At 39.6% G+C, this 72,089-nt stretch overlaps 3 protein-coding genes across 8 annotated transcripts; all 3 read right to left on the reverse strand.

Annotated features, from left to right (window-relative positions):
* Positions 1-5,318: 5,318 nt before the first annotated feature.
* Positions 5,319-7,366, reverse strand: LOC107774482 (uncharacterized). Its single transcript, XM_016594024.2, has 4 exons — positions 7,233-7,366; positions 6,778-7,086; positions 6,129-6,657; positions 5,319-6,038 (listed from the first exon to the last, which is right to left on the reverse strand). The coding sequence occupies exons 1-4, from the start codon at positions 7,364-7,366 to the stop codon at positions 5,319-5,321; spliced, it is 1,692 nt and encodes a 563-aa protein (XP_016449510.2).
* Positions 7,367-25,844: 18,478 nt separating this feature from the next.
* LOC107774480 (uncharacterized) lies at positions 25,845-30,809 on the reverse strand. Of its 4 annotated transcripts, XR_012700160.1 has the most exons (8): positions 30,683-30,809; positions 29,432-29,483; positions 29,022-29,349; positions 28,677-28,915; positions 28,394-28,597; positions 27,101-27,217; positions 26,563-26,997; positions 25,845-26,045 (listed from the first exon to the last, which is right to left on the reverse strand). XR_012700160.1 is itself a non-coding variant. In XM_075233050.1 (7 exons), the coding sequence occupies exons 6-7, from the start codon at positions 26,783-26,785 to the stop codon at positions 26,005-26,007; spliced, it is 264 nt and encodes an 87-aa protein (XP_075089151.1). In that variant the 5' UTR covers positions 26,786-26,997; positions 27,101-27,217; positions 28,394-28,597; positions 28,677-28,915; positions 29,022-29,349; positions 29,432-30,630; the 3' UTR covers positions 25,845-26,004. The 4 variants fall into 4 exon arrangements, 1 of the variants encoding a protein (XP_075089151.1); XR_012700159.1 differs by lacking the exon at positions 30,683-30,809 and having other exon boundaries at positions 29,432-30,628; XR_012700161.1 differs by lacking the exon at positions 30,683-30,809 and having other exon boundaries at positions 29,438-30,373.
* On the reverse strand, positions 30,680-41,513 carry LOC142161614 (uncharacterized). Of its 3 annotated transcripts, XM_075233049.1 has the most exons (5): positions 41,055-41,513; positions 37,259-38,823; positions 35,844-35,925; positions 32,142-34,716; positions 31,033-32,023 (listed from the first exon to the last, which is right to left on the reverse strand). In XM_075233049.1, the coding sequence occupies exons 4-5, from the start codon at positions 32,219-32,221 to the stop codon at positions 31,216-31,218; spliced, it is 888 nt and encodes a 295-aa protein (XP_075089150.1). In that variant the 5' UTR covers positions 32,222-34,716; positions 35,844-35,925; positions 37,259-38,823; positions 41,055-41,513; the 3' UTR covers positions 31,033-31,215. The 3 variants fall into 3 exon arrangements, 2 of the variants coding, with proteins under 2 accessions (XP_075089150.1, XP_075089149.1); XR_012700158.1 differs by lacking the exons at positions 31,033-32,023; positions 32,142-34,716 and adding an exon at positions 30,680-30,786; XM_075233048.1 differs by lacking the exon at positions 31,033-32,023 and having other exon boundaries at positions 32,165-34,716.
* Positions 41,514-72,089: the final 30,576 nt, after the last annotated feature.

The following is a 72,089-nucleotide window of genomic DNA, read 5'->3' on the forward strand; positions in this document are numbered from 1 at the left end:
AGAATTTAGAGTATCTCTCGTAGAATGATTAGGTATTAGAGGTGTGGTATGTATTCGGACGGCAGAATTGGGATCGGATATGGTGATTCGTGTGCTATATGGATTTGGAGATGGGAAGTTCTCACAAATAGGTTATGTTGTGGTTGTGGGTCGTGTGTATTGGCACTGTATAGTGACTATCAGGGTTTGGAGACCTGAGTGGATCTTTTGCTGCTTGGTATGTTAGATTATGATGTAATATTGGGGGCAGACTGGTTGTCTCCGTGTCGTGGTATTCTGGACTATTGCACTAAGGCGGCACTTTTGGCTATGTCGGGAATGCCACGGATTGAGTGGCGAGGTTTTACGGATTATGTTCTTAATAGGGTGGTTTCATATTTTGAAGATCCAGTGGATAGCAGGGAAGGATCATCTTTCTTACTTGGGTTTCGTTATGGATGTCAGTGTAGAGACTCCTACCATTTATTCTGTTCCGGTGGTGAGGGACTTTTCAGAGGTGTTTCTTGTGGTCGGGCATGTCACCGGGCAAAGTTGTTGATTTCGGTATTAACATGGTGTTGGGCATCGTATCGTATGGCACCGTCAGAGTTAAAGGAGCTGAAGGAGCAGCCTTAAGGTTTCCTTGATAAGGGGTTCGTTGGCAGGCCAATATGAATGTGTGTTCCAACTTGGGTTGGCTTGGTTGGCTCCGAGTTGTATTGTTAAGGGATGTGTTGATTCGATTGTTATTAAGCTTATTAGTAATCTGGGGAGATCCATGAGTTACCTTTACATGTTGCGAGGCATTGGAATTTGTTGGGTATATGCACCGGTGGTGCGGTGTTATTGGGGTCTCTCAGTGGAATTTGAGTGGGAAGAGTATTGAGTATTGTTCGGCGGATGGCGTATCAGTTGTGTCCTTTTGGGTTTGTGTAAAGTTATGTCAATTGCTTCGCCATGGTTATAATGATCTGCTTTGGTTCTAGAAAATCAAATTGTGTGTGGTTGTCGATTTTGACCATAGTGACTTGAGGTGTTTCATGTGGACCAGTGTTTGGATGAGGTCGCATTGTAGAGTTAAGCTATGTGGAAGTATGATCCTACGGGTTAAATTTATATGTTCTGTTTATATGATGGGTAATGGGTTCTCAGCATTATGTGTGGTGATACTGGCAAGCTTACGGTACAGCTCTTTCATTTGAGTCATTTTCATGATTTGAATATGTTCGGATTGTGACTTATTGGTGTGCGGATTGCACAAGTTGTGACTTTAGCCTGTATTGATGTGCCATATCACCAGAGTAGTGTGTTGAATTAGATGAGATCATTGGGATCATTAATGAATACGAACAAATTCGATTTTAGCATGTTGGAAAGATAATATCAAGGTTCGGCTCAGAAATTTGCTATGGTCTTTGCCAAAGGAGAAGTGGCTTCATGAATGGTTGATCTGAGAAATGGTTATGGCTTACTGCGTCTTTTATTTATCATTGGCAATATATGAAAGTGTTGGAGTGAGACTTTAGTACATAAGAGGTTTTCTACCGGTATTCAGTTGTTGTGTGCAGCTGCTTTGATTAGAAGTTATCACTACAAATGTTTGAGTTGTGTGGTATATCATGTAATTTCACCTGAGGTTGCAGGTATGGGTTATTACAACTGGTTTGGGCTTATTCAGAGTATAGATATGAGATTCTGATCTTGTGGATGATTTCAGAAGTGAAATGTGGTTCTAAAGTTTATGGGCTAGGTGGGATTGTGGAATTTCAGTTACATTGTATTATTGGACTCATATGAGATTGGGTGACGTGCTATCACCCCCGGGTATATGCATGGTAAGGTTATTTAGCGATTGGTTGGATTTTGGAACAACTCTGGGCACGTTTGAGGACGAACGTATGTTTAAGTGGGGGAATCGATCGTTTTAAGCTTTTGCACTTTGCTCGTCTGTTCTCGGGCATGACTTGCCCTGTGTGATGGATTATGACTTATATGTAAATCGTTGGTTTTGTTTTTCAGAGTAGTCGGAATGAATTTGGAAGAACAGTTCTCAGTTTGAATCTTGAAATTTGAAAAGTTTGACCAAGATTTGAATTGTTGGTATATGATCTCGGATCGGAATTTTATGATTTGGCTAGCTCCGTTAGGTGATTTGTGACTTAGGAGCATGATCGGAATGAGTTTTGGAGGTCCGGAGTAAATTTAGGCTTGAATTGGCGAAAGTGGATTTTTGGTGATTTCCGGTTGGTAGGTGAGATTTTGATAAGGGGTCAGAATGGAATTCCGAGAGTTGCAGTAGTTCCGTTGTGTTATTTGGGATGTGTGTGCAAATTTTCAGGTCATTCGGATGCGGTTTGGTTGGGTTTTTTATCAGAAGCATAATTTAGAAGATTTTGGAATTCTTAGGCTTGAATCTGATGCGAATAGCGTTCTGAAGGTTGGAACAAGTTTGAATGAGGTTATGAGATATTTTGGAATGTTTGGTTGAGGTCCTGGGGGACTCAGGTGAGTTTCGGGTGGTCAATCGGACCATTTCATGAAGTTTGGAATTGCAGAAATCTGTTGCTCGGTGTTGCAGACAATTGACCTTCGCATTCGCGAGAGGGGAGCCGCGATCGCGAAGGGTTAGTTGGAGAAGGCGGAGATTTTGGACTTCGCATTCGCAAGGAAAACTCCGTGTTCGCGAAGGACTGGGAAGTAATTCATCGCGTTCGCGAGGTAAGCTCCGCGTTCGCATAGAGGAAATTGGCCAGCAGGGTTTGAGGTGTTTTGTTCATCGCGTTCATGGGTGAGGGAGCGCGTACGCGAAGAGTCATGTTAAGGAACCATCACGTCCGCGAGTGCATGTTGCGATCGCGAAAGAGGAATTTTGGTCAAAGGTGATTTGTGCTTCGCGAACGCGAGGCTTTGACCGCGTTCGCGAAGAAGAATTTCAGGCCTGGGCAGAATGTTTAAATACTCATCTTGTCCGCGATTTTGGGGTTTATTTCTTCTATTGTTAATCGTTTTTGGAGCTTTTTGAAGGGGATTGAAGAGGAATTCAAGAGGAATCACTTGGAGGTAAGTATTTTGGACTTAAAACTCGATTCTATTGTGAAATCTACCTAATAAATCATGGAATCTAAGCCAAAATTTGAGGAATTAGGGCTTGAGATTATGAGACTTTAAAATGAGAATTTGAGGGGCCATTTGGACTCCGATTTCAGTGTTCTTGGCATGTATGGACTCGTGGGGAGATAAGGAATCTATTGATGTAAAAATTATTAAATTCCGAATTGTGGGCACGGGGGTCGGGTTTTGGTAATTTCAGGATTTATGTTGTAAATTGATTATCTTCGCTTGGGCTTCGTTCCCTTAGCATATTTTGACGTCCTCGTTCTAATTTTGGATAGATTCGATGCGAGTGGAGGCTGATTCGAGGGGCAAAGGCATCGCGAGCTAGAGATTTGACCAGATTGAGGTGAGTAATAATTGTAAATGTTGTCCTGAGAGTATGAAACCCGGACGTGCACATCGTTTTGCTATATTGAGGTGACGCACACGCTAGATGATGATCGTGGGGTCGTGCACTGTTGGGGATTGTGACTTAGTCCATCTCGAATGACTATTTTACTGCATATTTTATTGAAAACTATTTGCTATCATCATGTTGTGGGTTGAATGCCATATCTGGGCCTCGTGCCAACTATTTGGACCCTTCGGGAATTTTTATTGATATTTCCTCACTGTTTTGACTTTAAACTTGTACTCAGTCATGCTATATTCTACTGTTTTCAAAACTCAGCCATGTTTACTCTACTTTAACACTTGAAATGATATTCTAAATAATATTTTGGGTTGAGCATCATGTTTTATTGTTGTCCGAGTGGCTTATGTGATTTTGACTGAGTAAGGCCGAGGGCCTATGTTATGAGGATACTTTTGGGTCGGGTTACACGTCACAACGGCAATACACTGATTTTGATTATGAGGTCGAGGGCTTGAGATATGTACGCCACGAGGTCGCTTGTTGATATGAGGCTGATAGCCTAGAGATGATGCCACGAGATGGCTTGATATTGCGCTCTGGTCCGTAAGGGGCCCCTCCAGGAGTCTGCACACCCCCAGTAAGCACGGGTACCCATTGTGATGTGAGATATAGCCTGAGGGACTGGTGTTGTTCCATATTGTTGCCCGAGGGGCTGTTTTCTGTTGTTGTTTGCACCCGAGGGGCGGATTTTCTATGCTTATTTGATCTAGTCGCTTTGCATTTAGTTGCTTAACTGTTAAAAAGATGTTTCTAAAGAAGTTTTAAACTGAGCTAAGATGTTTAAAGAGATTTCACAGCTTCATTGCTTTCTTACTGGTTTCGTACTGCTTCTATCCAGCATGTTGATGCACTTTTCGTGATTTCTTATCGGTCATCTTTATTTATGATTATTACTCACTGAGTTGGAGTACTCACTTTACTCCCTGCACCTTGTGTTCAGATTCAGGTATTTCTACACCCCGTATCAGGTATTGGTTGAGCTGAGGCAGAGTCATTGGAGTTTAGCGAGGTAGCCATCCGGCATCCGCAGCACTGCTTTACTCCTTCTTGATGTCATTAGACTGTATTTAGTATTTCCATAATTTCTGTTGTATTTTAGACCTTAGTAGATGCTCGTGACTTATGACACCCCGATGTCGGGCTGTATCTATTTCCGCACTGTTCATTTAAATTTACATTATGCAATATCCGATTAATTAAAAAGGCCTAGATTGATATATTAAAATTATTGAAATGGATTTGGGGATTGTGTTGGCTGGCCTTGTCTTCATGAGAGGCGTCATCACGACCAGGCAGAGGCGGACCCAGGATTTGAGTATAACGGGGGCACCATTGTCATTAGAGTGAATTACCCAAAGCCAGTAAAAAAATACATATAAACTCTATGATAGACCAGTAAATAAGCAGCACAATCCACTATATAATATAAACTTGCTAAGCAAAAAACTAAAATAAAGTAAGAAGAGCTTACGCTTTGATTTCATCATACTCCCCAATTGACCCGTGAACACAAACTTTGATTTCATCAGACTCCCCAATTGATCTGCGAATTTTTTAAAAAAAAATAAGCATTCCAAGAAAATAAACAACTTCTTGCACATCCTTGCGCACACATGGACTAAATTGAAATAAACTTTAAAATATAAAACAAGCGTAGTGGCCTTAATAACAATTCCTGACATACTAATAGTAATATCTACTGTTATCCAAAAATGAGAACAAAAGAAGACACAATTTACATCAAAAGACAAACTTCAATGTTATAGAATATCTTTAATTGATACTAATATAACAAAAGTACATCATCCACTTATACTTGAACTCGACGCTTTTTCATACTCTGAAAACGGTCAATAATAGCATCATTGCTTACATTTGTGAATACTTCTTTTTCAAAGTAACAAACTAAATAATCATTTAAAAATGCATCACCAATACTACTATGCAATTCATCTTTGATGTACTTCATGGATGAGAATGCTCTTTCTATCGTTGCAGTCGCGACAGGTAAAATTAGAGTCAACTTCACAAGTAAATAAACAAGTGAATATGTCTCTACAAGATTTGCATCAACCAACGCTTTTGCCAAGTCACTAATTCCTTTCAAATCTGAGAATCTAGGGTCACCATGTTGCATGTGCAATATGAAAGTTTCAGGTTGGTGACTAAGATCTCGAAACTTCAATTCATCAAACTCATCTGGATAATACTTGACCAAGGTCATTATTCTTTCTTTGTCAAAATTAGCAAACGAGTTAGCCGGATTCAAGCTAGCCATACCAAGAAGCAAGTTACCACTAACAACATCGAAACGACGGTTAAGCTCTTGAACTTGCAAATCGATCACTGTATAAAAAAGTTCAACACGTAAGTGATGAGAATAAGTAACAATAGAAGGCCTACGCTTTGACTTTCCAGGAATATAGAATTCTTCCATATTATGCACCAAAATATCATGTTTAGTACAAAACAAATATACTTCATCCATTAATAGTTTCCATCCTTCATCTCTCATTTGTTGCAACCTTTCCTTTGTAATGTCAAGAAATATTATGGCATTGACAATATCTTGCTATTTCTTCTCTAAAGCTTTACTCAGCTCATTCGACATCAACAATACCTTCAACATCAAGTGAAGCAAGAAAACAAATTCAAATGAATTAATTTTACTCGAAAAAGCTTCTGCTTGCAATCTATTATTAGCCTCTTGACCTTCATATTCAATCACCCCAAGCTCATGAACAATAGATGAAAATAAAACAACAAAGTTATCTAATGGTTTACAATGTGATCCCCAACGAGTGTCACCTGGCCTTTGAAGCCCTCGCTCTTGATTTAATCCTTTCCCACTTTGAACTTCACCACTCTCTAGCAATTGCCCCAATAATTTGTCATGATGATCCCGAAGTTGATATCTACGTTTAAAGGATGCTCCAATCACATTCAACATATTAGAAACTGTAGCAAAGAAAGTTTCCACCTCCTTATGTTTTTTAGCAACCGCTACAAGCGTCAACTGTAATTGATGAGCGAAACAATGAATGCAATGTGCTGAAGGAGTTTCTTGCAAAATTAAAGCTTTAAGACCATTCATTTTTCCTTGCATATTACTACCTCCATCATAGCCTTGTCCACGTATTTTGGATGGACTTAATGGGTATTTCATAAGCAAAGAAAGTATTGCTTCCTTCAACGACTTTGCAGAGATATCATGAACACGAACAAGACCAATAAATGGCTCGTTCACTTGGCCTTTTTATTCAACATACCGCAAAGCAAGGCCCATTTGTTCATGGTGTGAAATATCCTTGGACTCATCAACTAATATCCCGAAATAATCCCCATCCAAATCATTGATTATAGCTTTCACGGATTCTTTTGCACATGCACTCACAATGTCCTTTTGAATTTTTGGTGAAGTCATCATATCATTTTTTGGAGCATGTTTCAATATGACTCTATCTACTTCAGGGAGCCTCTTTGCAAGCCATTCCAAAAGCCCTAGAAAAAGGCCTTTGTTTTTTGAAGAATCACTTTCATCATGACCTCGAAAAGACAATCCAAAATACAAGAGAAACCTTACAAAATCGATTGATGCATTTAAACGAATTCAGTGCTCATTTCTTTGTTTCTCAGATTGCTTATCAAAAGCAACTTGAATTGATTAGGATTGATTTGATAAGTCTAGCATCTTTTTGAAATACTTGTGGTGGAGGCTATTTACTTTACCAACATGTAAGTCAAGTCTTTCCGAAGCTTTATTCCAAGCCTTAAAGCCCGTTTTTGTGTAAGAGTCACCCGTGCTTCCATGAACATAATCATTTTTGAATAAATAACAACATAAACAAAATGCGGCATCTTTATTCACACTATACTCCAACCATCTAGAATAGGAACCTTTAAACCAACCCGAACTAAATTGACGCATTTTATTCCCGAATAAAGTTTTAGGAAATTTATGATCAATCGGTTGGCAAGGTCCATTTTGAATGTAGTGTCTTCTTATGTCATCCCGTATTCTAAGACTATATTTATCAATTGGTACTCTCTCTCCAGGGTCGGGATTGAGTAATTTCTCATCAAACTCATCTATGAGATGAGAGGAATTGTTTCTAAGACTAGAACTTGGTTGAGAAGAATTAAACTTTGTCAAAAACACGTCCATCTCAATTCATAAGAACAAGAACTTCCTATAAAAAATGAGTTCAATAAATTTAATAGTCTATAAAGAATAGAAATTCATCAAATGCAAAAAGGGTCAAAGTAGAAACCACGGAAAAGCAAAAAGTTCCAAGCAGAAACCCAATATACAGAGATTTAATCCATAAGTAATTGGATGTTAGCTGAGCAAAGTATCATATGACAGTGATTAATTTATTGAAAAGTTAGTAAAAATAGAGTGGCTGCGATTCTAACTTTTAAAGGCCCGTAATCATCAATAAGGCCAATTACAATCAGCGAAGTTAATAGATGTACGTATTCATCACTTTATAATTTGAATGCAGGCGTATTTTTATTTATATATTTATAACAATAGAGAAAATTTGATTTATTTACCAGTGGCAAACCTAAATTTTGGGAATTCTTGAACAAAAATTTTAAACCTAAATAAAATCATATAAAATCCATCCCCAATTCTCCATGCTCTTACAATTTATAAATAAAAATTAAGTTTCAAAGTAAGAGAAGCACTAACTAGATATTCGATGCCCGCTACTTTTTTAAAGTAATGAGAGGAATTGAGATTGAGGAAGAATGGTTCTCTATTTCGGAGTGAGGAGTGATGGCTGGGGAGTAAAGACTGAGTTTGAAGGAGGGGAGCTTCTGAGTTTGACGGAGGGGACTGGCCGACTGGGGAGCTTTTTCGTTTGATCGAGGAAGAACTAAGACAGGTTTAGGGCTTTAATATTTTGGGGCTTTTGGGTAGGATTTTGTAGAAGAACTAAATAATAAAATTGACTATTATCTATAACTATTAAAATATAATAAAATTGAGAAAAGGTAAAATAAAAAATTATAAATTAGTCAATTGTTGACTAGTGACTAATAAATAGTACTATTGTACTAATATATAATTGATTATTCCAGTTATAAAAAGTGAAAGAAACTAAAAAAGAAATATTTGTGGAAAGGGGGTTTCGAACCCCAGTCCTTCGTAGCAAAACGAAGGGAAATACTACTGACACAAGCGGACCATTGCTCCAAGCAGCATTTCGATTATAAGGGGGCCAAGAAAAATATTTAAGGGATCCCTAAAATATATACAGCTATACATACAATATATATATAGGGTTTTTGCCGAGGTTAACTGGTTCACGTGACCCCTCAAGGCCTAGTGTATATCCGCCTCAGCGACCAGGTCCGATTTGGGGTCGTGACACGGCTAGAGTTTCTGTCATTTTTGTCTTTCACTTTGACTGATAGGTCCACAAAACTGCCTTATACTCATGATTCTAATCCCCTTTGACAGATGTGGGGTGCCATAGCTAATATGTCCGAACCATTACTAGTGGATTTAGTTGCACAGTGATTAACGGGGCCGCCTAAGGAGCTGTCCTTCTTGCTTCAGTATTCCTAATGGTAATGATGGTCTTCTTTAAATCATATTCCTCTTATCTACTTTTCCCCTTGATTTCTATGGTTTGGTAGTGGAGTATAATTTACATTTTGTGGGGCTAGGGTGCATTGGATAGCTCTGCTTTTAATCAACATTTTGATCTCGTGCTTCAAACTATAGCAATCCTCGATGTCATGTCCTTGAACATCTTAATGATAGGCACAATTCTTGCTTGAATCAAAATACATAATGTGTTGGTTTGAGATTCTTCCTTCAATCAGGAATAGCAATCCAGCCCTTCTCAACCTCTCAAATAATTGGGCCAAAGGCTTAGTAATTGGGGTAAAATTCCTGGGGTTCTGTGCTTCGAAGTTAGGACGTGGTCTGGGAGCATAGGCAGACCTATTTTGATGGGTAGTGGTTTGAACGGGGGCATATCGTCGTGATGGGTTTGGAAATATATTGTATCAGGGTTGATTGTAATGTGGTTTGGTTATTGTAAAGTGGTTGTGCATTGTAGACTGGGGTATAAGTAGACTGCTTTGGAGGATGAGTGTTTGTAGGGTATGGATTGGCTCGACGAGGATGACTTGGTTGATAGTAAGGGATAATTTCTGTCATTCTTCTTTTTTCTTCTTTGTGTTGCCGATGGAACCAGATTGTATAGCCTTGCTAACATCTTGTAGCGCAGCCATAAACTGTATCTCCCTGGCTTGATACCTTCTTCCAGGAAATCTCCTATTTTGACTAGCTCGGGGAACTTTTGGCCCATCATCCCTATCATTTTATCAAAGTAGATTCCTTCCTGGGCAGAATGAAGTATTTGGTCAACTCGTTATCATCCAGTAGGGGATGTACTCTAGCTGCTTCTAATCTCCAACAACGAGCATACCCTTGAAATTACTCATAGGGCTTCTTTTGTATGTTTATCGAAGCAAATCTATCCGGTGTAATCTCAATATTGAACCCGAAGCAGTTCATGACATCTTCAACCATATCTTGCCATTCTCTCAAATTCCTGGGGTCCTGTCTAGCATACCAAGTGAGTACGTCCCCAATCAAACTTCTAATGAATATATTCATCCTCAACTTCTCGTTTCTTCCTACTCCTACTTACTTATCACGATATTCCTTCAAGTGTGCATGGGGATTGCTTGTTCGATATCAAATGTCGTGGGTTTGGACCTGCCGACATATCTGTATACGGTCAAAATCAGGGAAGGCCGATTTTAAGGTTTCTATGGAATTTTAAGCCCGGCCTCGATGGGCTCGAAGCACAGTCTAAGGCGCGTCCCCGAAGCACTCGCCTCAATAGGGTATATCGAAGACTCATCACAGCGTACCTCGAGGTAGCATAAAAATCGACGACCGTCATAGAAAGGCGGAAAATTCACGAGGGAACGTGATTAGAACTGATAGAGTCTGCAAGAAATAGTACAAATCCGTACTGAGCTACTATACAGTTGTACCAATAGCATTTCCTCATCATTATTAGACATGTACTATGTTGAGATTCTCCCTCCTATATAAAGGGGACGTTTGTCATTTTGTAACACACGTGAATATTGAATACAATAGGACATTCTCTGCTTTTCATGCCTAAACGTGCTCAACAATTACTCTACAGATTTATTGTTTGTTCATTTATTGTTCACTTATTGTTCTTCATTTATTGTTCATTATTAACCGCAAAAGTCGATCTTCAAGGCCTTCTATATCATTGTTTCTTCATCAATTGTTCATTGTTAACTGTCCTTACTGGACCTCGAGGCCCTCTGTTCCAGCCAGCTCGAGGCCCAGTCCTTCATCAACATTGGCGTGCATATCATATTCTCTTCATTTACTCTTAGCATCTATTTCCTAACAACTAGTATTGAAATAAATCACATATTTTTAGAACCACAAAATCAAATATAATTGTTAATACCATTTTCAAGGTAAATAGTTTGGCACTCACCGTGGGGCTAAAAATAATAGTGATTGTTTTTTGTGCTAGTTTTCTGATAACACACGTTATTCTTCACACTTTTTTCTTGTCAAAGTTTTTTTGATTTCAGGCCAAAATATGTCTAGCACACAAAATGCACCCGCTCATAACAGCGAAGGACTTGGAGAAAATAGTGGCATAGGGCTCGGTGTACCACCTATAAACCCTAAGGGAGTGCCAAACATGGAGCCAGTTGATATCAGCTCCCACAACGCTCTAAACATGGGAGCAGGCGCAGACCCCATAAGGAATGGATGCAGGGAAGCCCAGGCTGGACGCCAAGAAGCACGAGGAATGGAAGGAGGAGGAGTCAGCCTCCAAGTGATATTCGAGATGTTGCAAGCTCAGCAAGTCACCATCGTTCAACTTCAAAGTCAGAACAGAACCCCTAACACCGCTGAACCAGTAAACATGCAGCATGAACCAGTGCTAGAAAGGCCCGATGAAAGCGGCTTGGGGACTGACCCCACAATCATGAAAATGCTCGAGGAATTAATTAAAATAATGGAGTCAGGAGAAAAGAAGATAGAGGCTAACGATAAAAAGGTGGAGACTTATAACTTGAGGGTCGATCAAATCCTGGGCGCACACCTGATTCTAAAGGATGTAGTTTCAAAGAAGTTCGTGCAGAAACCATTCTCATCAAGTGCAGCTCAGAAGCCCATCCCGAAGAAATTCAAAATGCCTGATATCCTGAAGTATAACGGGACCACGGACCCTAATAAGCACATTACCGCTTATACTTGTATTGTAAAAGGGAATGACTTAAAGGATGACGAGATTGAATCCGTCTTGCTGAAGAAATTTGGAGAAACACTGTCGAAGGGGGCCATGATGTGGTATCACAACCTACCCCCGAACTCGATGGACTCGTTTTCCATGTTGGTAGATTCTTTTATGAAGGAACATGCCGATGCCATCAAGGTTGCTACAAGGAATTCCGATGTCTTCAAGATCAAACAAAGGGAGAATGAGATGCTGAGGGAATTTGTATCTCGCTTGGGCAGTGCAGGCCTTCACTCAGGGCTTGAATGAGCGAAGCTCGATAGCTTCGAAGCAGTGAAAGCAGAACTTGGTTGAGTATCCCACCGTGACTTGGAGATGTACACAACAGATATCAATCGAAGATCAGGGTTGAGGAAGACCAATTAGGAGCCCCCTCTGGCTCAGTATATCCAAGCAGGCTCCTAAAGGAACCAAGGGAGTCGAAATCAGGCAAAGAAAGGTATCAGCCATACTTCAAAGATCAAAGAGACACTTCGAGGCAGAATATACCTCAAAATGGTTGAAGAGTAGATCGAGGCCAAAATTCATAGGGACTTATGAGCAAGACCGGGTTTGATAGGCATTCAAGGCCAATGGAGGCACCTTGATTGTCAAAATACAACTTCAACATCGATGTCTCAGACATCATATCAGCCATGGGTAGAATCAGGGATACTAGATGGACGAAGCCTGCATAGTCAGATCCTTCCCGAAGGAACCCCAACTTGATGGGCGAATACTATGGCATTCACGGTCATAAGATTGAGGATTGTAGACAGCTCCGAGAGGAGGTGGCCTGGCTGATCAATGAAGGGCACCTTCGAGAATTCCTTAGCGATCGAGCCAAGAACCACTTTCAAGAAAGAGATGCGAATGGAAAGAATGGACCAGAAAAACCTTAGTAAATCATTCATATGGTCGTTGGAGGAACCAACGTCCCACAGGGACCCATGTTCAAACGGACCAAAGTGTCCATCACAACGAAAAGGCAAACGTGGAGCTATATACCCGAGGACGCCCTTACATTTAGAGAAGAAAACATCGGGGCCTTATCCCAACCACATAATGATGCACTGGTAATTTCTTTTCTTTTGAACAGCGTTCAAATTAAACGTGTGCTCGTGGATCCAAGTAGCTCGGCCAACATAATCAGGTCGAAGGTGGTGGAGCATCTTGGGCTACTCGATCAGATCATACCCACCTCTCGAGTCCTCAATGGATTCAACATGGAAAGCGGGACAATGAATGGAGAAATAATCCTCCCTGTCAACGTGTCTGGTACAGTTCAAGACACCAAGTTTCATGTCATCAAAGGTGACATAAGGTACAATGCTTTACTTGGAAGGCCGTGGATACATAACATGAGGGCGGTACTATCAACTCTTCATTAGAAGATGAAGTTCCCAACAAAAGATGGTATAAAAATGGTGTACGGAGAATAATGCGCAGCAAAAAAGATGTTCGCGGTAAATGACATGGCTCCAACATCGACTCCACTCATCTAGGATGAGTCAGGAAACGGGCTGACCCCTGAGGAATAGGTGGTCAGTGAGCATTTTAACAAAGATGACGAAGAAGACTTCCTCACTCCTCAGACTTTCATTGCCCCCGAGGAGTCGGATGCAACAAAATCGACGGTCGAAGAACTCGAACAGGCCGTCTTGATCAAGCATCTTCCAGATTGAAAGGTATACTTGGATTAACCCCCGAACTCAAGAAAAAACTCATCCAATTTCTTATTAGCAATGTTGATTGTTTTGCTTGGTCCCATTTAGACATGACAGAGATCCTGCTGGAAATAACCACCCATCGACTAAGTGTCGATCCCATGTTCAAACCAGTGAAGCAAAAAAGGAGGCCTCAGTCCGAGGTAAAACATGCATTCATCAAAGATGAGGTAACAAAATGATGACATCCAAATCCACTACTAAAAAGTAAATGGACACGGTCACATGCAATATAATTTACCCAACTATGAGTCGGGGTCAAATCCCACAGAGAACAATATATAGGCGATTAAGAATGTAAGAGAATTATCACTTGTTATGCAATGCCCAACACTAAGAATGGATTTGAGAAAATATTCATACCTAAATGCGGAAATGTAAACTAACCTAGAAAGCAAGTAAAGTGATCAATAGCTATAAGTATGGATGCATCAGGAATTACACTCAAGAAACGATCCAATGTATTTCACGATTTTACAAATATGAGAGAGTTTATGTTAATTAGCCACGGGTAATAATTCTATATTAGCTTCTTCCAAAGACTAACAAGACTTTTTAATTGAATTATCCCTAAAATAATTAAGAGATTAAGCATACTCGGATATGGCTACAAGTAGTTCAATCCTATCCCTAGGTAGAATCTATAAAATGAGGGTTAAAGCCTCAAGTTCTTGTTAATTAATCGTTCCCAACCCCAAATAATCTTTCCCAAAATTAATTTGGAGTTAGTGGGTGAGTCCTAGGGTTAGCTAATCCCTTTGGAAACATTAAAGAACAAGAATAATTAAAGAAACAATAACTCACTTCATACAAATCATTCAATACATAAGTACAACAAGATATTTAATCCATACTTTAAACAAGAATATTTCCATAAACAAGATTCAAGTGTGGATAAAATACTATACACTTAGATATTCAATACAAAGCAAGGAAATGAAGAAATGAACATAAATGGGGAAGAAATTCTCAACCAAAAGCTTCAAATGTTCAAGACCAAAGTGTGTGTGCAAACCCTAGCTTCCAAAACTTGTTCTCTCTCGTGTTTGAGACTGAAAATAAGCCCTTTATGCCAAAAAAAATCTTTTACAAATGAGCTGGTTTGGGTATTAAAGGGTTTGGGGCCAAAAAATGTGCAATGACATAATTGCCCAGCACTGAAGCACGATTTTCGCATTTGCGAACAAAAGTTTGCAATTGCGAACTTTGAATATACTGTTGACCTTCACATTTGTGATCAAGACTTCGCATTTGCGATCAAGACTTCGCATTTGCGAAGGGTGACATCCTAGTTTGACTTTGCATTTGTAAAGTCTTCTTCACATTTGCGAGCACTGCTTGATTGGTCCTTCTTTGCAATTCCGATGGGCTACTCGCAATTCCCATGACTGCTTTCTTCGTATTTCCCATAAATGTGTCGCATTTGCGACAACTAAGGCCATTTTCTAGATTTTCTTCTTTTCAGCTTCTTTTTGACTCGTTTCACTTGGTTTCATCAAGATCACTTCTAAATCACATAAAACCTGTAAATATAGAAGTAAATGACATTAAACACATGATTTTATCACTCAAACATAGCAAAAGTATAGGCTCAACGAAAAAGATAAGTTGGTAAAATACCAACTTATCACAGAACTCCTCAAAATAGGATCAATTAGGAAGGTAAAATACCCTAAGTGGTTGGCTAATGTAGTAGTGGTTCCCAAAAAAGGAAATAAATTAAGAATGTGCGTAGATTATAAAGACTTGAATAAATCATGCCCCAAAGACTCATTCTCGTTCCCCAATGTCGATCGCTTGATCGATGCCACGGTCGGCCACGAGATCCTCACTTTTCTCGACGCCTACTCTGGCTACAATCAAATTCAAATGAACCCAGAGGGCAGGTAAAAAACTTCGTTCATCATGAAGTATGGTACATACTATTATAATGTAATGTCCTTCGGGATAAAAAATGCAGGAGCTACGTACCAACGCCTAGTTAATAAGATGTTCGAACATCAAATAGGCCAATCTATGGAAGTTTACAGTGATGACACGCTAGTTAAGTCCATGCGCATAGAGGACCATTTGACTCATTTGTAGGAAACATTTGATATCCTTAGAAGCTACAACATGAAGCTCAACCCCGAGAAATGTGCCTTCGGAGTAGGATCGGGCAAATTTTTAGGTTTCATGGTGTCGAATAGGGGGATTGAGATCAACCCCGACAAAATCAAGGCCATTGAAGAAATCACAGTGGTGAACAATGTGAATGTCGTATAGTGGCTGACCGGGTAGATAGCGGCCTTAGGCCGGTTCATCTCGAGATCGTCAGATTGGAGTCATCATTTCTTCTCCTTAATCAAGAAGAAAAATAGCTTTGAGTGGACTCCGGAATGCCAACATGCTTTATAGGAATTGAAGCGGTATCCCTCGAGCCTTCTCCGAGATCATAATAGTGAGGCCGATGCACTCGCGAACCTAGGGTCGCCCGTCGAAGAAGATGACATACTCCCAGGTGCTGTCGTACAGTTGTCCAAATCGGTGATCGAAGAAGGCCAAGCCAAGATCAACTCAATAAGTCTAACATGGGACTGGAGGAATAAATATATCTACTACTTGAGAAACGGGAAGCTGCCCACAGACCCAAAAGAATCGAGGGCCCTACGAGCCAAAGCAGCTCGATTTTCACTCGACGAGAAGGGAACTCTATATAGAAGGACCTTCGACGGACCTCTAGCAGTATTCTTGGGACTGGAGGACACCAATTATGTACTTTGAGAAATCCACGAGGGCACTTGTAGAAATCATTCCGGCGCTGATTCTTTGGTTCGAAGGGTGATCAGAGCAGGCTACTATTAGGACAGCATGGAGAAGGACACCAAGGAATTCGTTCGAAGGTGTGACAAATACCAAAGGTTTGCGCCAATGATTCACCAACCCGGTGAACAGCTACATTTAGTATTATCACCATGGTCATTCATGAAATGGGGGATGGACATCGTCGTCCCCCTACCAACGGCGCCAGGTAAAGTTAGACTTATTCTTTTTATGACTGACTATTTCTCGAAATGGGTGGAAGCACATGCCTTTGAGAAGATAAGAGAAAAAGAAGTCATTGACTTCATCTGGGACCACATCATATGCCGATTCGGGATCCCCTCCGAGATTACATGTGATAATGGGAAGCAGTTCATAGGTAGCAAGGTGACGAAATTCCTCGAAGATCATAAAATCAAGAGGATCCTTTCAACGCCCAATCATCCATGTGCAAATGGACAGGCCGAGTCCACGAACAAGACCATCATCCAAAACTTGAAAAAGAGGTTAGAAAATGTGAAGGGAAAATGAAAGAGGTATTTCCCGAAGTACTATGGGCATACCGAACAACTTCGAATCCAAGCATAGGAGAGACACCGTTCTCTTTGGTATACGGATCCGAGGCTTCGATGCCGGTGGAGGCCGGGGAGCCAAGCGCCAGATTTCGACATGCCATCGAGGACTTGAACAGCGAGGCCATGACTAGAGCCCTCGAGCTACTAGATGAAAAGTGAGAGGCTTCACTAGTCCAAATGGCCGCCCAAAAACAAAGGATCGAGAGGTATTATAACAGGAGAACAAACCTCCAATACTTTGGAGTCGGGGGCTTAGCCTTAAGGAAAGTCACCCTCAACACTCGAAACCCAAATAAAGGGAAGCTAGGCCCAAGCTGGGAAGGACCATACTGCGTCCTCGGAGTAGTAGGCAAAGGGTCCTACAAACTTGGCACCATGGAAGGCGAGCAACTTCCATGCAATTGGAACATATCGATGCTCAAACGCTATTATTGCTAAGGTATAATATGTCTCATACTAATTTCTTACAGGTGTTCGATGGGAGACGGTGAAGCACCCATCGACCCGAAGACCTTGGGTTTTAAAACATGTGTTGCACTTTTTTTCCCTTTGATCGGGTTTTATCCCAGATGGGTTTTACCGGAGAGGTTTTTAATGAGTCAACATCTATATGCTACCTAAGTAGAACTCGACAAATATTCAAAGCTTCTCTTCGATCAACCTCAAATACTGGGGGCATCACCCCGGGAGGTCGCCTATTCAAAGAAATCGAACTATGCCTATAATGACCTCGATAGGAGAACGTTGTATTAGGCCAAACGGTCAAATGAACCGTGTCCATGTAGAATAATCGAGCCTCCAAAGGCAAAAAACATGTGCGCATATATCAAGTAATCAAAGAAGCCTCTCTGCTTATTAAAACGTTGTGTGCCTTAAAGACTTTTACTACTTTCACACAAAATGGCTCAAGGGCCAAAAAATCCTCGAACACTCGGGGACTACCATCGACAGTCAGCTCATCAAAGCCATCAAAAACTCGAATTTGTAAGACCTCAGTGAGGCAGCATCGAATTTGTAAGACCTCGACGAGGAATGCCCAAACTTATAAGGCCTCAATGAGGCAATACCGAGCTTATAAGACCTCAACGAGGCGTATTCAAATTTATAAGGCCTTAAAAAGGCATAACCTCAATATTAAGGCCAAGGCTACATATTCAAACTTATAAGACCCCTAAGAAGGCATACCCTCGATATAGACGCCAAGGTCACCGCACCCGCGGACTAAAGGCTACGACCAAACATAAAGACTACGGTCGAACTAAAAGGCTACAGCCAAATTAATGCGGCTCGGAGACGTCCGACTGCTGTCATATAACTAAAAGGCCTTCAAATACTTCGAAAATACTTCGAAAAGAACCGGTTAATCAGGCTACCTTTGGCATAAGCAAAGGAGCTTCAATAATATCAGCGCCAAACAATAAAAAGGCTTCGAAAACAATCAGCCTTCGATGAAAAGGTTTCGAAAACTCAGCCTTCGAGTGAACCTCCCGAGGTACTCAACTATCGTCACATATCGACTCATAATCGAGGTTCTCGTTTGAGCAGTCGAAGAGTCGGATGAACATAAAAAATGCCAAGGCATAATCAAAACTTCAAAAGTCTTTAGCCAAAATGAGGGAAAACTATAGTCATATTAGAGGTCGCATCGACCCAATCTAAAAAGATCCTAAGGGTCAATGTGTAAGAGCCTAAGGGCCAATGCGTAAAAGCCTAAGGGCGATCCAAAGAGCCTAAGGGCCGATCCAAAGAGCCTAAAGGTCGATCCAAAGAGCCTAAGCACCAATATGTTAAAAACTTGAGGGTCGATAGCCCCGGGTTGAAATTTGACTCGAGGAACGAACCCCGAACGGTCAATTGTTATCAATCATTCATCGATCATGAAAACCTAAGGGGTTTATATTATAAATACGACACATCGAACTAGTTATCAATAGGAATCAAAGTTTATTCCAAAAAGGCAAAAGGAAGACAAGAAATAACGAAAAACAAAGATCCTTATATATATATAATAAAGGTTCACAAAGACATATTTGCAAGGCTCATGCCTGGAGCCCTTACACAAAAAAGGAACAAATAAAAACTAATCCACCGCCGAGGTCACTTGACCAGACGGAGCTCCCTCAGAAGTTGTGCCTTCATCGGCTTGGCCCTCGACCCCTGGAACATCAACGGCCTCCTCCCCCTCGGTGACTTCACCTTCATCTTCATCATCCTCCGAGCCACTGGCCGAACCACTGGCTGAACCATCATCGGAAGAAAGCAGAGTTGTCGATTCTTCCTCTAGGGCCTTCACCCTCTCGATCTCAGTAGACAAATCGATGCCCCCTGCATGTACATCCTCGAGAGCCTTTCTCCGAGGTCTTAATCGGGCACGCTCCAGGGCTCGAGTCAGTTCAAGATCGGCCTCTTAAGATACCCTCTTGGCTCGAGCATTCACCGCAGCAGCATCTTCTCAATACGAGGATATGAGCGCATCGTCTTCGTACTTGGCTGCAGATAGCGCAGCGACCAATTCAGCATGGAGATCCTTGTACTTACGACTATCCGCCCTTGCATCCTAAAAATGATGCTCAACCGAGGTAAACTTCCCCTGTAGGGTATCTCTCTTGGAGGCTATCTCGTCCACACGTTGTTTGAGTCAGAGAATCTCGATATCCCTGGCTCTGAGCCCCTCCTTCATTAGGATATCTTTCTCCTCAAGCTGCAAAAATCAACCCAAAGGTTTTAAATGCTAAAGTCGGACAAGCACGAAAACAAAAACATATGAAGACTGTCTTACCTACTCAGGAAGATCGGTCCGCTCTCAAGACACCGTCTCCAAACGAGCCCGAAGGTCATGAATTTCTTCCTCCTTTTTGGTAAAAAGAGCTCTAAGCCCGTCAACCTCTGATGAGAGCCTCTTACACTTTTCCTCACGGTGGGTCAACTCAGCTTGGGACTTAGCAAAGGCGTGATTGTAAAGCATTACAGCCTGAAAGCATAAAAGAACAGAATCAGAAAGATGAGGATCAAAGCTCAGAGCATAGTCGATGAAAGATTACCTATCTGCGGAGCCTCTCGGTTTCCTCGAAAGTGAGCGAGGCGTTAAGCTCGGGGTTTTCTTCGACCCCAGCGAAGAATCCTTTAAACATGTCATCCCCCCCCCCCGAGGGACGCCCCCACATCAGAAGTCTCTCTATTATGGGCATCCCGTATCTCCCTCGAAGAAAATGCTGGACCCAGCGGAGAATCACCCTCATCAATAACTCCGGCTGGATCGATTAGGGCCTTCTCTTGCCTCCGGGAAGCCTCAAAACTGGGCTCCCCTAACTCACTTACCAAATGCCCCTCGACTCGAGAAATGTTTTGGCCGTCGACCGGCTCAGGGACATCATTTGACCCACCCTCGAGAGCCTCTTCGGCCCGAGGTGGGACAGCATCAGCAACTTCTGGTTTGCAAGCCTTTGGCTCAATAGCTATCGGCTCAACAAGGTCCGAAGTAGTCAAGCTTCCTTTTCCCCCGTGTGCTAGCGGGGAGTCATCTTTCTCTTCACCCCCAGCTCGAGGAATCGACCATGGGCTTTTGAACTTTAGCCTTCTTCGGCTTCGGGGACTCAGCTGGTGATTTTTTCTTTCTCTTTTTCTCCTTAGCAGGCTTCAGGGTATCTGCTTCCCCAGGCGGGGGTTCCCTCATCAAAACGGCGTCTCCAAGGCCTGCATAAGCACAAAGGGTGAGAGTACTATCAAGAGATATCTTCTCTAAGGAGCTCGAGTATGGCAGAAATAAAAACTCACCATGGTTTTTGGCCTCCCAATGGGTCTTAGCCAGATCACGCCACATGCGCTTCACATATGGGCAGGTCGAATCGAGTTGTCGGACCCAACCCAGGAGATCCTTGACAGCACCGGGGTACCACTCAACAGCTGCATCATCGAAAGGAGTTAATTTGAAGGCAAGAAAAGATATCCTATTAGCAAAACATGTTTACCTACGTTTCATATTCCATTCCTCAGGGAATGGCATTTTCTCAACAGAGATCAGGTCCAAGGTCCTAACTCGGACAAAGCGGCTCATCCACCCTCGGTCCTTGTCCTCATCAATGCTAGCAAAAAAGGCCTTCGGGGATCGACATTTTAACTTAATCAGGCCACCTCGATAAAGTCGGGGGCTATACAGTCTAATCAGATGATCAAGGGTAAAAGATACCCCTCGACCATGTTCGAGAAATACCTAATCAGATAAACGATGAGCCAGAATGATGGATAGATTTGTCCAAGCGTCACCCAATATTGTCTGCAGAAATCGAGGATCACCAGGTCTATCGGTGGCAAAGAGGCTTCTACCGGGCCTAAGGTGAAAGGATATGTGTATACACTAAGAAAATTGGCTTTGTGTTTGGTTATGTCTTCTTCGCATGAAGGAATCTCTACTTGCATCGCCTCCCCCCAACGCAGTCAACCTTCACTTTCTCAGTTTCAGTTATTAGACTGATGTATCGAGACATAGGTTCGCCTCGTCCCGGAACAAAGGAAGGTTTTTGACCTGGAAATCAGAAGATATTTCACAAGGCCCGAGAATACACTCCTCAATACGAGGTGGTACTACCGTTTTTCTCTTAGACGAGCGTGATGATGAAGGGGCTTTCTCCTTTTGGGAACAGTTTTAGAGGTTTTTGCCATTCTTGCTGTAAAATCTCATAAGGAGAGGAAGAAATCGGTTGAGAGATGAACACAAGGATGAAGTGAGCGTATAAACACAGTTGCTAAGGATCCGAATATATTGTTAAAGGTAAAGGTTTAAGGAATGAAGGATTGAGGAATTTATAGGGATAAGTCATATTTAAGAAGGTAAAAGGACAGCCAACTGCCATTTTCAATTTAAAGCTTTTCGAGAAACGTACAGGCATGGCTTTTGCACTTTTTTCTATCACATCAATCACTGACCTAACGTGACTGGCATCATGATGGGGACATCGAAGAGTCAAAGAATTCAAATCGTTTCTTATCATTTCATTCTAAGAAATGCGGGGACTATCTATATACGGTCAAAACCAGGGAAGGCCGATTTTAAGGTTTCTATGGAATTTCAAGCCCGGCCTCGATGGGCTCGAAGCACAGTCTAAGGATCGTCCCCGAAGCACTCGCCTCGATAGGATATATCGAAGACTCATCACAGCGTACCTCGAGGCAGCATGAAAATCAATGACCGTCATGGAAAGGCAGGAAATTCCCGAGGGCACGTGATTAGAACTCACAGTCTGCGAGAAATAGTACAAATCCATACTGAGCTACTATACAGTTGTACTAATAGCATTTCCTCGTCATTATTAGATGTGTACTATGTTGAGATTCCCCCCTCCTATATAAAGGGGACCCTTGTCATTTTGTAACACAGATGAATATTGAATACAATAGAACATTCTCTGCTTTTCTTGCCTAAACGTGCTCAACAATTACTCTATAGATTTATTGCTTGTTCATTTACTGTTCACTTATTGTCCATTATTAACCGCAAAAGGCTATCTTCAAGGCCTTTGATATCATTATTTCTTTATCAATTTTTCATTATTAACTGCCCTAACTGGACCTCGAGCCCTCTGTTCCAGCCAGCTCGAGGCCTAGTCCTTCATCAACATTGGTTTGCATATCATATTCTCTTCATTTACTCTTAGCATATATTGCATAACAACTAGTATTGAAATAAATCACATACTTTTAGAACCACAAAATCAAATATAATTGTTAATACCATTTTCAAGGTAAACAATATCAACATCTAGATGTATGCACAAATACTCATAATTAAGCTCTCGCTCCCTCGAGTAACTTGCAGGTTCTTAATTTATCCTTAGGACCCGTAGTTGTTCAGACAACGACTCATCTTCCTTGGATCTTGCTTCTCTTTCCATTTCAGCATACTTATCAATTCATAAGGCATCCTGACCTTAACGGGTGTGGCGAAAGTGGATTCTGCTATGGTATATATGGGTGGAACATATCGCTCATGGTTGGCGGTGTGTGCTGCGGGTATATATTGCATATCAGTATTTGCGAAGGTGACATTGTCACGAGGGGGAGTTTGGACCAAATTGATTGTGGTTGGTAGATTTTAGGGAGCTTGAACATAGTTGGGAATATAAGGCATGTGTATGGGAGGGTTTGGTGGGTTTGCGGGGGTAACTGGTGGTATGACCTGGGTTATGGCGGGGTCTATAGTACAAATGGCGGTATTTGGGGTATTGGCAGGTTGCCTAGTTGATGAAGGAAAGTGGTCAAGGATTGAATCTAGTCATGGAAAATAGGGTGGTTGTAGAAGTTTCGTCACGGCTAGATGTGCCAATTCCCTCCCCGGAATCTCCTCCCAGACTCTCCTCATTTGGACCTTCTTCAGGCTTCCTCAAATTCTTTCGACATCATGATAATGATACTCCAGCTCATCTTCCGGATCCTCCTCTGGTTCCTCTTCAGACTCAATCTGTATGTACTCCACTATCTGATTGTCATCATCAGGTGGTGATATCATATGATCAACCGATCCTAGGACTACCTGTTGGTGGATGGTAGAGGTGACAAGGTAGTGAGGTAGAATCTCGTGGTATACTTGCAAAACTCTCAAATCTTCCAACCCGGCTAACCCCTCCCAACTCGGCGTGGCCAGTTGATCCTCTTCAGAAATCCACACAAAGTACTCCCGCGTACACTATGCTTTTGGTCCCATACCCATCGTGATCAAATCACTCCACTCATCTTGAAGCCATCTTACTCTCGAAATTGGGATTTTTCCATTGTAATCGTCCTCATACAAAGCCATTCAGGACTACAGGGGTATGTCTTAGACCAGACCGAACTGCCTTAGGACTCTCAGCGATGCATATGGCTGAATTCCTTCCAAACCCATCAACTCAATGAAATATTTCTTCAAACCCCTCACGATTGCTCTGCCGCTTAGTCAAGAAAACTTCCAGTTAACAAAATTTCCATTTAGGTTAGTCAAAAATTCCCACCATTCTTTTTTACCATGTTGTGTTCCCCAGTGCCTCATTCTCTCTTCATGAATACGGATCACATTGCTGGTGTCGACAAAGTAATTGATGGTCGTCTCTCTTTGAAAGAAATACTTTGTATCCTATATTTGCAACAACAAGTTACAACCTTTAAAGAAGCCATATCCCCTCGAACATGCTGATAGTGCCCTGCATATCTCTGCCAACAGCATCAGGACAAGAGTGACCCATAAATTCCTCCAAAATATGGCCAAGACCAGAGGCAACACATTGATGTTGATCCGCCCATTTCACTATGGAAAAACTAGAAATCCCAACAATGTCAAAGAGAAGGTCAAAGGGTGGAGGTTCTACCACTTTTCCCTGTCACATTGAAATTCTTCATGATGCAGGTCATAGCTTTCTGGATGTCCAAATCTATCTAACAGTTGGTCTAGCTTATCCACCTGTGTTCAACGTTCCTTAGTTTCATGTTGTTATTCAATCCCAATACATAGAGAAATCTATGACCCGACATGATGACCAGCAGTATGGGCTTTCGTCCAGCTAATGGCAACTCAGAAAAGCTTGTTACTTCCTCGAGCATTAGTGTTAGCTCACAGTCGAGAAACTTGAAAACCGCTTTGGCTGGATCTAGAATTCTATCAACAATGTGGTAAAAACTCTATCAGCTCGAATATTCATCAACACAGTTAGTGCTCTGAGATGTGTCCTAAATCCATCTCCATGTTCTCGCCGGATATTTCTCCACCATTGTTTCATCTTGTGGGGCGCTCCCATGACCATGCTAATTTCAATGATGTTGTGGTTGATTTCCATCTAAAATAGAAGAAAAGGCTAGGAAAGTATTTTGCTCTGAATCCTTGGTGTCTTAATCTGGATTGATTTGTCATTTCACAAAAGGCATTGTAATGACCCGACCGATAGTATTAGAGAGGCTTTCCTACTTGTGAATCAATGCTATAGATCGACTCACCTAGGGTGTATGCAGCATGATATATGTTTACTAAGAGTAGAGTGTTTCCTAAACTTTGAAGGGGTATCGAATAACTGCGAGACAATATCGTTCTCTGAAACTAGAGAGTTTTGAAAAGAAGGTTCAGAGGGGTGCAAGGACAACCCTTGCATGATTTGTGTGTGATTGTTTATGGCCAAGACTCGATAGAAAAATGTGATGACAAAGCAGTAACAAATAATTGTGGTGAATGAGTGATAATATCAAGAATAAAGCAAGTAAACATATAATTGCAAATTATTGAGACATGTAAACATATAGTGATGTGTCAAGCAAATAGAATATAAACAAACATCCCCCAACTGTTAAAATCTAGCTTAAGTCTGCTATGGTCAGAACCTAAGTGTAAAATCCCTCGCAGAGTCGCCATGTTATTGCACTCTATTTTGCACAGGTCAAAACAAAATACAACTTGTGATTTTCTCTAAAGTTGATAAAATAAGCACTACTAGAAATAAGGCTTATGGCAACCCTTCTAAAACCGTTGCAATAAATACACTAACCGACCCTATAGAGATACTGGGACGATTTAGCACTCGTTCCCGGATTTGCTGTTACCATAGGTCTATTAGAACGTGAAATAGTTACAAAATCGTCCCCGTATATTGATATTGTAACAGTTATGAAACTGTTACATCAATCTGTGTAACGGTTTTTTATTTTGTTGGGACAGTTATAAAATGGTTCTGATATATTTGTGCGAACGATATTTTACGACTATCGCAACGATTTTTATAATATATTGTAATGGTTTTTGTGATCTATTGCAACAATTATCTATAGTCTATTGTAACAGTTATTAGGGGCTGCTATTATTGTTTGCTAGGTCTATTGCAACGGTTATATGGTCTATTGCAACGGTTATATGGTCTATTGCAACGGTTATATGGTCTATTGCAACGGTTATATGGTCTACAAAATAACATTGAAATATCAAACTAGCATTATCCATATACAAAAACAAAATATGAATACATTGTTTGATCAACAATATCTAAGTTGAAATAGATGAGTTTGCGTACAAAAAGTTCTAAACTAAAATATCCTAGAACATAATGAGAAAGTCTAACAACGATCAACAACACTCACGTAAGGTCTTCATCACTGCTTTCATCTGCAATCGTACCTACAAATGACGATCAATAAATGATTAAACAAAGAAAATTTTAAGATGTTTGAATCACAAAGTAATTGATTCAAAGCCTGAATGTCAAACAAGAAGCTAAATATTTTCTAACTTCCAATATTTTCATAAGACAACTAAAAGGTTTTACATTTTCAAATGACATTAGTATTCAAAGCCTCAACTCTATTTCAAAGCAACTCAATTCCAACAGCAGACCAAAATAACGAAGGAACACTCTAGCTCCTGTCAACTTACACTGCAGAATCTAACATTTGACAATTGAAAATGAAGGAACACAAACGCACATGCTAACTGACATAATGCGTACAGATACAGCAACCAAAGGTCACTTCACTATGTTAAGTGACACATAAAACAATCTGCCCAAAAGTCCAGAATCAGCAATAGACAAATGATAGAATTCAACTCTCCAGAGATTACTACATGAACAGATTATTTCAACAACCTAAGGCGTCAGAAACTCACAAAAATTATTAAATTGTCAATGAGTTAATACCTGTAATGAGCTGGCCTTCTTTGATGCTACCAGTAGATGGACAATGAATTGGTTGCAAAGTTGTTTGTTGTGAAGATGAAACTTCTCTTGGTGAATTATCACCCAATGCCGCTAGAATAATGTTAGCATCAATATTAATTCCTGAACGTTGAAGTCGTGCAAGAACATCCGCAACAACTTCTTGACGAATAGTTGCCTTTTGTTCCTCAATTTTTTCTTCCATTCTCTATATTTTCTCCTCCATTTTTTGCAAACAATTTTTGGAATTTGAAGAGTGTTCAGAACATCCTACTTTCCCTCTCAAAGAAGTTCTTGTAACCCCTGTCCATACAACCTCAAACGCCCTGGATGTTCAGGTTCCATGACAACTACAAATGCCTCTACGAACTCGTTGCCATTTTCAGTTTGTTGTGCTTCTATATCCTCCATTTCAGCCTACAAAGCAAATTCAAAAATATAGAATTCAAGTAAATAACAAGTAAACTAACAGAAATATACGATTGATCTCGGTATAACAATAGTTAAGTATAATTCGCACAATTTTACTAGCTGTGTCTTCATCCGAGCACATGTATGATCGTCCAACTTTCCTTTTTCTTGTAGCTACAAAGACTTCCTTTGGTGTTCAAGGATCCGAAGTTTCCTTATCATTTTCCTAGTCACATGGAAGTGCGTTAGTATTCCTGGTGATCTGCCATAAACTAAACATGAGCCAAAACTGAGAAATATTTTTTCATGATTTGCTAGTTACACACTAACTTAGAGCGAACTAAAGCAAAACTTCTTTTTCCAGCAGTGTGAGGATCCTTCAACTTTTTCTGGTTCTCAATATTAGTTTTGGACATTTTCTGCAGGAAGAAAGAAGCACCAAATAACAACTTACAAGTACAACTTGAGAAGTATACAGTAAACACAATAGAAGAGAAAATATAGACAGATAAAGATGAGATCAAGTAACTAGAGCAATTCACAGAAGCACATAATAAAACAAAATATGCAGTCCGTATGGGCCAGACTTTTCACATTTAGAAGTTTCTGTAAAATCAGCAGCTCTATATAATAAGCAGTGTCTTAAGAACCCAATTGATGAAGATAACAGATACGCCGCATCAAATACAGTACAGTTTTAAGAAGAGCACATAAAGGAATTGCTGAAATGCTATAGAGATAATAGATATGAGCATAAGCACATGTCAAATTGCAGTTGGACCAACAACAGAAGGAATAGAACACCATCACTGTGTAAGACTCCAGAAACAGCACTTAGATCAATGAAAGAAGGCATAAAATACCAACCATGTGTAATGAGAAATATATTTGTCACAAGGAAAATCACAACAAATATGCTTTCAAAGTACGTATGAGCTTTAAAATAAAACTAAGTACCAACGGAAAAAATAATGGCAATAATTACAACATGTTTAAGGCATGATGGTGCCAACATTGCAATTCTGTACAAACAATTAAAATATATTCCTAGGATCATAATTAAGTTTACATGTCATTGCACTCCAAAATGCCTCCTCCCTTTGATTTGTCGCAACAATATGACACATTAACAATGCTGTCTACCAATTTCAAAATTCAAGATCTTATATTAATTTAATGTTTCATAATATTTGACTTTCATGTGATATTCAATTTCATGTTCACATCTTCTTAAGCTGCTGAAGCAGCTTTCCCCAGAGGCTCATTGTTACATAGGCTCGTATTTGGTCAAGATCACATTTTTAAGAAGAAGAAGACAGAAGTGGAGGAAATATCTCCGGGAGGAGGAGGAGGAAGAAGTTCTAGAAGAAGAATAAGAACAAGTAGAAAGAACTAGACTTACCTCGAGTTTTTCAGAGTTCCAATACCTAAGGAGTTCCTTAAACTGAGAAGCTGGAACATCTTCAGGGACATTTTTCATTCGAGTTTCATCATTTTGATAGGCGTCAAAGTGAACTTTTTTCAATCTACTCTTGTGCTTTCTCCAGGCAGCTTGGACTGTTTCCAAAGTATATTTTTTTCCAGCTTCAGGAATATCATATTTATCCTACAATTGGTGTCAAATCTGTTAATGCAGAAAATATGAAAGATGTTCAACTAAAAATTGAAAATGAAGATCTTCAGACCTTGGTATATTCCCATATATCCTATTTTGTGTCCATCTTCCTCCAATCCAAAATATCAAGAGGACATAGAGTCGCATTCCTTGCCAATATGCCGAGGAAGCTTCCAAACTCTAGCACAACAGCTTCAGTAGGACCAACAGGTTGATTTAAGTAGTTAAGTAAAATCAATTTACGCTATTGCTGTCCATGTACACTTTTCATCTTTGTTCGACCTCTGTTTCTCCTTTGAATGGAAGGGCCTACAACCATACAAACCAAAGAAAACCACCAAATTACTATTGTTGATACATTGTGTATGACTGAAATAGGATGTAAGCATTTTAGATAAAGTCTATACGGTCTTACCTTGTTCCTCACATTGTTCATTTGTGATAGGAATTGTCGAATCCAACTGAACTCGTTCCTCTACTTGTTCCTCTACTACTTGTGTTGCAGGAGTGGTTGATCTAATGTGTACATTGGCTGCTACTTCTGGATATTGGGGTATTAGCTGATTCTCTTCAATGATATTCGGACGCTCTTTATTAGATGGACGTGCAGGAACAACATATTTTTGGCTAAACGAACTCCTCATTTGGTTTGCCAAAGATGTCATTGTTCCAGCTTTTATGTATGCCGCGTTTGTCTTTCTTTTGGCTTTTGAAGGTCTTTCTTGATTCATATTTATCAGAACCTGATGAAGAATACAAATTAAATTAGCGCTAACAGGTATTATATAAAAGACGACAGTTGAATTCAAAGGATCAGACTATTACCTTTACCTTCACAGTAGACCTTTTCTTATGAGTTTCCTCTTTTCTTATTCACCTGTCAAAGATAAATAAGGGGCTGTCAACTTCTTTTTCCACATAATTCCACACAACATATATTACCGGTGGTACAAGGGGCTTTTGTTGATTGGATGCATGGTTGCAAGTGTTGTTATATTTGGGAGTCTCGTGATCGCTTTATGGCATCTTTGGGAAAGGAAAACCTCACTGAAGGAGGAACCAGAGGACAGCATAAAGAAGGTCGACATCCTGCAGCAGAATTTTGAGGCCTCTTTACACAAGAATCTGGAAGAGGCTCGATCTGTTAATATAATCCGATATGGTGAATGACCAGATTTCCATGGTACATTTGGAGAAACATTGCAATGTGTACTACTATATTTTCATGACAATGTATTTTAACTTCTTTTTCTGCAGAGATATTTGGATCACATGCAAAGAGTTGGGGAAGTGTAGATATTGGTGTGACAGTATGTGGTCCTCCTACTCTACAGTCTAGTGTTTCTAAAGAGTGCAGAAGGCAGAACTTGCAAAGAAGAGGCCATCAGGCTATTTTCCATTTCAACAGCCACAGTTTTGACCTCTAAATCACCCCAGTAAGCATCCGATAGCTCGTATAAGGAGGACTTGTTACTGTTCAGATAGGAACAAATTGTGGAAACCACAGATTAAATCACATGCTCATGAACCAACAACCTTGGAATTAACAAAACGAAACACTGTTGTGCAGACTAAGCCAAAAAACTGTCCAGCACTGTCCAAAACTATTCAGATTTGCAAAAAAAAAAACACTGCCGTAAACAACACTGTCCAAAACTGTCCAGATTTGCAAAAGAAAACACTGCTGTAAAAAACACTGTCCAGATTTGCAAAAAAAAAAAAAAAAAAAAAAACTGTCCAGATTTGCAAAAAAAAAAAAAAAAAAAACACTGTCCAGATTTGCAAAACACTGCTGTAAACAACACTAATCTCTGTCTTAACAACAGTCAACAACTGATTTCTTAACACAGCAGAGCTCTGTTTTTTACATCAAAAAGCAATTCAAAGACAAATGGCCAAAGGAGTGCAAATCGAGCTTCAGAACTTTGCAACATTAAAAAATTAAAATTCCAAAAAAAGATAGAAAAAAGCATAACAGAATGTTGAAAAACAATCAACCAAAAGCACTAACTAGTATGTGTACATATATGAAGTTACTACAATAGAACAAAGAGGTATTAGAAGCTAAGCCGCAACCTGTTATCAGCCTCCTATGCTTTCCAGTAATTCAGGTGCAGCAAAAAGTTCAGATAGTATTGCTGCAGTGACTCTCAATCTTGAAAATTGTTCATGCTCCCAGACTACTTACACCATTTAGTAGCTTTAGCACAGTAAAAAGACTAAACATTGCATACAAAGACATTTAAACAAGTAAAGATGGTATATATGACTGCTATATTAACCGGCAAACACAAGCTTAATATACAAGGAACTGATACAAACTAAAATAATGGAATGATCTTGAAGCTTATTAAAACGAAACAACCACAAATACATGCATGTGTTATATCATCATCCTTCATGTATAGCCAAAAGCCAACTAAAACTCAAGGAAATTCAGATATGCACATTAAGCAGACCAAATTAAGACCAAATTAAGACTGGGCACTACTGAAATAATACTAAAAATTGCATTTTTTTCCTTCTCTACCAACAACAACAACAACAATTAAGACTTGGTACGCAGACCTTACTCCTACAAATACAAATAAAAATCAGAAGTTCCTTCTTCAATCATCAGCCTCCATCCAATTCCAATCCGTATCATCGAAGTCATCCTCCTCTTCTGATTCTTCCATGATTGTATCTTCTGAATGTTGTACATCCACTGGAATATCAATGACAGCAAGAGGCACATCTTCTCTCGACCATCTAACATCAATATCGGCTAATCTAGTTGATGGACCGGCGTCATCATTAGGTTCCCTCCAAAATGTCTCCCCAACATTAGGAATATTCTCTTCCTCCAAATCATACAAATCAACAGGAACGTTATTCCTGGCATAGTAAACATCTTTCTCAATTGGATCCTCCACATAAAAAACTTGATTTACTTGAGATGCCAATACAAAAGAGTCATCAGTACTACATACTCTGTTAAAGTATACCCGAGTTAACCCATATTCATCGACTTCATTACGAAACCTATCACATCTAAATAGTACAACACTAAAGCGGCCCCAATAATCAATCTCAATGATATCCTGAATAGCTCCATAGTAGAGAACCTCTCCATCAATAGGATTTTGGTCCCTAGCACTAGCAAAACTATCCGTTGTGGCTGACAAAGTCACACCACTATTCTGAGTCTTCAACGAGGCATCCCGGGTCATTGTATGAAATAAGTAACCATTAATAAAATATCCAGTATATCGTTTGGCCAATGTATTAGGCCCTTTAGCTAGCCATCTCAAATGATTAGGCACATCAATGCTTTTAACTTTTTCTTTAAACCAATCGGCGAAGTTCTGACTATGATTTCTTGCTCTTACCCATGCATTTGATCTAGTACAATTATCAATTAAATTCTTATGTTTCCTGCAAGCCATATGTTTCAAATTTAATCATTAGACCAATATGAATTTAATTTAAAAATCATAAAACATAAAATAAATTAAGCTTATAATATAAGTGATGGTAATATATTTTATCTTACATGATAAACACCTCCACTTGTTCATCTCCAGTATTGAATAGAGCATATCTATGTGCCTCAAAACATAACTGCAAATCCATGGTAAAAATCTTTCCTTTTCTCTTATTCTTACTTCCAATTAGATGGCCTATTTTACGAAATATAGGTGACAAATCTGCTCCCTCAATGTCCCCATCATCCTCAGTTTGGTACCTACTGAATCTTGTCTTCACCCCATCATGTAGGTATCGCGAACAAAAGGTCAAGCACTCTTCCGCTAGAAAACCCTCTGCAATTGACGCCTCTGGATGAGTTCGATTACGAACAAACGCCTTATACTTGCACAAGTTTCATTCAGTTGAGTACATCCAGCGACAATGAGTTGGACCCCCAAGCTTAATTTCACTTACTAAATGAATAGGCAAATGAGGCATTATATCAAAATAGGTTGGAGTGAAAATCGTTTCAAGCTCACATATAATATCATTAATTTCTGTCTGCAATCTATCAAGATCCTCTCGCCTTATAACCTTAGCACATATGGCTTTAAAGAAGTTACCCAACCTAATCAATGCCAAAGAAACATTCTTGGGTAACGACTTTCTAACAGCAATTTGGAGCAAGTAATGCATTATAAAATGAGCATCATGACTCTTGTACCCGGATATTTTCATCTCTTTCTCATGCACACAACGTGATATATTAGAGGCACACCCTTTTGGTAATTTGGCATCTTTAAAGACGGTGCAAAATCGTCTCTTCTCTTCTGGATTCATGTAGAAACAAGCTTTAGCCAAAGCAATTGTTCAACTTACAACATCTTTTATTGGTTGAAGCACTTTTCGTATTCCCATTTCTTGCAAATCATAGCGAGAATTTACATGATCTTTTGACTTTCCATCTATCTCCAATAATGTCCCAAGAATACTATCACATATATTCTTTTCAACGTGCATTGGATCAAGATTGTGCCTCAATTTGTTAGTTTCCCAATATGGTAATTCAAAGAAGATGGATCTTTTCTTCCATGGACCCTTATTATCCCGAGACCTTTTCTTTTTACCCTTTCCAAAGATATTCTTGAATTCACGCAGCTCTTCGAGCACTTTTATGCCCGACAAGGGAGTAGGTGCAAGTCTATGATCCTCGTCACCATCAAATGATTTATTATCTTTTCGAAATGGATGTTCAGGAGGCAAAAATGCCCGATGACCCATGTAGCACATCTTACGACTATGCTTGAGATATTGAGAGCATGTGCCATAATTACAAGTAGGGCATGCAAATTTCCCCTTTGTGCTCCATCCAGAAAGCATTACTAGTGCAGGAAAATCACTAATAGTCCACATTAAGGCTGCACGCAGTTGAAACGTCTGGTTAGATTCAGTATCAAATGTTTCGACCCCAAATTCCCATAGTTCCTTCAATTCAGCAATTAGTGATTGTAGGTACACATCAATATCATTTCCCGGAGATGATGGACCTGGGATGATCATTGACAACATTATATACTCTGGCTTCATGCAAATCCAAGGCGACAGATTATAATTCATTAACATAACAGGCCACATGCTATGAGAAATGCTCATTGTTCGAAATGGGTTGAAACCATCACTTGAAAGACCCAATCTAACATTACGAGGGTCGCTAGAGAATTCAGGGTGCAAGGAGTCGAAATCCTTCCAAGCATCACCATCAGCAGGATGTCTTATATTTCCATCATTGGGTCGTTCAGTGGCATGCCATCTCATAGCTGCAGCTGTTTCCGGACACATGAATATCCTCTGAAGCCTAGGCTTAAGGGAAAGTACCTCAAAACCTTTGTAGGGGTTTTGGACTTTTTATTAGTCAAGACATTAACAACATTCTTCCATCTAGAAGACCCACACACAGAACAAGTATCAGCATTTACATTGTCATTCCAAAATAACATGCAATCATTAGGACATGCATGTATTTTTTCATAATCAAGACCCAAATCTTTTAGCATGCTTGTTGCCTGGTAGAAAGACTTGGGTAGCTGAGCAAATGGAAAGGCCTCTTTTAACAACTCCAACAAGTCAGAGAATGCCACATTACTCAACCCATGAATGCACTTAAACAAGTACAATCGAATCGTAAAGCCTAGTTTGGAGAAATTCTCACATCCTGGATATAATTCTTGTCTCCCTTCTTCCACTAATTTAAAGAATCTTTTTGCATCTTCAGATGGTCCCTCACTCACTCCATGTAACAAATTATCATCGACGTTTCGAAATGTATCATGAAGTAGTACATCAATATTATCATGTATGTCGGAACCTTCATCATTATTGCTTGGGCATCGAGTTTTTCTCGAGGAAAACCCTTCCCCGTGGAAAACCCATTTGGTGTATCCATGAACAAACCCATTAATGATCAAGTGATCCTCCACCACATTTCTATAATGCCAAAAACAATTAGCGCACTCTTTGCAAGGACATAATATTTCATTTCCTTGGGAAGCTCGTTCAAATGCCTTATCTAGAAATTCATTCACTCCTTGTATGTACTCGTCAGTTGACCTACGAAGGCCCATCCACCTTTTATCTCTATTATCCATTAAATTGGTTTTATCCTACATGACACCAAAACAACCAGAAAAATTGAATTTTATATTTTTAATATGAAAAATCAGATAAAAAGAAAGAATAGGAATAAGATCTTTGCTCAGACCAATAAATAGAGTTGAGGTTCTAGTTAAAGTCGCTAATAGAAAAGCGAAATAACTAGTTACAGTAGGCATGAAAGGACTAAATTAAATAAAAGATGTTCTTCCCTAAGCACGTTATTTCTATGATGCTCAATTCAAGATTATGTTATTTAAATACCCAAGTCACACATCAATCAAATGCAATCCTTTTGCATTCTTAAGAAACTACTTATCCAGATATAGATTAAAGGGTTAGGCAAATTTCATGAAATCTGCCAAAAGAGATCATCCACAAGTGAATGCCATGAAATCTGAGTTCACTTCCAAGGATATCAGAAAATTTCATTTAGGCAGATAAGTACTTCTGTTTCTTTCTAATATTTATCTTCAGAATTTTCAACAATGACCACTCTCGGGACTATCTAGATACCCTGAAGTGAACACTGTTAGAGTATTTAACAAGACACTCTTAAATTTCACTTGAAGTGAATACTGTTAGAGTATTTAACAAGACAAGTACTTGCTAAAATTTGGGAAAGTGAAAAAAAGCACAATCCAACTAAAAGAGAATGGTAGAAACAGAATGTAACGTGCACCATCTGGTTAGTTCATACTTCAATTATACTTAAACTGCATACAGTTAAAAAAGTGACCATCCACCTGCAGCCATTAGATTCCAGAATGAAATAAGGAGCTCCATCCTCATACTTCATGTGACTACTAGACCATCTATGCAGAGTTATTAACAGGGACCCTTTGGAGTTGGGACCGGGAGGCAATTTTAGCAATCAATACTTAAAAGTGGTTTTATATAATCCCTTTTCTAGGTGACATAGATGGACTTCATCTTTGCTTCTAGATGAAATGTGTAGAAAAAATTACTATAATAAAACTGAGGTTATACCAGTTAAAAGAGAAACAAGGCAGGATAGAAAAGAACAACTAACAAAAATAGAAAGGAAAGAGAAAAGATGAGAGGAGTCGAACAATAGCAGAGAAATCAGAAGGGGAAGAGGAGAAAAAAGAGAAGAAGCAGAAGAAGAGAAATTTACCTGCTTCAGGGCAGAAAAGCGTAGACCCCTCACCTCGCCTTGATTTTGCGCTTTAAGCGAGAAGCGCTCGCTTTTAATAACACTGCTTTAAACATGAGACTTTTAAGAGCTTTCAAGATTAATATAGCATTCAAGCAGCATAAATATTTAAATCAACTACTCTACATACGACTACCACACAAGAAACTAAGAAATGGCATCGAACGCTACTACTTTACATATAACTAACACATAGGAAGCTAAAAACAGTATCGACGAGAAACTGACCAATTTGCGAAGCTCCGAATTATTAAGAAAACCATAAATCTAAATACCGATAAACGAACGGAGCTTGGGCAGCAGTAAATAAGCCAAATAAACTTCAGAATACTCGTATCGAGTGAAATAAAAGAAACCAAACTTTGTCGTGGTAGTTTCAACAGGTGTTTTCTTTACGAGCAATTCGCCCATGCAAAAGGTCCAACAAGCTGATTATGGTTACAAGGTATTGCCATAATGATTCCAAACTGAATTATCATTTACTTCTCATGACCAACATTACAAAGATTGTGATTTCAAATCTTAAATAATAAATACACATTTTGTATAAGCCAAGCCAACTGCCCTAGCATCTCGAGCCAATCATCTTATAGTTCATTTAAAATCATAACTGCTAAATGACTATATACCCACCTAATGAAAAATTACTCAGGAAAAGTCCAGACTAAATAACTTGGCCAAAAAATTATAGAGAACAAAATTGTAACAAACTTTTAGTAAGAGAGAAGTCCAAAGCCAATTAAAACGGAAAATAGATGGCAGAATTCTAAAATCCCTTCCCTCGCAAAATCTTCCCGTATGAACTTAAAATCCAACTTCAGAAATTACTCCTTAGAGAGAGGAGAAATATTATATACACTTAGGATGGTATCACTTCACAGCAAGATTAATTTAACATCTCATAATAACTGGAATTTCGACCTTGTTCCAGCAGCTTTGTTAACAAATAACTCAATATTTTACGAGAATGAATAGAACACAGTGTAGTGTTGATAAACTTTTCAGCCATGTAAATTATGATACTAACTCCAAACCATATCATGAAACTCTTCCTCCATTCTGATCAACACTTGAATAGGGAGCATTCACTATGGCATCATACTATCATCGAACATCGATAGCAAACATCAAATCTCATGGTTTCTAACACAAAATCAAAACCTAACAAATAAATCCCCCAATTTCGCTAACTAAAAATCACAAAATATATCGCATAATACAGACAAAACAAAAGCAAAATAATGGGTTTATCAGAAATATTACCAAAAAAAGAAAATAGAAAGAACAATGAAATAATTTTTTATACTAGGGAAGAAGAAAGCGAAAATCGAACAGTAATAGCAAACATCGAACAGGGTAAAAAACCGAAAGTCTACCTCGGAGATTGTGGTATGTTAGCGATAATGGTCGTCCTTCACCGGAAATTATCGTCCTTCACCGGAGCTGGTCGACAGAGTTCGTCGGTGTGTTCTAGGTTGAAGAACAGAGAAAGCTAAGGGGTGTTTGAGATTTTGGGGGAGTCCGATTGAAATCGATGTGTTCTAGGTTAGTTTTACATTTTAGAGTTATTAAAATATTAGTGGGGTCCACTATTTTTGTTTTTTAATAAATACCTAGGAGGGAAAGTAAGGAGGGAAATGAAACCGTTCCTATAGCTTCTTTTTTTCACAAAATCGTTCCCACAAACAACCCTATTGTATCGCATATCAAAACCATCTCCATATCTTTACTTATGGTGACGATTACTAAACTATTGGAACGGTTATTGTTCAGAAGTGTGCCAGAAGCCTTTTGACTCTATTGGGACGGTTAAAACCATTCCAAAATATGATCTACTGTAACAGTTACAAAACCGCTGCCCAAAAACCGTTCCAATAAATTCGTTTTCTAGTAATGAAGAGTCGCCACCTGATATTTAAAGTTATACTAGGATACCTATAATTCTATAAAGATCATTATCTTAATGGTCCACTAAACCAATGAGAATCCGGGTAAGATTTCTAATTATTCTAAGGGGAAGGTGTTAGGCATCCCGTAGAGTTCCTTAAACTTGGGTTAGATGTGGGGACAAGAATTATTTATATCCTAGTTTATTTAAAAGTTACTAAGTGGGTCTATGTGAAAAATTACCTAAAGTGATAAAGTATTTGCTCAAAAATGGGTCCACGTATTAAGAAAAGAAAATGTTTGGTTTCTAAACAATGTTGTGACTCATTTGAAAAACGAGGATTTGTTACAAAAATGCAAGTATGTGTTAATATTCAATCCTTTTCTATATCCAAAGAGATGTTAAATTGATTTGTACCTTGACCATCTTTGAAGACTCATTTGATATAAATCATTTTGGTTTTCCAAAACAATTACTCATCTTTGTGAATTTCGGGTTTGGCTTGCATTGTAAAATTGCTACTCTTTCCAAAATAATTTAGCCATCGAATTTTGTCTAAGTGACTCATTTGGAGACTTTTCCAAAAATGCTTTTTCGCTTAAACCGATTGGACTCTGCAAACGCCTTAAAAATAGATGAAACTTGTTAGAAAAATTAACTAAACGAAAAGAGTCTAACTGGTGAACCAAAATAGTTGGGGTACATTCAAATTTTGAAAGTCACTAGCCTTATGAAGTAATGAGTTATCTAAGCCATGGTACCTTTTATCCTATGAGATTTTATTACCCTAGGATATTTTCTAAACAACCACAGCAACTATAAATCACAAAATATCAATTTTAATTCCACAAACACAACATATAAAGATAAAATAGGCTAATATCGGCAGCAATATAAAGTAAGGGATAGGAGTGGACTTTGTGTTGGGCTAACAATAGTTCAGGCCAAATTTAGATTTTGAGCAGCATCGGGCTTTAGCACAAGACGCAATAGGAAGAGTAGGCACCTTAGCTCTATGGTCTTAGGCCAGAGTTCACCATGAACTCTATAGGCCTAATGGTTCATGCAAAAGAAGAAAAGAAAAATTATTAGCACTTGCATATGAGATGTAATATACAGAATCATGAAAGAAGAATATGAATATGATCTACAGAACAAGGCTAAGCTAAATTATTTGTGACACCCCTCTATGGATTAGTCAAGGCCAATGGTCATTGGCTAGAATAAACCATATTTACCTACAAAGTCTCCATATGAACCCCCGACACTTTAGAGTTTACGAGGGTCTCTAGGACCCCGAACAGTGCTTGTGCCGGGGAGGAGCACCTTAATAGTGAAGTCAAGCTCACAATAGAAACCATTGACAACTGAACCTTGTTCCTCCATAAAGGTTTGACACATAAATTTTTGACTTAAGTCTTTACACAAACAATTTGGCCAAGGAGACCCAAGGAGCAATCATATTTCTAACAACACAGAACATTTAAGCAATGTCACAAGTAATATAAGCGTGATAGATTTTAGGACTCAATTAAATGAAGCACAACAGTCTCAAAATAACTAGACTAATTGAATGACTAATATCAAGCAATTAGTTAGGTGAAATGGCATAGATAATCAGGGAATTAACATATGTTTCAAATTCAAAAAATCTGTAGTAAATGATCACTATTAGGGTACATGATATAGGATTATATCAACATACATAGGACCTCAAGATTTTAAGAGGTTGCAAAGGCTCAAAATCAGCTAAAGATCATGCAATAACATCTACATATCCCTTATGAGAAGCAGTGCTTCAAACAATCATAATAAAAAAAACACAAAGTGGAACCATATATTCTTATAGGAATACTTACTATGTCGAAGATATATTTAAGTCATGAATGTCATCATAGGTTGTCTAAGGTATCAAGAGAATTTGGCAGAAGACATCCATTCAAGCATACATTCATTCATATGGGTTTCAACAGGGGGCCTTGTGCCTCATAAGAACATAATTAGGCATGGTTATTTTAGACAAGTTTAAGTCACTAGAGACTAAAGCTACAGATCACCAAACCAAACTCAGAGGAGTCACACAATAGCAAATAGGTACATAGTTGAGAGATCAACAACTTCACTGCATATGAAGTAGCCTAAGCTAAGCATTTAGACAGTAGAATTAACCTCACAAGAAATCATACTAACAAAGTGATAGTAAGAACTACTCAACATGATAAAATAATCAAACTTAATCCCAAGTTGAATCCAATAGGCATGGGATCTATAACATAATAGGGTATAGTGAAGGAAAATAGCATTTAGTTAAAATATCAAACAGCCTAGACCAATAATACCCAACCAATAGACCAGGCAGTGTTCAACCCATGCTAATGAAGATCTTCTAAACATAGTTTTCACAATAACAAACAGCCAAGAAAATAATGAGAACAGCAGATATGTGACTTCAAGTTGATAGGTATTTAGCTAAACGAAACAGGATCACTATTATGCCATAAAGTAGAGCACGTTAAGTTAGGTACACAGATCTCATCACATATTCCACATTTATATCCATGCTAACATGACAAACAAACACGACTACTAATGAGAAATATCAATCAACTAAGCAGGACATTGCGAGAATCTAAACGACTAACAATAAAGAACATAAGTGGTTAAACATGAAACAATATGAAAAATAGAATAGACAACATAGGAAATAAACACAATTGTTAACAGGGAACATCGATTAGCTAAGTAGAAAATAACATGAGAAACAAAATACAACTATCGACAAGAAGCATATGCTGGCTAAACATAATAACATAAGCCAGCAGACATATTGTTAACAAAGAAACAACAAATAGATAAGTAGAAACGACATGAGAAAACTACAAGAAAAATCTGATTATTGAAATAAAATTGGAGGTAACTGATCTTCCTTAGGGCAGCAAATCAAGTAATTACCCTTAGCCATTTAAGAATCAGCACCCACAGCCAATTCCAAGTGATTAAGCTCGAACGAAAACGAAAAGAAAGAAAAGAAGTTTAGGCAAATCGACTGAGTACTTAAGAAACTAAAGTGTAGTGCATTTACTGCTATGTTCGATTGAAGTTGTGTGTGTTGGTGAGAGCATTAAAGCCCGATGTTTATAGCCAAGATTGGGTCTTTAGGGTTTTGATTTGAAGATTCAAATTCAGTAGAAGACAAGGAAAAATAATGAATACTGATGAGAAATCTTTTGACGAAACCAAAGGATGATAGAAATCAGAGGAGAAAAAGAAGAGTGGGGATTTACCCTCTAAGTGGTGGAGAAAATAGTTGTTTGAGACCTCTGGACCTCCGGGCATAGCTTTTTTCCAGAGGTTCTTGCGTTTGACCTCTAGGCCATCAACTGTCATGCTGAGGCCAAGATTCTTTTGAATATGTGGTTGCATGCAACGCCTTAATGGCGATTTTGAATGGAGGAGGATGCAATGATGAGTTCTGTGGTATTCATGTTTGAAGCTAAGGGTTCGGGGTTTGGGGGTTTGACAGGAGATGATGAGAATAGGAATTTTCAGCTGGATTCACGGCTTCATAGGAGGGTGGTGGTCTCACAGCTGTCTTTCATTGTTCTTGCACACATTTGTGTAAGGTTCAGAGATGGCAGAAGTTGGAGAGGATGAGAGAGAGAGGAAATGAGGGCTGCTGTCATAAGAAGAAATGATTTGCGTTTGGAGGGGGGGTCTAATGTAAAAATAGCATGGACTAGTTTTGGGATTTGTCGTTCAAAAACACAAAATCAATTAAAACTTGACTATATTATGCTGGACCGGTATACTTTGCTGGCTCCTATATACGGGAGACTGAAGCACCGGTGCTCCAAACTCCAGTATATTATACTGGACATTTATACTTGCTGGAACTCTAGTATATTATGCTGGAGTTCTGGTGTATTTATGTTGGAACTCCATCGGTATGCTCGAGTTGAAGCATACTTATGCTAAAACTCCAGTATAATATACTGGCGTATTTTTCGGGTTTTGAACAGTATTTTCGCTCAGATTTATCTTTATATGAAAAGTGTCTAAATTTCGATTACTTTTGAAACTGGGCTATTTTTATACGACCAGTTGTAAATCTGGTTATTTTTTAATTTCTCTCGGGTCTGATGGATTAAAAGTGAGGAGTGGATGTGGGCCGTTGGATCAATAGATCCATGGCCCAGAATTTTAGTTTATAAACATAAAAGAAAAATGATATTTGGATATAAAACGGGGGTCATTGGATTATTTTTTATCCAACAGTTGAGATTAAAAAGCTTGGAACAATTAGAATTACAGGAGAAATTGTAGTTAATATGGACCGTTGATGGATCGAATCAACGGTCCTGGTACGTTGTGTTTGTTTTGTGAGGGATTTTGGAGCGATGACGTGGCGATACGGGATTGCCATATAGGAAAGGATAGTGTGGGCTTGGACGGGTCAGGTATGTTCGGCCTGGTGTTTGGGCCAAGTTGAGTGGGTATTGGAAGAAATAGGCTGAAAAATAAAACTAACTCCATAGCCACTTCAATAAAAAAAAATGACTAATTGCAAATGTAGTTTGTTTAAATTCTTAACCCTTTTTTGTAACTAAATTAATTAAAATTATTTAATTCTAATAAAATATTATAAAGTATAATTACTGAATATATTATTAACTATTATAAGATAATTTTATATCATAAAAATAGTTAGAAAATCAAAATAATTAAAATACTCATATATTAAATTATAGAAGTCGATTGGTTGATTAAATTAATAAAGGTGAAATAATTGTAATTATTTAAGATAAAATTATTACTATAAAATTATAGGGATATAATTAATCTAAATAACTATTATTAATACTATATTTTATTTTTATTATTTATATTTCTAGAAAAATAAATAGTTTGAATAATAATTTTAAAACACCTTATTAAATTATTGTTGATCAATAAGCGTAAAAATTTAATTAGAAAAAGGGAGGGCCAAAATGAGTTGTCAACATGTGTTGATATGAATCGAGCTTACTTTTGGTGTTTATATGCGTACGAGTCGAGTGAAAGTAAAATAAAGTGAATGAGCACGAGTTGAAGCCAAAAACGAAGGAAAAAGAAATCACAGCACCTAGGCCAGCGCAATGCGTCATCCGTAGCACTGGTAATAGACATGGCAAAGGGTAGGCTCAAGCCAACGCCTAGACCAGCGCAATGTGTTGCCCATGGCGATGAAGACAATAGCGCAGGGAAGGCCATCGCCAGCTTGGCGCACCAGGCCTCCTGTGGCGCCCGATCCGAAAGTTTTGTACCGCGACTTGGCGAAGGTTTCTTTGGTTCTACACGTCTCTAACTTGTATAAAAGGGTTTCTAAACTATTTAAGAAGAGTTCGACCTTCTGGAGGCATCAAGACACATTAGAGCACCGAAGGAGCAAAGATTCACGTAGTTCCTTTTTCTTTCATTTTTTCTGGTATCTTTATAATTTTAATCCTTTTATGAAATTTGACATAACAATTAGTGGATAAAACTCTAATTTGGAGGTTGTGGTTGACATGAATATTGAAGTTTTTTTATTATCTCCTAGTTCATACGAATTATCTTTCTTGGTTATTTCTTTAATTTTGTGCTAAACTACTTAATTATTTGGCTACCTCTTAAGTTCTATTTAATATATATGTTATGTGTGAGAAGTTGTCCTTCAATTAGAGAAGAATTAAAGAAAGTATGTTTCTGAACGCGCGTCTCGGGGAATAATTTCGTGATTAGGATAGAGATATACCTAATAGTTTTGCTCAATTGAATGATATATTTTATTCATTCTCGATAGATTCAATTCCATATGAATATAGTGTCGATATATCTTGAATAGATGGATAGTACTGCAGGAGCACCATTGATATAAAAGATCCAATCAACAAGCAATTATAGATAATTCAGATTAATAGGTGTGATTTACGAAGTCAATAGGATTAAACTCAATCGCGATCATTATCTAGCAATCATAGATAATTCAGATTAAAAAGTGTGATTTACAAAGTCAATAGGATTAATAGACCTATCACAACCCTCACGTAGAAACATTGACGCCATAGACAGTGCCTCGCGCAGAAATATTGGTGCCCCAGACAGCGCCTCGCGCTGATGATGCTATCCGAGCAAATTTTAATCCTCACTGGTTTTGGACATGTATGCTTCGGCCCCTACCCTATAAACACCTATTAAAGTTAGTTTTTGAAGGGTTAGACATTATTAGAGAGGCAAGAGGCTACGAAATACTTTGGAAACACGAATCACTCGAGTTTTTCTCTCTGTTTTTCTTTAATTTGTAGTTTAATGCTTTTAGATATTACTATGATTATATTCCCAATTATGAGTAGCTAAACCTGTCATCTAGAGTTGATGGAACTAATTGTTGGATGAAGTCTTCATTGCGTTTTGATATAATTTATCCATTTTTACTCTTTATTTGTTCAACTATGTATTTCTTGTGGTTAATTGAAGGGCCCTTGATTAATCATGTCTAGTTATCTTGTGTTGCTTGAGAAAGAATACTTGATTATATTTTTGTTGATCAACGCCACTTTCGAGTAAGTTAAGAGACTAATTATTCGAATTTAAAAGCGGAATTAGAGATAACGAAGCTTTGACGTGATATTTATGAGTTGCACGAATTGTCAACTAGAGTAGTTCGAGAGAATACTTCTAGTAAATTATCTTAATTGATCGAGAGATAATTGCGGTAAACAAGAACTCATCATCTTTAGAGAGTATTACAACAGGATTATAGCTAACTTGTCGGGAATTAATCCGTCAATTGGGGAAATTGTAAACCCTAGATCCTGTTATCTTTGATTCAACCTCATTCTTGCTAATTGATAGTTTTTATTGTCATTTTTCCTTAGTTAAGTGATTTCTGTTAATTCAAAAATCAATTTTTGAACTTTGAAAGTTGTCTGAGCTTATCATTAGTGATACTGAAAAATTGTAGCAAATAGGTTAGTTCCCTGTGGGATTCGACTCCGAACTCTTGAACCGCATTATTTTTGCAGCGACCACTTAGTCCTTTTTATAAGGTATAGTTGAAAGTGATCAAATTTTGGCGTTGTTGCCGAGGAACTAACGGTGTTATTTTTTACAGCTTGAAAGAATTGCTAGGATTTTAGTTTAAATTAATTTTCTGTGGTGCTAAAAATATTTCCATTGAAATTCTCACGTTTGAATTCTTCTGTGCCTCAAGTGCATGCCTAGAAGCTCCTTGAGAACTAGTGAACTATTTGAATATCTCTCAGATCTCGAGAAAACATCTAGGATATTGAATCAGGCTAACAAGAAGGGCAAACAACTAAAACAGAACAAACAAATTGAAATGGGTGATGTCGAGAACGTCAACGGGAACAATATAAATAATCAAGTTGACCAAAACATCATAGTGGTAGCACCCCTGGTGCCGGAGGCTGCTCTATGTGATTGGGCGCAACAAACTGCTGACAGTCTGGCAACTGCAATTGCAATCCCTCCGATACAAGTGGAGACTTTTTAAATTACAAATAACAGGCTGCACTTGCTACAGAACAAAGGGTTGTTCTCCATGTCTTACATCGAAGACCCACACCAACATCTGAAGAATTTCCTATCAATTTGTGTCACTCAAAGACAGTCGAATATGATGCACGAAGCAATCAGATTATTACTATTTTCATTCTCAGTGACTGGGGAGGCTAAAACTTGGTTGTATTCAGTCCCATTAAACTCCATTGCTACATGGGAGGAACTAGCCAAGCAGTTCTTAAACAAGTTCTATCCACCCAATAAGACTGCAAGACAAATTGATGAGATATTGCACTTCAGGCAAAAACCAATTGAAACTTTGCAAGAATACTAATAGAGGTTTAAGGGCATGTTCGTGAAATGTAAACACCATGGCATCCCGGATCAGATGCTAGGACAGAGATTCTACATGGGTTTGGCTGACAGTCTGAAGGCCAATGTAGTTGCTTCAGCCAGGGGTGCATTCTTGAGCAAATCATTCACAGAGTGTAAGATTCTTCTTCACATGATGGCTCAAAATTCAGGCTGGATGACGAGGGATACAATACTCACCGCAATAGTGCATTTTGTTGCTCTTGCCCAAACAATACAAATGCAGAAAACATAGCCACTCTCATGACCTAGATGAGCTTGTTGACAAAGAAAATTGATGAGATGGGCATAAAACAGGTTCATATTGTTGACATAACAAATGGAGGCTTATGCACTCCCTTCATAAATCAATCGTATGTTTGCTCTAGAGTGGATAGAATGATAACTAGGGATTCAGAGAAGACATGAATTACATAAATAATTTTGTGTGTCAGAGGCAAGGTCGACATCAATGGGGACCTCAAAATCAGCAGTACAGAACAACCCAACAACAGTATAACAACTCCCACAACAAGTAGTGGAAAAGACTTCTAATTAGGAAAAGACACAAAGCAGTGGGTAGAAGCTAATTCTAGCACCATTGCCTCAAAGGTTGGCAAAGTAAAAGAAAGATGATCAATACAAGAAATTCATGGAAATGCTCAAACAAATTCAATTGAATATTCTGCTGATGAATGCTTTGAGGGAAATGCCAGGCTACACGAAAATGATGAAGGATTTGATATCTCGAAAGTTTGACTTCCAGGACCTGTCTACTGTAACTCTAACACAAACTTTTAGTGCAGTAGTGACAAGACCTATGGCTTAAAAAGTGTTTGATCCCGATAGTTTCACTATCCTATGCACAATTGGAAGTTATGTTTTTGCTAAGGCATTGTGCGACTTGGGAGACAATATTAACTTGATGCCCTTGGAAATCCAAATAAATTTAGGCATTGGCAGATCTAGGCCAACCTCAATGTTTCTACAACTAGTTGATCGCACAGTGAAAAGGCCAACATGAATTCTGGATGATGAGTGGGGAAGTTTGTATTTCTTGCAGATTTCGTTATTCTTGTCTGTCAAGAAATACCCATAATTTTGGGAAGGCCATTCTTAGATGCTGTGAGAGCATTAATTGAATGTGAGACTGGTGAGTTGAAAATGAGGTTGACTAATGAAGAAATAATATTCAATGCTCAACAATCTATAAAGAGGCCCAGTTAATTTGCAAATTATTTGCTAGTGGAGGTAGTTGATGTAATACTACAAGAGGAGGACGAGACCCTTAATGTCAGATACCCATTAGAAGCTTGCTAGATAAATTTGGAAAATATGGATGTTGAAGAATTGCAAAGTGGGTTATGGCTCTCGAAGGTCAAGGGTTCTATAAAAGGGAGCCCCAGTTCGAGCCACTACACTTAGAAGAAAGAGAAACCACCTGCGAAGCCATAAATAGAAGAGCCACCATCGTTGGACCTAAAACCGCTTTTAGCTCACCTCAGGTATGCTTTCTTAGGGCCTAACTCTACTTTACCTATTATTATTTTATCTGGTTTGTTAGATGTGCAGGTTAGCATTTGAGGAGCTTGAAATGGATCACCCATTTGTGTTTTCTAAGGATTGCAGGTTAGCATTTGAGGATCTGAAGAAGAGACTGGTGACTGCACCCGATTAAGACCAGCCATTTGAGATCATGTGTGATGCAAGTGACTATGCTATAGGAGCAATTTTGGGGCAGAGAAAGGACAAAATAGTGCACCGAATTTACTATGCAAAAAGAAAACTAAGCGATGCACAACTCAATTATACCGTGATTGAGAAAGAGATGTTGGCTGTGGTATTTGCATTCGACAAATTCAGGTCATATTTGATAGGTTCAAAAGTGATTGTTTATACTAACCATGTAGCGCTTAGGTACTTGACATCAAAGAAGGAGTCAAAGCCACACTTGATCCGTTAGGTTATTTTACTATAAGAATTTGATTTGGAGATCCGCTATAGGAGAGGAACGGAGAACCAAGTGCCATATCACCTTTCAAGTTTGGAGTGAGCTTAAAAGAAAGTTGAGGTTGTAGATATAACAGAGACATCCCCGAATGAACAATTACTAGCGGTGGCAATGGACGAGACGCCTTGTGTTGACGCCCCCTTTTTTCTCTAACCGTGGGGGTCAGAAATCGGGTATACGACATTGGGAGGACAACTCTATTCCCTTTAGAGAATTGGGTTTAGAAGTTGAAGAGTCGCCACCTAATGATTATAGTGCATTAGGACACTTTTTTAGAAGAGTTTGAGTTGGAAAACCAGAGTTCGGGTAAGGGATAGAAATTATCTCGAGGGGAAGGTGTTAGGCACCCCTCAAGATCCACTAGTGTGGTTCCCGGCCATGTTGCAATTGTGACTTTACAGGTAAACAATCAAAGCTCAAATAAGGACTCGCATATAACATTGAAATTAGGTTGAAAACTTTTGAAAGTATATAGAAAGGGCAGAAAAAATAAAAAAAGAGATTTGAATAATTTTACAAGAAAAGATGAAAGCAAATAAAGGGAGGGGGGTCCTAAGTTTATAATTTATATGGATCACTTCAATGTAATACCCAGCGATCACTCCTCAGAAGAGGGGTCGCACGTGATATTAGCGCACCGATCATCATATCCATATCTACCCTTCCCGCCCCGTTAAGGTATTAAAGCGCGGAATGGTATCGTTACTCATTGCATGCTAGTACCCGTCCTACAATCCTATCAGTCTCAGAGGCATTGAGACTACTAATCCTAAAGGGGAGGGAGTTGGGGCTTTTTTGGGGAGTTTCAAAGGACAAAATACTAAGGCGTCAATCAAAACACATAATGCAATAAATGGGAGGGCAAATAAGCAAGTAAGGCTCAAGTAAACCTCCTTAAATCAGATAAGCCATAGAGTTTAGCATGTCTTGCACATACTGGTTTGGTCTGTATTAAACTTAAACGTTAAGGCAGGCTGATTTATCATATATTTTTAGATAAGAAGTCCGAATTAGGCCTGCCTGCTGGTTGTAATTATTAAAGACTGATGCAATTATAAAATTTTACCCTAAGGCTTGCCTAGGCGTTAAACAGAACCTATAGGCATGATATCTATCAATTTCAGGAAAAACAAAGAGAGTAAACTGATTGCAGAAAAGATTTGTTAGTTACAAAAACATAAGTTCTACAGGTGCTTACGCGTTATTTCTACTGATTTTAGACGAATTGGCGATTCGAGTTAGTTAACAGCTCTTATAGGCATGCTTTCTAAGTGTCACTGATTTTAAACACTATTTTTTAAACACTGTTATTATTATACAGAAATCCTATAGGCAGGTCATCTATATGTAATTGGTTAGTTGTTTAAATCCTATAACAAGTTTGCCTAATGACGGATGCACATGCAAAATAAAATCCTATAGACATGGTATCTATATGAAAGTGCAGAAAATCCTATAGGAACAATATGAAAATGCAGAGTTCCTATGGCATCTATATGAAAATGCAGAGTTTCAGTGATTTGTATAAGATGCAGAACTTTTAGAGACAGTAATTCCTACAAGCATGATCTCTAGATGGGATACAGAATTTCAGAAATGATAACCCCTATAAGCATGATATCTACCCCTTGCATGCATAATTCCCACCTTTTTTTTTACTAGCCGACCCCAAATGTTATTACAAAATTATTACTGAAATATGTCAGACTCCCAGTCTGACATATGTAGTAAACCAACTTCCAAGGATCCAGGTTTCCAAAGCCTTCTCTTATTTGGGATGTGTCATAGTTCCAAGGAGCTTCAAGAGCTCCAGGCAGTGCTTACACCCCAAACATCATTCCAGAATTGTAGTAAAGTGCAGTGTGGAAAAGTCAGCCCTCAAATGTCCAAGTTTAGAGGGAACTCAAGGTCCCAAGGCAAGGCTCATATGAGAGGGGCAGAACTTAAAGTCTAAGAGTAAGTGCAAGTGCAGGGGAGGGGAAATGATAAGCTGGTGGTCATGCCAAGCAATTTGAAGTGCTGGCACACCCCTGACCAATTTGTCATTTTCAAATTGAGGAGTTATGACTTATTGAAAGCCAGATTCAGGCTTGGATAGCCATTTAAAGGCTACCAGACCATAAACTTTAACTCAGCATACATAGGGGGAAATGATAGGGAATTCATAACAGAAACAGTAAACAAAGGAAAAGGGGGCAAAGGGCATGATCAGCAATGAAACATACTGACACACTCTTTACTTGGGTTCAAAATTTAGTTCATGGACAACAATTCATGTTGCCATGCCCTGAATCCCCATTTATAAACACATAGAGGGTAAGGGAGTAGGGATCAAGCATTTGCAGGAAAGTAAAGCGAACAGTAGCATATGAACATGTCAAACTCTGCAGGTAATAGGTATAAATATAAAGACTATAAGTAAACATATTAGGATGATTGCTGGGAACTGAGTTAAGACATACCAGTAAAAGAGCAAGAGTAGGATGCAAAGACAAAGCAGTAGTAGTATATTAGTCTTGGCTTTTAGACGGCTAATAATAAGAAGGAGCAGAGAACAACAGTAGAGCAAAAGAGCAAAAGGGAATGCAGATTTTGAAAGTATTCAGTGGTGTGTGTAAGTCAGAAGATTGTTGTGTTTTTTTTTTTGTAAAGACTTATGGTATTTATAGTCAAAAGTAGGTGGTAAAATAAGGTAAAAATCACGGAAATATGTTAATTGAAGAACTCGGAATCAATTAATCAAAGAATCAAGGAAGTACTCCCATTAATTAAGGGAATCAAAAATCAAACGAAAAGATTCAGCACCATATAAGGCAAATATGAAAAATCAGCGTAGGATTAAATAAGGAAAGAGTCAAGGTTCAGTATTGCATATAGTAGTTGAGTAAGACCAAAATTCAGGAAAATTCCGATTAAGGAAAGGCTTAAAAGAGCAGAGTACTATAACAAATGAGGTAACAAAACCAATTAATTCAAACGGGCGGGTAGAATGTTAGGTTTTTTTAAAGAAAGTTTTTGAATTACCAATCAATCAAGGAAAATCAGAATCAATCATGTGAAGTCATGATTCTATATTTTTAACATATAAATAGAGGTAAATGAACAAAAGTAGCGAGCAAAGTTAACTAGGAAGGAACAAGGGATGAACAAACATAACCACTCAAAGATAGTGAAAACAAGTTAAGATTCAGCAAGACATATTCGAAGCATGGCGACTATGAAACATCAACAAGAATCAAGCAAATAGGCCAGCAGGTAGAACCAAAGCAAGGAAAATTAGGCTAATACACACAATCAAACGAGGAAACATGCTAACATATAGAGACAAGACAAAGGAAATTAGGCTAACACAGGTAATCGAAGCAAAGAAACATGCTAACACACATAATCGAATGAAGAAACATTTTCTAGAAATTAGGGTTTTTAGCAGAGTCAAACTAAAAAATAGTAAGAGCATAGAAATCGGTCAGAATAAACAAAGAAAAGGTTTTAATCATAAAGAAAATCAATCGAAGCATGCATAAAAAGAAATCCCAGAAATCCTAATTTCGAAGAAAGTAAAAAAAATGGTTCAAAGCAAAGGATCTTTCAGAATAAACTCGAGAATAAACAGAGCACAGAGGAAAACATGAGAATAGCATGAAATGACACCGTTTTTGAGAGATTTAGGAGAGAGTTAGGGTTTCAAAGAAAAAGGAAACCTAATAGAAGTGGGAAAAACTTGTCGTAACCTCATAGATCGTGACATATAGGGTGTGATTTCGCCTGAAATCACATTGGAGAACTCGCATATAGAAGAACCAGGAACCCTAGGTCTCAAATCGCCATGGTCAATAAGCCTCGAAGGTCTTCGAGGTGTTGAACAGGACGATGAGAGGTCCATCGGAGCCTTGGGGTTGAAGGGAGGTGGCCGGAGATGGCCGGGAAGACGGTGGAGATCATTGGAGAAGAGAGAACCAGAAGGTTCTAGAGAGAAGGGAGAGGGAGAGACGATGTGGAAATGATGGGTTTTGGGGGGGGGGGTAATTGAATTTAATTAAGGGAATTAAATCTGGGTCGTTGATCTTATTTAATCAATGGCTCAAATTGGACCGGGTTATATTGGGTATTGGGCTGAGTTAATTTAATCAGGATATTGAGTCATTTGAATCTGATAGTGGGTGTGGCCAATTTGGCCAGAATTGAAATAATAAGGGATGTTTGTTAAATAGACAATCTCCCCTTTTATTATTTTATAAAATAGTAAAAAGATGATTTAAAAATAAATTAAAGGCACTGAAATAATTAATAACATATAAATATTAATGTAAAAATACTAAAAGTGATCTTATAAATATAAAATGCTGTTAATTGTAAAATAGGCTATAATTGCAATTACATGCAATTAGCTTAAAAATGCCAAATAAATTTGCAAAAATCACCTTAATTATATTTTGGTGTAAATACGGGAATGAAATAAGTTATTCACCAAAAAAAATGATAATTTTGAGAAAAACTAATTGGATTTTGTGGCATTAAAATGGGTAGTAAATCGGTTTAAAAATCATTAAAAAAAACTAAAACTCTTGGGTGTGCTTATATATGCACATACATGCTATTTTGGAAGTATTTTGGGTACAAAAATACCTAGGGAAAATTGGGTATCAACATCTGCCCCTCTTTACCCGAGGAGGATGAAAGAGTTGTCGGGTAAAGATAAGATGGCCAATTTTGACCGGAAGTGGAGATTTGAAAGGAGTTTTGACTGAGCTCTAGTTTTTGAGCCGTCTACATATCCCTGGTCTTACAGGAATTAGGCCATATGTAGTTCCAGAACCATTGACGGAATATGCCGATGGAGATTTGAAACGGACGAACGCGATGTTTAGATTGAGAAAGGTTTTCTGAAAAATCGTTAGGCTGCGGGAACCGGAGCGGGATCGCTCCTGCTGAGACGATCGTTTGCCAGCCGGTGTACCTGTAAGTAAGAAATACGAGCACATATTGTGCGTAAATTTAAACGTGATGCAAGTTCCCATTGGACCATGAATGCTGTCCTCGGACGGTTAGGATAACGTCCTTGAATCATGACGTCCTGGGCCATGAAGCGTATGATAAAGGATTCGCAGGCTATGAGATGATGTTCTCGGGCTATGAGAATGGTGCCTCCGAACCATGATGACTTTGAATAATGATATGCAAAAGATAAAATGGGGTCCTCAGGCCATCGCATGGCGTTCTCGGGTTATGAAAATGGTGCCTCCAAACAATGACGCCCTTGGACAGTTTGGCGATCTTTCAGCCCATGAAATGCAGAAGGTGGCGATCTTTCAGTCGATTGAAGACGTAAATAAAAGGTGGCGATATTTCAGCCGATGCAAGAAAGATAAGGTGGCGATCTTTCAGCAGATGCAAGAAAATAAAATGGCGATATTTCAGCCATGCAAGAAAATAAAGTGGCGATATTTCAGCCATGCAGGATGGAGACAGAGCTTAGTCTCGGAAGGCAGAAAGGCAGCCTTATGCAGATGATGATGGAGGTAGAGCTTAACCTCGAAAGGCAAAAAAATAGCCTTATGCAAAATGCAGATGGAGACAGAGCTTAGTTTCGAAAGGCAGAAAGGTAGCCTTGTGCAATGCAGGAAATGCAGATGGAGACAGAGCTTAGTCTCGGAAGGTAGAAAGGTAGCCTTATGCAATGCAGGAAATGCAGATGGAGGTAGAGCTTAACCTCGGAAGGCAGAAAGGTAGCCTTATGCAATGCAGAGAAATGCAGATGGAGACAATGCTTAGTCTCGGAAGGCAGAAAGGTAGCCTTATGCAAAAAGACATATGGAGACAGAGCTTAGTCTCGAAAGGCAGAAAGGTAGCCTTGTGCAATGCAGGAAATGCAGATGGAGACAGAGCTTAGTCTCGGAAGGCAGAAAGGTAGCCTTATGCAATGCAGGAAATGCAGATGGAGGTAGAGCTTAACCTCGGAAGGCATAAAGGTAGCCTTATGCAATGCAGGAAATGCAGATGGAGGTAGAACTTAACCTCGGAAGGCAGAAAGGTATCCTTATGTAGTGCAAGAATGTAAAAGGATGATTAGTAGTAAGATCTCTTAGCTGATAGTCGATTACGACAATATGACTGCTGGGGAGATTGTGTACGGATAGCAATTGTGGGCAAGTGATGATTCTAAGAAGTTGCATTCTTGGGAAAGTATGCATACATAAATATACCTGACGATATTGCAAGTCGAGTGCCTGCATCCAAATAAAATCGTGAGTTCTGTGAGGGGAAAGGTTAGTTCGTCTTCCCCTGGCTCTTGGCGTTGTGTGTCATTGGGGTAGCGTCGCTAAACAACAACAATTCGGATAATAGCTATGCATGATTTAGTAAATATAACGTATATAATCGAAAATAGTTTTCTTTAGATGATCCAACGACTGCGACGTGGTTCAAGACATTGCAACCTCTCTTTCTCCGGAATTTTGAGGGTCCTCCTCAAAATTCCGCCCTAGTTTACTAGGCTGGCGCTTCTGGCGATGCATGAACTAAAATTAACTTTAGAATTCTGCTCCAGTTCCAATAGCGGGGCAAAATGGAATTTTTATTAAATTATGACCGAACCCATAGGGCTGCCTACGTATCCTCTCTTAAACGGGAATCAGGTCAGGCGTAGTTCAAATGGAATCATAAGTGGTTACACATAATATCGTTTCACTGCATCTGAATTGATTGGCTTCGGCCAGACTTCTCCATCCCTCTCTGCAAGAATAAGGGCTCCTCCAGTTAGAACCCGGTGAACCATGTACGTACCCTGCCAATTGGGAGAGAACTTCCCCTTGGCTTCATCTTGATGTGGGAATATTTTCTTCAACACCAGTTGCCCCGGTGTAAACTTCCTTGGTTTAACTTTTTGTTGAAGGCTCTGGACATTCTGTTCTGATACAACTGACCGTGGCAAACTGCATTCATCCTTTTCCCGTCTATAAGGGCTAACTACTCGTAGCGACCTTTTACCCATTCTGTATCGTCCAACTCTACTTCTTGTATGATTCTTAGGGAGGGAATTTCTACCTCGGCGGGGATGACCGCCTCTGTACCATAAACCAACATGCAGGGAGTTGCTCCGGTCGATGTGCGGACTATAGTGCGGTATCCCAATAAGGCGAATGATAACTTCTCATGCCATTGTTTGTGCCTTTCAACCATCTTCCTTAGTATCTTCTTGATATTCTTGTTGGCTACTTCCACAGCTCCATTCATCTGAGGCCTGTAGGCTGTAGAGTTCTTGTGTTTGATCTTGAAAGTTTCACACATTGCTTTTATCAAGTCGCTGTTGAGATTGGAACCATTATCGGTGATGATTGATTCCGGAACCCCGAACCGACAAACAATGCGGTTGCGGACCAAACCCGCTACAACCTTCTTAGTGACCGCCTTGTATGATGCTGCTTCGACCCATTTGGTAAAATAATCGATTGCCACTAAGATGAACCTGTGCCAATTTGACGCGGCAGACTCGATAGGTCCGATAACATCTATTCCCCAAGCGACAAATAGCCATGGTAAGCTTGTTGTAGTAAGCTCGTTTGGAGGTGCCTTTATCATATCCGCATGTATCTGACAGCGATGGCATTTGCGAACATACTGGATACAGTCTGTTTCCATAGTCATCCAAAAATACCCTGCTCAGAGTATCTTCTTTGCTAAGACAAAACCATTCATGTGCAGCTCGCAGGTCCTTGCATGCACTTCGTCCAATAGCCTGGATGCTTCTTTCGCTTCGACACACCTTAGTAAACCCAAATCGGGAGTCCTCATGTACAGGATTCCTCCACTGTGAAAAAAGTTGCTGGATAGCCTATGAAGTGTACGCTTTTGAGTAGCGTTGGCAAGTCCTGGATATTCCCCTATTGTTAAGTACTCCTTGATGTCATGGAACCATGGTTTTCCATCCGCTTCTTCCTTAACGTGGGCACAATAAGCTGGCTGATCATGAATCTTTACTTGGATGAGATCAATGAAATTTGTATCTGGATGCTGGATCATGGATGATAAAGTAGCTAATGCATCAGCAAACTCGTTCTGGACTCTAGGGACGTGCTGAAATTCTGTCTTTGTGAACCTTTTCCTCAACTCCTGTATATGATGCAAGTAGGGAAGTATCTTAGAGTTCTTGGTTGCCCACTCTCCTCGAACCTGATGTATGAGCAAGTCTGAATCCCCGATCACTAGCAATTCCTGAACGTTCATGTCAATGGCCATTTTGAGCCCCAAAATGCAGGCTTCATATTCAGCCATATTATTGGTGCAAGGGAACCTAAGCTTGGTGGATACCGGGTAGTGCTAGCCGGTTTCTGATACTAAGACTGCTCCTATGCCAACTCCTTTGAAATTTGCAGCTCCGTCGAAAAACAACCTCCAACTATCATAGGATTCTGCAATATCTTCTCCTATGAAAGATACCTCTTCATCAGGAAAATACGTTTTTAGGGGCTCGTATTCTCCGTCCACGGGATTCTCGGCGAGATGGTCCGCCAAGGCTTGCCCTTTGATTGCTTTCTGGGTCACGTAAACAATGTCGAATTCACTTAGCAGGATCTGCCACTTGGCGAGCTTGCCAGTGGGCATGGGCTTCTGGAAGATATACTTCAGAGGGTCCATTCTGGATATGAGATAAGTAGTGTAAGCACAGAAGTAATGTCTCAACTTCTGCGTGACCCAAGTCAGAGCACAGCAAGTGCGTTCTAAAAGAGAATACCGGGCCTCGTACAGTGTGAACTTCTTACTGAGATAGTAGATGGCTTGCTCCTTTCTCCCTATTTCATCATGTTGCCCTAGAACACAACCGAATGACTTATCCAATACCGCAAGGTAAAGCAATAGGGGTCTTCTTGGCTCAGGCGGAACCAAGACCGGCGGCGTTGATAGGTATTCCTTGATTCTGTCAAAAGCTTTCTGACAATCATCAGTCCATTTGGTAGCAACGTCCTTCTTTAACATTTTGAAGATAGGTTCACAAATGACTGTGGATTGAGCTATGAACCGACTGATATAGTTGAGTCTTCCCAGGAAACTCATCACGTCCTTCTTGTTCTTTGGCGGCGGCAATTCTTGGATGGTTTTGACCTTTGATGGATCCAATTCTATTCCTCGATGACTCACGATGAAACTCAATAATTATCCAGCAGGAACCCCGAATGCACACTTGGCGGGATTCAGTTTCAGACTGTACCTCCTCAGTCTGTTTAAGAATTTTCTTAGAGCTGCCATGTGATCCCTGGCTTTCTTGGATTTGATGATGACGTCATCCATATATACCTCGATCTCCTTGTGTATCATGTCATGAAAGATGGTAGTCATGGCTCTCATGTAGGTGGCACCAGCGTTCTTCAAACCGAATGGCATCATTTTGTAACAGTACATTCCTCATGGCGTGATGAAAGCCGTTTTCTCTGCATCTTCCTCATCCATCCATATCTGATGATACCCAGCGAAACAATCAACAAAAGACTGTAACTCATGCTTGGCATAGTTGTCGATAAGAATGTGTATGTTAGGCAAGGGGAAGTCGTCTTTGGGACTGGCCCAATTGAGATCCCGGTAGTCAACATAAACTCTAACTTTCCCATCCTTTTTTGGCACTGGCACACTGTTGGCTAACCATGTCGGATACTCTACTACCCTGAGAACCTTGGCTTTGACTTGCTTGGTAACCTCTTCTTTGATTTTCAAACTTATGTCGGGTTTGAATTTCCTGAGCTTCTGCTTTACCAGCGGGCATGTTGGATCTATTGGCAGTTTGTGAGCTACAATGGAGGTGCTGAGACCAGTCATATCATCATATGACCAGGCGAATATGTCTTCATATTCCTTCAGGAACTCTGTGTACTCTTTCTTTTCTGAGGGTGACCGGTGAATACTGATGCGTGTTTATTTGACATTCCCTATATCTCCCAGATTAACGATCTCAGTTTCATCCAAGTTAGACTTAGGCCTATTTTCAAAATTCTCAACTCCTCTGACGACCTCTTCTGGTATATCATCCTCTTCTGAGTCCTTATCCATTTGTTGCGTCGTCTCGTTGTAAGTCACAATCGTTGGTTCATCGTTAAGGCAAGTAATAGTAATGCTGTGTAAAATAAAGTGAATGATAGAAAAATAATAAGAGATATATATAATAAACTGAAATGCTTTGATTAAATTCGTAATTGTTTTGAGTATCAGAGCTCTTTTCAGAATTAAAGACAATGCGAAAATAAAATCAGCTAGTAAAAAGTAAAGTGTGATGCATGGTGCTTTTGTTTAGATTTGCTACCCCGAAGCTTTCCGGGCCCTGGTGGTTCTGATTGACCAATTGCTAAGGCGCCCTCCTTGGTTTACAACTTGTATAGAAGGGCCTTCCTCCCCTTCCTCCTCAAAAATAACACAGCAGTCCATATCATCATCCTTCAGGAATAGATTCTTCACGGCTGCCAATGCTTCATCTTCCTCCGACCCATATATAATATCTGTCGGCTGGAAAGTCTGCTCTAGGTGAGGTATCGGATGCTCCAGTGGGTAGTAGGGACCGCGCCATGGTGGCGACCAGTGATTGAACTCCTCCCAAGTGTACTCATACCCCAAACCAAATGTAGTGCCATGTTTTTTCAGCTTGATGGGTTTGGCGATTCCCTGGAGGTTTTTGCCGAGTCCCTTTCCAGGTTCGTATCCACACCAATTCAGGATACTTTCAATCTTGTTATCCCACCATTTATCTTTGTCTACAGCGTTGACTCTCTCAATGTGGTGGTATGTTTCTCTGCCTATTCTCCTTCTGCCTCCAATCATCGGGATGGTTTGACGACTATATATGGGGTTGCTACCATCGCCATGAATGATCACCTCTTGGTGATTCCATTCGAACTTTACTGCCTATTGCAGGGTTGATGCTACAGCTCCAGCGGCATGGATCCATGGTCGTCCCAACAACAAATTGTAAGATGCTGGGACATCTATCACTTGAAAGTCAACGTCGAACCAGGTTGGCCCCATTTGCAAGCATAGGCTGATCTCTCCGATAGTAGACCTTTGGGAAACATCGAAGGCTTTGACATTGATGGCCCCATTTTTGATCTCGTGCAGGCTCTTTCCCAATGTTCTGAGAGTTACCAACGGACAGATGTTGAGGCTGGAGCCTCCATCGATCAAGACTCTAGTGACGAAGTAATCCTCGCATTGCACGGTGATGTGTAGGGCCATGTTGTGACTCAGTCCTTCCGGCGACAGTTCATCTTCGTGGAAGGTGATTTTGTGGATTTCCAGTATTTGTCCTACCATATTTGCCATTTCGCCCCTAGTTATGTTGCTGGGCACATAAGCTTCGCTTAATATCTTTATCAAGGCATTTTTTGTGCGTCAGAGCTCTGTAGAAGAGCTAGGATGGAGATCTGTGCTGGTGTTTTGTTCAACTGCTCAACGACCGAATACTCCTTAGCTTGTATTTTCCTCCAAAGATCATCGAGACCAGTTTCAGTAGTCCGTCCCGAGGCTTGCTTACTGGACTCAGCTAGGTGCTCTGGAGTGTAAACCTTGCCTGTTCTAGTCATACCCTGCACAACAATTGCTTCTCCCGTCTTGGTCTTTCCTTTCCTCCTTGCTTCAGCTGTGTAATCCCATGGTATGGCATTTGAGTGGAACGGTGTTATGTCTGACATTGCTACAGGAATGGGTACCCTCGGTGGTAACACAACAACTTCAAAGAGTACAGGTGCCTTTGGAGCCCCAAACTCAACCTCAATTGGCCTGGCTACCTTCACAGAAGAAGGTGCTTCAAATTCGAGAGGTGTAGACATGTTGACTTCATCGCCCCTAGAGGTCTGGTTCTGTACAACAATCGGGTTAAGTGTGACTGCCGATTTCTTTGGCTCATCATCCTCAGCAATCAATCCTATCGATCCCTTGAGGGTCCCAGTCATCTTCGATCTCGATCATGTGAATATCCCCACCTCTGTGATCAAGCAGAGGGTTGTTGCAAAAATTGGGAGTAGGCTCCTTTGCTACGATAACCTTATTGTCGATCAGAGTTTGAATCTTGTCCTTCAACGAGCGGCACTCATCAATGGTATGTCCCTTCATGCCGGAGTGGTATGCACAAGTCTTATTAGGGTTGACCCAATGGGAAGGATTTTTTGGAGTTATGGCAGGGATAGGAGAGACGTAACCAGCAGCTTTAAGTTTCTCATACAGCTGGTTAATTGGCTCAGCAATGGCTGTATATTGTCTGGGAGGTCTGCGGTCAAAATTTGGTCTGGGTCTAGGGAAATTTTGGCTAGTGGGAGGTGATTGGTAGTGAGGGGATTGGGCATTATAAGCTTGGTAAACAGGTGTAGGTTGAGAGCATCTGGGTGAAGTGGGTTGATATGCGGGAGGTGGAGATGATTGGTAAACGGGTGGTGGATTTTGGTAAGAGGGTGCTTGGTAATTCGGGATAGGCTGATATGTAAGTGGAGGTGACGGGTAAGTGTGGTATTTTAGTGGTGGTTTGGCTCCCTGTGCGACCATCACAGCATTGACGTCCTTTTTCTTGGACGTGCCACCAGACTGTAAAGCCTTGTTGGTGGCCTGCAATGCTTCAAGATTAGTAACCATACCATTCTTAATGCCTTCCTCAATTCTTTCTCCCAGCTTGATGATATCGGAGAATTTCTGGCCCTCGATCAGCATCAACCTCTCATAAGATTGTGGGTCCTGAGCCCGGACGAAGAATCTATTCATTTATTCCTCTTCTAAGGCCGGCCTGACCTTAGCAGCCTCTGATCTCCAACGAGTAGCATACTCGCATAATGTCTTGGTAGGCTTCTTCTTCAGATTCTGGATGTAGAATACATCCGGTGCATTCTCTGTATTGAATCGGAACTTATCCATGAAATCCGATGCCATACCTACCCAGCTTGTCCATTTCTTGGGGTCCTGACTGATGTACCAGGATAAAGCATCCCCCTTCAGGCTTCTCATGAAGAGTTGCATATGGATTTTCTCATTCCTCCCGACTCCGACCAGCTTATCACAATATGTCCTCAAATGGACTCTGGGATCTTCCCGTGCCATCGAACATTTCGAACTTGGGAGGTTTGTATCCCTCTGGAAGTTCAACATCTGGCTGAATGCAGAGGTCCTCATAATTCAGCCCCTCTATGCCTTTGTTTCCTTCCATGCCCTGGACTCGGCTGGTCAATTTCTTGAGTTCTGCTACCAAGTTTCTGATAAGAGAGTCCTTGTCATCAGACTCAGGTGCACTTGAGATTGGTTGAGTGTAGTGGGGTATGGTATCTACGTAGATGGGTGTGTTGTGAGGGTGGTCGTTTGTGGTGTTCAGTGGTTCAGGAATGGGTAGTGGAGTGTGGCATGTGTTGCAATGTTGAGCATGAGTGGGTTTCATCTGTGGTTGTGGGGTGTTCTGTGGAGGTGCGGGATTTTGAGCATTTGAGAAGTTGACATCAAGAGCGGTGAGAGTGAATGATAAATTTGCCAAGTTCCGAACTTGATCCAGTTCTTCTTGGAACTTCAACAATTTCTGCTTAAGTTGGGTAGCAGTTTCCTTAGCAACCGGGGTACCCTGAGGAATCTCAATTCTTTCAATTTCCTTTCTGGCGCTTGAATCTCCCATTCTGCCTTTGTTCTTGTTCCGGATAGGACTCGGAGGAGGAGGAGGAGGAGGAGGGCCCTTGGATCTCATACTGTATGATGATGGTGCCTGGGGAGAGGAATAAAAATAAAGAAAAACAAAAAAAAAGGTAACGAGTTAGTGCGGGTTATGAGAAGAAAATGTTGCAATATTTAAACACATTGTGCAAGAATATAAATCGTGTCCTAATTTGGGTGCCTCATTGTGCCCGAGGTAGGCCTAGAGACAAGTTAATTTGGAGAACTTATAATGTTAAATGCCTCATTTTATTGATAAAAATAAGACGAATCCCAAAACGACACTAAAATAGCAGAAAGTAAAAATGTCACTAATGGCCATTGGCCTTATTACATCAAAAGCGAAAAGAAAGACTCCTAACTACTTGGTCCCAGAAGGACCTTCTTCAGGTTGAATGTTCTCGTTGATCAAGTCCTCCAGCTCGCGCAGATTTTCCAGTAAAAATGCTATCGCCAGACGTTCTCCTTTGCCTTCTTCAGCATTTTGACAGTTGGTGACTCTTTTCCTCACTTTCCTTTCCAATTCCAGCAAGTTGTACTCCAGGTATTCTAGATTCTTACTAGCCTTGGTGACTCTCTCTTTCCATTCGTTGATTTAGTTGCTCGATGGGAGGTTTCTCCACCAAGTCTGCAAGAGTGAAGGTATGTTTACCATATCGAAGTCAGGAACTTTGTCATTCATTTTCTGCAAAACAAAAGGGTTAAGACCTCACCCCCACCGGACTCGACTATTTAATACCAATAATCATCATAAAAGCATTTAGTTCTCCAAATAAATGCACAGAATATGTAGGTGTCCGTTTGGGTTTCAGGGAAACCCGATGGACTTTGGACAAGGCTATCTTAATGAGTCATTATGTGGACAACATAACTGACTCGGCTAGATTTGACCATGATGCATGGACAGTTAGACAGAGTAAGGTTTCTATCGGGGTATTAGACAGGTACCTTTGAGCGGACAACTCAAGAGGGAAAGGCACGGAACCGTCGACTGCACCGCTGATCGACTGGTTTTACCGCAAATACGCCTTTGCCAAATTTAAAGGGTGATAATATTGGAAGAGCGCAACCACTCATTATAAGCGTTGCTATGGTATTTGTTTGGCACGAGTGGAATATGATGTTGAAGATGCAGTTTACAAGAATGAAACAAATTGACATGTATTTCCACGTTCATAAGATAAATGATTACAATAATTGCAGTAATTACAACAGTATTGAAATAAAGCAGTAAAGGAAAGCAGTTAAAGGAAAGAAAAGACATGAAGAGCCAAGTCAATTTCATAGTGAAAGAATAAAAGACAGTAAACAAAGCAATTAATGAGATAGTAAAGTCACAAGCAACATGCAATGGTAAAAGCCTAAAGAAAATCCCCAGCAGAGTCGCCATGTTGTCGACGCCCCCTTTTTTCTCTAACCGTGGGGTCAGAAATCGGGTATACGACATTGGAAGGACAACTCTATTCCCTTTCGAGAATTGAGTTTAGAAGTTGAAGAGTCGCCACCTAATGATTATAGTGCATTAGGACACTTTTTTAGAAGAGTTTGAGTTGGAAAACCAGAGTTCGGGTAAAGGCTAGAAATTATCTCGAGGGGAAGGTGTTAGGCACCCCTCAAGATCCACTAGTGTGGTTCCCGGTCATGTTGCAATTGTGACTTTACAAGTAAACAATCAAAGCTCAAATAAGGACTCGCATATAACATTGCAATTAGGTTGAAAACTTTTGAAAGTATATAGAGAGGGTAGAAAAAATAAAAAAAGAGATTTGAATAATTTTACAAGAAAAGATGAAAGCAAATAAAGGGAGGGGGGTCCTAAGTTTATAATTAATATGGATCACTTCAATGCAATACCCAGCGATCACTTCTCAGAAGAGGGGTCGCACGTGATATTAGCGCACCGGTCATCATATCCATATCTACCCTTCCCACCCCGTTAAGGTATTAAAGCACGGAATGGTATCGTTACTCATTGCATGCTAGTACCCGTCCTACAATCCTATCAGTCTCAGAGGCATTGAGACTACTAATCCTAAAGGGGAGGGAGTTGGGGCTTTTTGGGGAGTTTCAAAGGACAAAATACTAAGGCGTCAATCAAAACACATAATGCAATAAATGGGAGGGCAAATAAGCAAGTAAGGCTCAAGTAAACCTCCTTAAATCAGATAAGCCATAGAGTTTAGCATGTCTTGCACATACTGGTTTGGTCTGTATTAAACTTAAACGTTAAGGCAGGCTGATTTATCATATATTTTTAGATAAGAAGTCCGAATTAGGCCTGCCTGCTGGTTGTAATTATCAAAGACTGATGCAGTTATAAAATTTTACCCTAAGGCTTGCCTAGGCGTTAAACAGAACCTATAGGCATGATATCTATCAATTTCAGGAAAAACAAAGAGAGTAAACTGATTGCAGAAAAGATTTGTTAGTTACAAAAACATAAGTTCTGCAGGTGCTTATGCGTTGTTTCTACTGATTTTAGACGAATTGGCGATTCGAGTTAGTTAACAGCTCCTATAGGCATGCTTTCTAAGTTTCACTGATTTTAAACACTGTTTTTAAACACTGTTATTATTATACAGAAATCCTATAGGCAGGTCATCTATATGCAATTGGTTAGTTGTTTAAATCCTATAACAAGTTTGCCTAATGACGGATGCACATGCAAAATTGCAGAAAATCCTATAGACATGGTATCTATATGAAAGTGCAGAAAATCCTATAGGCACAGTATGAAAATGCAGAGTTCCTATGGCATCTATATGAAAATGCAGAGTTTCAGTGATTTGTATAAGATGCAGAACTTTTAGAGACAGTAATTCCTACAAGCATGATCTCTAGATGGGATACAGAATTTCAAAAATGATAACCCCTATAGGCATGATATCTACCCTTTGCATGCATAATTCCCACCCTTTTTTACTAGCTGACCCCAAATGTTATTACAAAATTATTACAGACCAGAATTAATCAAAAATAAATAAAATACATCCGAAATCAGAATTCCAACCAAAGAGGGCCTAATTTAGACTCCCAGTCTGACATATATAGTAAACCAACTTCCAAGGATCCAGGTTTCTAAAGCCTTCTCTTATTTGGGATGTGTCAAAGTTCCAAGGAGCTTCAAGAGCTCCAGGCAGTGCTTACACCACAAACATCATTCCAGAATTGTAGTAAAGTGCAGTGTGGAAAAGCCAGCCCTCAAATGTCCAAGTTCAGAGGGAACTCAAGGTCCCAAGGCAAGACTCATATGAGAGGGGCAGAACTTAAAGTCTAAGAGTAAGTGCAAGTGCAGGGGAGGGGAAATGATAAGCTGGTGGTCATGCCAAGCAATTTGAAGTGCTGGCACACCCCTGACCAATTAGTCATTTTCAAATTGAGGAGTTATGACTTATTGAAAGCCAAGTTCAGGCCTGGATAACCATTTAAAGGCTACCAGACCATAAACTTTAACTCATCATACATAGGGGGTAATGATAGGGAATTCATAACAAAAACAATAAACAAAGGAAGAGGGGGCAAAGGGCATGATCATCAATGAAAGATACTGACACACTCTTTACTTGGGGTCAAAATTTAGTTCATGGACAACAATTCATGTTGCCATGCCCTAAATCCCCATTTATAAACACATAGAGGGTAAGGGAGTAGGGATCAAGCATTTGCAGGAAAGTAAAGCAAACAGTAGCATATGAACATGTCAAACTCTGCAGATAATAGGCATAGATATAAAGACTATAAGTAAACACATTAGGATGATTGCTGGGAACTAAGTTAAGACATACCGGTAAAAGAGCAAGAGTAGGATGCAAAGACAAAGCAGTAGTAGTATATTAGCCTTGGCTTTTAGCCGGCTAATAATAAGAAAAAGCAGAGAACAGCAGTAGAGCAAAAGAGCAAAAGGGAATGCAGATTTTGAAAGTATTCAGTGGTGTGTGTAAGTCAGAAGACTGTTGTGTTTTTTTTTAAAGACTTAGGGTATTTATAGTCAAAAGTAGGTGGTAAAATAAGGTAAAAATCACGGAAGTATGTTAATTGAAGAACTCGGAATCAATTAATCAAAGAATCAAGGAAGTACTCCCATTAATTAAGGGAATCAAAAATCAAACGAAAAGATTCAGCACCATATAAGGCAAATAGGAAAAATCAGCGTAGGATTAAATAAGGAAAGAGTCAAGGTTCAGTATTGCATATAGTAGTCGAGTAAGACCAAATTCAGGAAAAGCCCAATTAAGGAAAGGCTTAAAAGAGCAGAGTACTATAACAAATGAGGTAACAAAACCAATTAATTCAAACGGGCGGGTAGAATGTTAGGATTTTTTTTTAAGAAAGTTTTTGAATTACCAATCAATCAAGGAAAATCAGAATCAATCATGTGAAGTCATGATTCTGCATTTTTAACATATAAATAGAGGTAAATGAACAAAAGTAGCGAGCAAAGTTAACTAGGAAGGAACAAGGGATGAGCAAACATAACCACTCAGAGATAGTGAAAACAAGTTAAGATTCAGCAAGACATATTTGAAGCATGGTGACTATGAAACATCAACAAGAATCAAGCAAATAGGCCAGCAGGCAGAACTAAAGCAAGGAAAATCTGGCTAATGCACACAATCAAACAAGGAAACATGCTAACACATAGAGATAAGACAAAGGAAATTAGGCTAACACAGGTAATCGAAGCAAAGAAACATGCTAACACACATAATCGAATGAAGAAATATTTTCTAGAAATTAGGGTTTTTAGCAGAGTCAAACTAAAAAACAGTAAGAGCATAGAAATCGGTCAGAATAAACAAACAAAAGGTTTTAATCATAAAGAAAATCAATCGAAGCATGCATAAAAAGAAATCCCAGAAATCCTAATTTCGAAGAAAGTAAAAAAATGGTTCAAAGCAAAGGATCTTTCAGAATAAACTCGAGAATAAACAGAGCACAGAGGAAAACATGAGAATAACATGAAATGACACCGTTTTTGAGAGATTCAGGAGAGAGTTAGAGTTTCAAAGAAAAAGGAAACCTAATAGAAGTGGGAAAAACCTGTCGTAACCTCATAGATCATGACATATAGGGTGTGATTTCGCCTAAAATCACACTAGAGAACTCGCATATAGAAGAACCAGGAACCCTAGGTCTCAAATCACCATGGTCCATAAGCCTCGAAGGTCTTCGAGGTGTTGAACAGGATGATGAGAGGTCCATCGGAGCCTTGGGGTTGAAGGGAGGTGGTCGGAGATGGCCGGGAAGACGGTGGAGATCATCGGAGAAGAGAGAACCAGAAGGTTTTAGAGAGAAGGGAGAGGGAGAGACGATGTGGAAATGAGGGGTTTGGTGGTGGTGGTGGTGGTGGTGGGGGGGAGGGGGTAATTGAATTTAATTAAGGGAATTAAATCTGGGTCGTTGATCTTATTTGATAAATGGCTCAGATTGGACCGGGTTATATTAGAGATTGGGCTGGGTTAATTTAATCAGGATATTGGGCCATTTGAATCTGATAGTGGGTGTGGCCAATTTGGCTAGAATTGAAATAATAAGGGATGTTTGTTAAATAGCCAATCTCCCATTTTATTATTTTATAAAATAGTAAAAGATGATTTAAAAATAAATTAAAGGCAATGAAATAATTAATAACATATAAATATTAATGTAAAAATACTAAAAGTGATCTTATAAGTATAAAATGTTGTTAATTGTAAAATAGGCTATAATTGCAATTACATGCAATTAGCTTAAAAATGCCAAATAAATTTTCAAAAATCACCTTAATTATATTTTGGTGTAAATACGGGAATGAAATAAGTTATTCACCAAAAAATGATAATTTTGAGAAAAACTAATTGGATTTTGTGGTATTAAAATGGGTAGTAAATCGGTTTAAATATCATTAAAAAAAAACTAAAACTCTTGGGTGTGCTTATATATGCACATACATGCTATTTTGGAAGTATTTTGGGTACAAAAATACCTAGGAAAAAATTGGGTATCAACACCTTGGTATGCTGATATTGCTAATTATTTGGCAAGTAGTATTGTAACTTATGAACTCTCTTCGATTAAAAAGAAACATTTCTTTCGTGATTGTTGCTCTTATTAATGGGATGAACCTTTACTTTTTAAAATATGTGTGGATAACATGATCAAGAGGTGTATCCCCGATAAAGATCAATTTTCTGTTTTGCTGGCTTTCCACGCTTCACCATATGGTGGGCACTTTGGAGGAATTCAGACAGCTGCGAAGGTGTTGGATTCGGGTTTGTATTGGCCGACTTTATTCAAAGATGCCTATGCCTGGGTGAAAAGTTGTGATGAGTGCCAAAGCACCAGCAACATATTTTGCCGTCACGAGATGCTGATGACTACAATTCAAGAGGTGGGAGTGTTTGACATTTGGGGGATTGATTTTATGGGACCATTTGTCAGCTCGTACGGTAACAAGTACATATTGGTAGTAGTTGATTATGTCTCCAAAGGGGTTGAAGTGGCGTCTCTTCCAAAAAATGATGCCAAAGAGTGATAGGATTTCTAAGAAAAAAAATCACACGGTTTGGAACTCCGTGAGCTATAATCAGTGATGGTGGAACTGATTTCTGCGATAGAGCGTTCGCAAGGCTATTAGAAAAGTATGGAGTTTGCCATAATGTTGCCACACCTTACCACCCACAAACGAGTGGACAAGTGGAAGTGTCCAACAGGGAAATCAAAAGTGTCCTGACTAAGAAAGTGAATGCAACTCGGACTGATTGGGCAAGGAAGTTGGATTGTGCATTATGGGCTTACCGCACTACATTTAAAAATCCAATCGGTATGTCTCCGTACAAGTTGGTGTTTGGAAAAACGTGCCATTTTCCGGTGGAGCTTGAGCATATAGCCTTATGGGTACTGCAACAGTTGAATTTGGATATGGAAACCGCTGGCACAACTAGAGTTGCATGAACTCGAGGAGTTCCAATTCTAGGCATTCAAGAGTACAAGATTATACAAGGAAAAGATCAAGATGATGCATGATAAGCACATTCTAGATAGGAACTTCAAACCCGGAGATCTAGTATTGTTATACAACTCGAGAATGAGATTATTTTCGGGTAAGCTAAAATCTAGATGGTCGGGACCATTTAGAGTTGTGCAAGTGTTGCCGAGTGGAGTGGTAGAAATTGAGTCCGAATATGGGACGAATAAGTTTAAAGTGAATGGAAAAGGTTGAGACACTACCTTGGAATGCTTGAAGAAAAAGGGGAGAAAGATATGTACTTGGAAGAGCTCCAATATGTGAGCAAAGTGTAATCCTAAAAGTCTGCGTCATGCCACGATGTTAAATCAGGTGCTTCTTGGGAGGCAACCCATGCAGGTGTTGTATACATCATGCCATGACGTTAACTAAGGCTCTTATCGGGAGGCAACCCAATTCGTGGCGTAGATTTCGTTTAGTTTTAGTTTTTGTTTGATATTAAGGTAGACTAACAACTGAATTTTAGTAGATTTGTCATTTATTTATAGGTAGTGGAGGTACGTGGAAGGAGGATGTGCTCGGGTGTCCTAAACAAGCTAAAAGGTTGCAAAACGAACAAGAAAACTTCGAGCCATCGCGAGGCAAAATACGAATGGTAAGTTTTGCACGCCTCGTGTTGCCTAGAGCAGCAGTGTCTAGACGCCACCCCGCGCCAAATTTTCTGCAACCTAGATGCTACCTTTTGCCGTCTTCTGTGCCAAGCTTGGCTCCCTAGCCTCAGCAATATAGCCTGTACAGTGCCAATGTTGGTGCGCCTTACCTCGCCTCGCAATATTCAAACGTTGCGTCTCACACGGCCTTGCACGGTCCAGCGCGCTAAGGTCCCAGGTAAGTCCTTTTATTATTTTTCTATTGATTAACACCAACCCCTCCCCAATTAATTAATAAACCATCGCCATATCCCCTTGTAAACCCCCACATGGCCCCAACCCCAAGATAAAACAAAGCAAAAAAAAAACCTTTGCTTTTAACTCCCTGCCCCACTGTCCCATCCCAAAGAGAAACAAAAATCCGAGTTCCTCAAGTCACCACCCCACCTCACTGCCTCGCCCTCTTTCTCTCTCTCTCAAGAAACATGTATGATTTTCTCTTTCTTACTCTTGTATTCTCTCTTTTTCTATATAAACTTTAGTGTTGGGTAATATGCTCTACAAGGTACAACAATAATTCAATTGTGCTAAAATTTCCAACCCCAAAAACCCCATAGGATATCCTGTGATTATTGTAACGAGTGTTTCACACTCAATTCTCATGGGAGGGTGGAGCAATCCTTCACCCACAAAGAAACTTACACACAAATAATGCATACAAAGTGTTCGATAAAATGCCTCATTGGCGATTTTAGTCCCAATTGGAGCCCGAGTCTCTGGGATTGATTGTTTTGTGTTAGGTGAGCATGATTGATATGAAAACCTAAGTATGGGGTGACTTTACGGAGTCAGGGGGATTGATAAAGTGTGTTGGAAATGACATACGGGCTATGTGTAGTGCTGAAATTTAGATGCTAACATGCTTACTTGATAAAGGCGAAGTTTGAGCAGCCTATGGTTTAAAGTAATTAGCATATCTTAGAGCTGTAAGTGTGGGGTCACTCCAACCTTATTTTTGTGATAGTTGTTGTTTTCTTGCATTGAAAATTGGCATGGTTGACAAGTACCTGCAATATAGTTCGTCCAACAACTAGTTATAAGGTACCAGCTAAGGGCAAGGCATCACCAAAGGCAAAGGCTGCCTCATCAGGCCCACTGCCAAAGAAAAAGACCAGAGTTGAGGTTACGTCTGGTAATAATGTGGTAAGGGAAAGAAAGTGGTTTCTGCTTCTACCAGGGCACAACCTGTCACGACCCAAATCTCCCCCTCCCCCCCTTAGCGTAAGATGTCATGATGACACCTAGTCTCTAAGACTAGGTAAGCCTAACAATTGCGGAATAAATGAAATAATAACAGAAATAATGGCTAAATCTTAACAACAACAGGTACATATAAAGATAAAGCTGGAAAACTACCGCTCGGAATATACAAGTAAACGAACAACTCGTGTATAGACAACTCCCAAAACCCAGCAGTCACAAGTCACAAGCTCTAAGAATTTTTTTTTCTACCTGTCTTTATACATCAGTATCTAGGAAAAATAAGGAAGAACGACATAAACGGATAGAGGGGGACTCCGAAGTTTGCGGACGCTGGCAGATATACCTTGAAGTCTCTGTAGCAGTAGTATGTACTCTCTACTAATAGTGGGGCTGGTAGGAGGTACCTAGATCTGCACACAGAACATGTGTAGAAGAGTAGTATGAGTGCACCACAAGAACCATACCTAACCTCGTTAAAGTAGTGATGAGGTCAGGTCGGGGCCCTACTGGAATATAATAATTTAGGATAGTAGATATGGTAATATAATGAAAAGACTGAGAAATTGAGCAATGAGAAGTTACAGAAAGGTAGCAACACATCACATATACATAAACAACAGGGGCGCTCCCGAGGTACCGCCTCGTGGTCTCAAAAGTAAATACTCAACAAGGAAGCTCCCGAGGTACGGCCTCGTAGTCCCAAAAGTAAATATGCAACAAGGGAGCTCCCGAGGTACTGCCCCGTAGTTCCAAAAGTAAATATGCAACAAGGGAGCTCCCTAGGTACCGCCTCGTAGTCCCAAAAGTAAATACTCAGGTCGTAACTGATGGAACAACGAATTCCCAGCAAGAAATCCTACAGTTAACGACTAAATACAAAAAGCAAGGAAAAACAAAAATTTCAACTAAGCATGATGCACATATTTCAAATAGGCATTTAAGACATGTAGACATGCAATATTAGGCTAAACATGATAACTACACATGTTGGGATAACTCAATTAAGATAAAATAGGCTACTATTTAGTAAAAACTGGATTTTCAACAATTAGCCCATGTACGCACTCGTCACCTCGCATACACGACACTCACATATCACAAATGGTTACAACAGTACCAAATCCTAAGAGGATTTCCCCACACAAGGTTAGGCAAGTCACTTACCTTAAATCAAGCCAATGTGTCAATAAGAATGCCCTTTCCTCGACTTTCCAACTCCGAATGGCCCAAATCAAGTCAAAAGCAATTACATACTATAAATATAATTATAAGAAGCCAATATAATTAATGAAATAAAGACTTTAACAAGAAATTAGAAAATTGCCCCAAAAGGTCTACCCGGGCCCACGTCTCGGAATCGGGTAAAAGTCACAAAACCCGAACACCCATTCGACCACAAGTTCGCCCATACCAAAATTACTCAAATATGATACCAAAACCTCAATCAAAACCCCAAAATTCGATTTAAGAACTTTTCAACTTTTTCCCCAAATTTCTCAACCCAAATACTTAATTTAGTGATGAAATTAACGATGGATTAATGGATATTAATAAAAAATAAGTCAAGAATCCTTACCCAAATGTTTCCTCTGAAAATCCCTCAAATTCTCGCCTCAAACTAAGCTATCAAAGTCCCAAAATGAAAATGAGATCAAACCTTCGATTTAGCCCTTTTTATGCCTAGTAAATCCGCTTCTGCGTGGGATTCACTGTATTTGCCGCTCTACACCTGCGAAAAAACCATCGCAGGTGAGGACTTAACTTAAGTCCACAAATCCCACTTCTGCGAGAGGGCCGCACCTGCGCGCTCGCTCCTGCGGAGAACCTTCAGCTTTTACAATCAACAGGCCTCCCCGGCCTTTCCGCTTCTATGCTCCATCTTTCGCAGAAGCGACTCCGCTTT

This window comes from Nicotiana tabacum, chromosome 16, assembly GCF_000715075.1.
Source record: "Nicotiana tabacum cultivar K326 chromosome 16, ASM71507v2, whole genome shotgun sequence".
NCBI classification, from domain to species: domain Eukaryota; kingdom Viridiplantae; phylum Streptophyta; class Magnoliopsida; order Solanales; family Solanaceae; genus Nicotiana; species Nicotiana tabacum.

Bases quoted from the DNA above. Each gene is read 5' to 3' on its own strand.
- LOC107774482 (XM_016594024.2), bottom strand. From the start codon at position 7,366: ATGCCGCATTTTGTTTATGTTGTTATTTATTCAAAAATGATTATGTTC. The intron at 7,087-7,232 runs GTAAATAGCCTC...CGATTTTGTAAG, and splicing joins TTGACTTACATGTTGGTAAA to GTTTCTCTTGTATTTTGGAT. The intron at 6,658-6,777 runs GTATGTTGAATA...ATACCCATTAAG, and splicing joins CAAATGGGCCTTGCTTTGCG to TCCATCCAAAATACGTGGAC.
- LOC107774480 (XM_075233050.1), bottom strand. From the start codon at position 26,785: ATGGAAGAAAAAATTGAGGAACAAAAGGCAACTATTCGTCAAGAAGTT. The intron at 26,046-26,562 runs GTATTAACTCAT...CGTCATTTGTAG, and splicing joins AGAAGGCCAGCTCATTACAG to GTACGATTGCAGATGAAAGC.
- LOC142161614 (XM_075233048.1), bottom strand. From the start codon at position 33,895: ATGTGTCCGGAAACAGCTGCAGCTATGAGATGGCATGCCACTGAACGA.